General features: G+C 45.6%; 2 protein-coding genes across 4 annotated transcripts in view; both read left to right on the top strand.

Moving 5' to 3' along the window:
- The window catches only part of MECR (mitochondrial trans-2-enoyl-CoA reductase), a 29,762-nt gene extending 8,203 nt beyond the window's left edge, over positions 1–21,559 (top strand). The window contains exons 2-11 of one of the 3 annotated variants that reach the window (XM_019810259.2): positions 840–949; positions 4,517–4,614; positions 5,074–5,205; positions 12,125–12,268; positions 14,931–15,033; positions 16,102–16,204; positions 17,169–17,242; positions 19,500–19,560; positions 19,713–19,785; positions 21,183–21,559. In XM_019810259.2, the coding sequence (XP_019665818.1) occupies positions 4,569–4,614; positions 5,074–5,205; positions 12,125–12,268; positions 14,931–15,033; positions 16,102–16,204; positions 17,169–17,242; positions 19,500–19,560; positions 19,713–19,785; positions 21,183–21,343 (897 nt within the window). In that variant the 5' untranslated portion in view covers positions 840–949; positions 4,517–4,568 and the 3' untranslated portion in view covers positions 21,344–21,559. The remainder of the gene's footprint in view (positions 1–839; positions 950–4,516; positions 4,615–5,073; positions 5,206–12,124; positions 12,269–14,930; positions 15,034–16,101; positions 16,205–17,168; positions 17,243–19,499; positions 19,561–19,712; positions 19,786–21,182) is intronic. The other 2 variants (XM_002929559.3, XM_019810258.1) reach the window with 2 other exon arrangements.
- A 6,963-nt stretch (positions 21,560–28,522) lies between these two features.
- SRSF4 (serine and arginine rich splicing factor 4) lies at positions 28,523–55,058 on the top strand. Its single transcript, XM_002929558.4, has 6 exons — positions 28,523–28,831; positions 45,210–45,352; positions 46,254–46,366; positions 49,792–50,006; positions 53,220–53,309; positions 53,574–55,058. The coding sequence occupies exons 1-6, from the start codon at positions 28,725–28,727 to the stop codon at positions 54,394–54,396; spliced, it is 1,491 nt and encodes a 496-aa protein (XP_002929604.2). The 5' UTR covers positions 28,523–28,724; the 3' UTR covers positions 54,397–55,058.
- Positions 55,059–70,880: the final 15,822 nt, after the last annotated feature.

Raw genomic sequence — 70,880 nt, 5'->3', positions numbered from 1 at the left:
GTTTCCTGTCTGTAAATTGGGGTGATAACACCCTCCTGATAGGTGCTTTGAAGACTGAACAGCATCATGTATATAAAATGTTAAGCGCAATGTCTGGAGCTTAGTAAGCTATCAATATTAGTTGTCGTTTAATTGTTCAGCCAGATCACACAAAGTAAGATGATCTGCCAGCCCAGACTCCAGCTACACACAGCTGACTCACAGCTCTGGATGTCCAGCCTGGAGTGCCTTCTGCCCCATACCGTACTGCAGGGCGCCTGCTTCAAGCTCCAAATATAACATCTTCCTCCCCACTCCAAACCACTGTTCCTTCCACCCTCCCTATGTCAGCATCCAGTTGCCCACACCAGAAGCCTGGGAGCCATCAAAGACTTCACCTCCCCCCACATGGAGTTGGTCACCAAATGACATCAATGGCATTTCTTGTTTAAGAGATTCCAGGTTATAAAAACGCCTCTATTCCCGTGGCTTCTGTCCAGACTGCACCTACTGTCTGGCCAGTTACCAAGTCAGATTGTTTGCCATTCTCTCTAGCAAGAAAGCCCGCCTGCCTCCCTCAGTCCACCCGGTAAACTGCTTATCCTTCAAGCCCCAGCTAAGGTACCATTCTTCCAAAGCCCAATTGCTAATCTTGCATTTTCTCCCTCGAGCCACTTAAACACTGGCAGTTAGGGATAGCACCACAGGCGTGCCTCTCACAGTGACTACGTCAAGACCCCGGGCAGATTTTATTTTCTTTTGGTCTTGGCACAGTATCTCACACTGAGTAGGACTGTCAGTAAATATTCGTTGAATTAAATTGACTTGAGTTTTACAAAAAGGTACTATCTTCCTTTCAGTGATTCGTGGTTCTTTTCAAAGGGATAGACAGCTAATTGTTCCAAAGGATTCCTTGGATATTTTGCCACTGATAACAGCTGCCATCTCTTCAGCATCTACTGTGTATCAGGTACTCTAGCGAATGCTTTGTTTACATTAACTCATTTAATCCTGTGAGCTGGGTTCTAGTATTCTCTCCATTTCACAGATGAGTATTTTGAGGTTTATCTGATTGGTAAATGACCAAGGCAGGATTCAAACCCATGCTTCTCCCTTCATCTGTGAACTGTGATCCACCAATATGCCCATCTTGACCATAGGCATGTAGATTTTTAAAGTGTGATTTACTGCAAACCTGATCTGCACTTTCCATTTGAGGAAAAGAGCCATGAGTTTTTGCTTAGACCAAGCTCTCCTAAAGACAATCTCCATTTTTATTTGTACTTATCCTTCAGAGTTCTTTTCCTAAACAGCCCAGAACCAGAAAGAATCAAGTATAAGCCTCAATAGCTAAATCCCTATGGCTCCAGCCCCTCCCCTCTCTAAAAGTAGCCGGCACTTTTATGCCACATTTTCTCAGTAGGGAGGAGAATTGGGTAATTTCATTAGGAAGCATTCTTGAGCGCTGCTTTGGTCCCAGGCACTGTGCTAAACACTGAGTTAACACTAAGAGTTCTCTGCCTTCCAGGAGTTCATAGCTAAGTGGGGAGACAATACACATGCACATTCTGGCTATAAAACTAAGGGTTAGGTGAAAAGAGCCCTGAACTGAGTCCGAAAGACCTGGATCCAAATCCAAATTGGAATCTGCAGCTCCAAAATCCGGAAAGTTCTATAAACTGACAGTTCTGTTTTGATTTCTTTTGTTTCACAACTCATTTGGAGGGAAAACCTGATCTGTGAAGTTTTTATATGGTCATTATTCATCCCATTTAGTGTGAATATTCATACATTTTGCTATAGAAACAATGTGTCTGATCACAGAGTGCTGCCCCAACCCCCACAGGGGGTTGTAGATAATACGGGGTTCTGAACTCTGACATACATCTCACCCACCGAGTTTTGGAAAAGGAATGTGAACTTAGGCCTGTTGTGATCAGTTGAAAGAAATGTATGAAAAGACTTCATAAACTAAACCGCGAAAAACTCAACATAAGTCGGTCTTAAATGGTATAGTCACCCCTTGTGAGTAACGAGAGCACTGAAGATGGAGCAAGTGATTTTTTTCAGGACCAAGAGGGTCAGAAGATGTCTTAAAGGGTGAACTGAATTTCTCGCTTCGTGGAGAAGCTGTGGAAAATTCTGGGCTAAGGGAAGAGCATGTAGAAAATGTGCATAAAAAAATGTCTTTTTAAGTACCTTGAGCACACAGACTGTGTCAGCTTGTAGAAAAACTGATTATTTGTCAAAATGTCAGAGGAAAGCAGTACAGGTAAGATAAAGGGGTAGCTAGTCTACAGTTCATTTGCTCTGGGCAGGATTTTTCTTTCAAATGCAGACTTACACATGCGTCCACAGAGACATCACTTTTGGGCTGATGGCTCCCTGCCCCACCTGCTGGGGAGACTGGGGAGCTGCTAACCCCTCACCAGCTCCCCAGGCAGGTGCGGCGAGGATCACGGCTGCACACCACTCCAGGCTGGTGCTCAGCTTTCCACCCTCTGCTTGGTCTGCTTAGCCCCTTACCAGCTGGCTTCTGTGGCGTCAGAGCACCAGGTCCAAATCAGATCAGCCACTTACTGCTTCTGGTGGCCTTCAACAAGTTATTTACCTCTTCTGTGCCTTTGTTCCTCAGCCATAAAATCAGAATAATGGCAGAAAGCACTTCAGCAGAGTGCCTCGGTGGTAAGCACTCAAACAGTAGTTATTATGATTATTGTTATTACAAGGACTCCCCTCCTCCGGCTGTGTCTAAATACATACATTCCTTAATAGTTACCCAAACAAGAAGGGCCATTCCTTTATTCTCTCTGCCTTGGTCATAACTCCTTCCGAGTCAACTGTTTTCTGTACAGAGTGTTTCTATTTCAGTTTTTTGCAGCTGTTTCTCAGTCGTGAGGCATGGCCTCCCGTACTTTGGTCATTATCCAGTACAGGGATTCCCACACTGGGGCCCTGAGATCCCCAGGGGTCCTTGGAGGCAGTCGGGGGGATTCCCAGACTAACTTCAGGTTGCTCTTGCAGAGCGCGGTAAATCAGAGTGCCGACCTGGAAAGCGGGAAAGCCCTGTCACTAAGCAGTTATCTTACCCTGTGCAAGTTTCATAATCTCAAGGAGCCACCATTTCCTACTTGACAGAATGGGATTATCAGTACTTTCCTCACAAGAGAGTTAACAGCTTAGGTCAGAACATGTATTTAAAGCCCTTAGCACAGGACCTGATGTATGACAAATACCTCATAAATACCTGCCACCGTTGTCACTATTAATATAAGACATTTCTTGAAAATCACACTTTTACCCCAAATGGAGCCTCAGGTATAATTAAAAGGTCAGATTTCTGCCAGAAGTGCGTAGAATTACATCAGTTTAGTTCACTGACACTGTGGCCTGATGCTAAGAACCCCTGTGTGGCACTTAAATGTGCCTTTGGTAGCTAAAGATGAGGAGAGTTATTACTTAAGTACATTTGGGCAGAGGGAAACACTGCACACATGAAGTCTTGGTGTAGAAAAAGACAGGAAAGGAGTCTCTGGTAATTAAAAAGGCAAGCGGACCATGGGTCTAGTATAGCAATCAGTACTTTCTGTTTGGAAGGTCTCCTTTTGTAAAAATAACAACAACAACAACACATGGACTTGTCACCAGGGCTCCCTCAAAAGCCCTTCAGCAGGCTTAACCCATTAACCAAAGTTCTAGTGCATAAAGACGTTAGTCCCACGGTGTTTAGGGCCCACTGTGAGCAGAGCCTTACCACATAGAAATCCCACCTGAAATGGGAGAGGCTCTTGGCAATGAGCAAGTCCAAACGACCACCACGGCCCGCCATTTTACAAGTGGAGAAACAGGCCTAGAGCTGGGAAGAAACTTGCCATGGCAACACAGCCATCGTGTGGTAGGGCTTCACACCTAAGACTCAGCGGTCCATCCCGCGTCCCTTCTGACAGACCAGCATTCTCACCCAGAAGGGGCATCCCCCCAGCGGGCTAATCAGAGTCACCCAGGGAGTTCTCTCTGAACTACGTAGGGTGTCTATTTCCCTCACCGGCTCTGCAACGAACAGATACGTAAATAAAATTAAAAAGTGGAGAACAAATAAGCTAGCCCAGGGTGTCCCAGTTATGGCAGTCTATAACAACTACTTGGGCTGCCCCTTATCTTGAGATTCAGGTTCGGTAGGTCAGAGCCGGGACCTGAGAATCTGCATTAGTAAGCACATCTAGGTGATTGTGATAAGCAAGTTTTGGAAAACACAAGGCGAATCCAGGCCAGCAGGTTTACTAGTTCCTGTCTTAGAGTGGGCAGGGGCATCGCGAGGGCACTAGAGATTGTCCGCACGCAGTTAATGAGAGAGTTAACCCATAGCCTGTGCTAATTCCCTACAGCACCTTTCTCTCTTCTAACAACCCTAATTCCTGGGCACACAATGGCAACTCAAAAATGCTGCTGCCTGACCTACTTTGGGGAGATGATTTGAGCAAAAGATGCCCTGTCTAGCCTGGGTGACATTAACATCTCTCTTTGGCTTTGTGCTTAGACTGAAGAACCAGGAGCTAGCTGCTGTGGGCGGATCAGACGTCCATGTGAAGATGCTGGCGGCCCCTATCAATCCATCTGACATAAATATGATCCAAGGTAACCTTGGTTTCTGTGGCTTATGTTAATTGGCTTTTTTGCTTAGCCGCCACCTCGTTTTCATCCTTCCTCAGGTGTGGGTGTGAAATTCCTGTGATTAGCAGCAGCTGCTCTCCAGATGAGCCATCTGCAGACTACCAGCCCTCTCTGGCCTCCCCTCTCTGGAATGTGAGGCTTTTCAAGAGTTAGAAAGATTGCAGTGGGGAGTAAACCAACCACTGTGAGTGCCTGCGATATGCTGGGCTCATTTCATACATTATCTAATCCCCATAATAACCGTGAACACTAAAAAATATTCTCCCCTTTACAGATGAAGAAGCTAAGGCTCAGAGAGTCTGGTCCGTTACACAGCAGGTCAAAGGCAGAGCCCAGATCAGGCTTAGATCCGACTCCAAAGTTCATGCTCTTTCACTGCCCAAACTTCAAGGGGTGACCCTCTGCACTCTTCTTCTCCCTTAGGAAATTACGGCCTCCTTCCCAAGCTGCCTGCTGTTGGAGGGAACGAAGGCGTTGGACAGGTGGTAGCAGTGGGCGGCAGTGTGACTGGGGTGAAGCCAGGAGACTGGGTGATTCCAGCCAACGCCGGTTTGGGTGAGTTTCTCCAGGTGTCTGCAGCCTCTCTGTTCCAGATTGTATTTCACTCGCACTGGAAATGTTTGCTCATTGGCTCAGTGTGACTAAGCAAGGCAGGGTTTATTATTGAGTTCATGTACCCACCGCTAGTAGCCATGGGAGCAGAACAGGAGAGCAGAAATTGTGTCTCTCCTGCTCTGGAGGTGGTGGACCTGCTCTCTCATCTCTTTGGGCCTATGTTGATTGGAGCTATGAATCTCTGAATCCCTACATCCCTAAATCCCTGTTGTAAGATATAGTGGGAAACCCAAATAAGATAGCCCCTGCCCTCCAGAAGGTTAAAATCTAATTGAAGAAATCTCCAAACTAGTAACCTTAGTAAAGGATGTGTTACAAATTCGCAGGAAGCAGAGGACACTTCTGGCTCCTCTGTGTGCAAATGCAAATGTGTGTGTGAGAGAGAGAGAGAGAGAGAGAGATAGTCTTAAGGAAGGATGAGGGCTTCGTGGAGGAGGCTTCTTTGGAATGGACCTTTGGTAGACGGATTATGTTAGATGGTGGTGAGCCAGAAATCCTTGCATTTGGAGGAAACGAAATGAGCAAAGACACAAAGGTGAGTTTGGGAAATGGTGAGAAATCCAGTGTTACACATAGGAGAGGATTGCTTAAATGATGAGAGAGGTTACAAAGGTAGTGAGGCCACATGGGGGAGGCCTGCAAAAGCCAAGCTAAGGAATTAGGGTTCTCTCTGATATGTAGTAAGGAGTCATTGATGAGTTTTGTTCTTTAGCACTTCCGTTTCTGAGGCACAAACATTATACAAAGGATCCTGACAGCAACCACGAGAGGGGAGCAGGGAAGACAATATCCACCTCTTCAGGCATCTAAGGGACTGAAGCTTGGGAAGAAGCCTTTGCCCAAACTCAAACAACAAACTGAAAGAGAGCCCACCAAAAATCTCATCGCCACTGTTTTTCCTGCTACACTACCGTATCAGGATTCTTTGGGTTATCACTTACAGAGAGTTGACTCAAACTTGGTTTATAAAAAAAGAAGTTAAAAAAAAAGAAGAAGTTAATTGGTTTCTGGAAATGGGAAGTACAAGAGATGGAGGGCTTCAGGCACCACTGGATCCAGGAACCCCAGTGATATCAGAGCTCATTCTTTTATTCTCACTAGTTCTCAGATGGAATCTCCCCACATAGTGATGTAATAACATCAACAAATATTTATTGTCTACTCCCTTTGCACCAGGCACTGTTCCTAGCACTTTGTATATATTTAACTCAGTTTTTCCCACAATAGGAGGTAGATATGAGACAAACGTAAAATATTAAGCAACTTGCCCAAGGTCACCCAGCCAGTAAGTGGTAGAGCTGAGATTCAAACTGACCTTTCACAGGCGGCCGCCAGCATCCTGAGGTTTGCGTCATCCTAAAAACAAACAAATGAACACAATCTGTCCAGCACAGCTATATCCATCTGCCAGCAGGACTCTGACCGACCCTGCCTGGTCCTTGTTCATCCATGATCCCCATCGTGTCCAGCACTGTCACTGCAAGCATCTTTACTGCAAGTATATTCATGGCATAACTAATTGGCCATAAGGCAACTTTGCTATAAAAGATAAAATCGTAAAAAATGAAAGAGGGATGTTCATTAAAAAGGACATCGTGAAACATGAGAAATAAGTAACAAAATTAAAGACTTTTGCAAAATACAAAATGTGGGACTACATTCAAAATGTAAAGTGTAGATTCATGGCAATACTGCACAAATACTGCTTTTATTTCGTGATCCCCAAAATACCTAAGCGCTTGCCTTTGAAGTCTTTTATTCCTAGTATCATACAATTTTTTGTGCTTGTTGATTCATCTCCTGAATTTGTATCATGCTTTTTTTTTTTTTGCTAAAATTTGTTTCTTGATTAAGAGAAGTATCAGTTTCCGAATGCTAGGATGCACATTTGTAACTGAGCTTTGTATTGTGTTGTGAAAGCCTTTTGTACGGTTGTCTGGTTTTGGCATATTGTCACATTTCTATTGATAGACGTTCCAAAGTTCTCTGGGAAATGTGGGCTCAAAACTCTGTGCTACTGTATAGACCATTATGAGGGCTAAGGTATATACAGTATAAAACAGAAGGACTGTGTCAATGGAGAAATGAAACCAAACTGTCAACCAGAAGATGAAACCAACAAACTGTCAAACCAAACTGTCAACCGTTATTTTTTTAACTTCTTATGGCAAAAATTGCATTATGGCTAATGCAAAATTGCATTATGGCTAATGCATTATGGCTAATAGCAAAAATGCTTGTGGCAAAGATGCTTATGGCCTAAAACCACCAGAGGTGTGGTGTTGGGCCATTCCAGTTGCCCCAGCTGAGTCTCTTGCCCACCCCTGTGGTTCAGAGGATGAAGCTTTGTGGTTGATAGCTTCTGAGGTTAGGAGGAACAGTTCTAGAAAGAAAAAGATACCAGGCAGGAAAAAACAGTAAAAGCAGTCTACTAGAAGCTCTTTTCTTCTCTGAGATCAGAAAAGCTGCCAAGAAGGGCAGCTGGGTGGCTCAGTCAGTTAAGCATCCAACTCTTGATTTCGGCTCAGGTCATAATCTCAGGGTGGTGAGATCCAGCCCTGTGTCAGGCTTCGAGCTGGGCGTGGAGCCTGCTTGGGATTCCTCTCTCCCTTTCCCTCTGCCCCTCCCCCGCCAAAGGAAGAGAAAAGCTGCCAAGAATGGCCCCACTCTCCCCTGCAGCCCCAGCTGGCAGTGGAAGAGCCTAGCCATCTGAGCAGAGAGCTGCAGGATTCACTGTATTGAGAGGGAGTGGTGCTTTGTGCCAGCCCCTGTCAGACACAGACTCTGCCCTCAAAGTGTTCTTGGCTGGGGATGGGGAACCCAGGAACGACAGAACAACACTTCACACAATATAAGCTAGTAAGTGCTGTAAAGAGAGGGTGGACACAAAGGCAAGAGTCCCCCATCTTGGGAAGCATGAGGAGAGGCTTAGTGGTGCTTGAGCTCAGTCTGGAAGACTGAGTAGAAGCACAGCCAGTGGGCTAGGTGAGGAAGGGCTTCCAGGCAGGGAGTGCAGTGTGTGCAAAGGTGCGGCGGTGGGAGAAGGCATGGCACTGTCAGAACTGCAGGGGTGTGGCTGGGTCCCGGCTGGCCCGAGGGAGACACCAGATGAGGCTGTAGAGGTGGGGGGGCCCCAGTCATGGAGGCTCACATCTATGGTCAGAGAGAGCCCAAGGAAGAGTTCAGAAGCATGAGTGGACCAGACTTGGGCACTGCAGAGAATGTTCTGGAAAGGCAGAGGGTGGAGGCAGGAAGCCAGTAAGGAGGTGGCTAAACAGTTCAGGCTTCACATGAGAAGGGTCTGAACAAGGCAGTGCCATAGGGCCTGAGAAGACAGGATGGAGTTAGGGGCTAAAGGAACAGAAGTCGGTCACTAGATTTGGAGAGAAGAATGAGGGGCATCTGCCAGAGGTGCGAGTAATCGCACGGGTGGAGGAGGTGGGTGTCAGCCGGAACAGGGATTTCTCCCTGGACAAAAGGTCAGTCTTTCCCACCAGGTGCCAAAGAGCATGAGGATTTTATAATGGCTGGGACTATAATCGACTCCATTTAGTCAGCAAGCATTTCGTGAGCCTTTGCCGCATGTGGGGCTCTGGCAGACAGCGGTGAACAGGCGTGGTCTTTCTTCTGGTGAAGGCTGCAGGTTAGTAAGAGTGACTGTCATTAAACAGAGCAGTCCTCAACTGGCCAGACCGTGGCCATCCTTCATGGTACTGAGCTATGCCCATAGCCAGCGTTTCCCCCACAGGCAGCCAGACCCCAGGGAGACTGAGCCAGAGAATGTGCGGACTGACTTACTCATTGGAAACGCTCAAAACCCTCCCGAGCAGCAGTGGCCTGGGAATCCCGTTCCACTGCCATGGGTGACCTTGTTGAAGCCACAGCTACTTTGAGCCTCAGTTTTCTCATCTCTACAATGCAGCTAACAGTCGTTGCTTGGCATATCCCAACTCACTCGTGCAGCTCAACTGAGGGAAGACACAACAATTTTGCCTAAGTTTCTGTACACATTAGATCAGGGTCAGCAAACTTTTTTTTGTGAGGGCCAGTTGTAAACTTTTTAGGGTTTGCAAGCCATACTGCCTCTACTTAGCTCTGCCATCCTAAACAGCCATGGACAATACCTAAGAAGTGAGCATGACTATGTTCTGATAAAACTTGGTTTACAAAAACACGTGGTGAACCAGGGTGGGCCCATGGCGGTAGTTTGCCGAGCCCTGCATTGGATGGTAGAGATGGTTAAGGGCCAGTTGCGCAGGAGTGAGGAACGGAAGTCCTGAGAACTAGGGCATGGGACTTAGGATCAGTAAAGAAAACCACGGGATATTCCACATCTATGCACTAGGCACAGTGATCATCTGTACAAACGTCATTGTGTTTAATCGTCACACTATGACACGAGTCAAAAAAGGTGCAGTGGTAATTCTAAGTCGCACAAATCATTAATGGCAGAGCTGGGATTTTAAAACAGGTTCCCCACTCCGGGGTCTAAGGGTTTCTACTTTAAAACCCTGAAAGCCCTTGGTTCTGACCATGGGCACTCCCCTCATCCCACCCAGGTTCTCTTGAGAAGAGGATTAGGGACTGCCAGGCCCCAGAAATTCATGTCAAGGCTAGATTTCCATTGTCGTGCCATCAAGGGGTATTAGAAAACATCCCTGATTTCATGCATAGGGGACCCTACAGTAAGCATCTAGTGCAGAGTAGATACCGTACATGTTGGCAAGATAAATGGGGGCCATGGTTATGAAGATGGCCATGAAGATTTGAAAACCAGGCTGGGTGGAGAGAATGCCCAGGTACCTCCTAGATTCCAAAGGAACCCTTCAGTTTTCCAGCGTCTTGTCTTCTCAGCCACAGATCTACTCTGGGACTGACGTAACCCTTAACAAAGTGTGTTCCTGCCTCCTTTCTCCACTACCTGGTCCCTGAAGCCCACATTCTCTCCCTCCCTCCTACAGCACGATTACTAGTCACCTAGGCTGTCCCCTCCTCTCCACACCTGACCATGTGGTGCCAGGGTACTGGCGCTGCTAGGCGAATCCTAGCAACTGGGTGGGTGCACACACTCCAGAGCTTTGGAGGCATAGGCCAAGGACCCCTGAGGCCCACGGCCACCAGACACTGAGCCAGCAAGTCTCCAAATAGTTTCTCTAAGGTGACCTAGTGAGTATGTGGTGGAGCCAAGGCTTGAATCTGTGTCTGTCTGACTCCAGGTCTGTCCTCCTCACTCTGCTTTACATGGGATCCCACCTGCATGGGTGAGCACCTGTCAGACGGCAGGTTGTAACCCTAAATTAGCAAAATCGATCTACGGGGTTGCAAACAGCATTTTTTTTTTTTTTTTTTACTAAAATCAGAATAGAATCATGCATCACACATAGTAGGGTAAATAGTGTTCCGTGAAACTTTGGTTTCTGTTATATGTATGTGTACATACTTATATATGTGAATGTACTGAATGACACCATAACTCATGGTTACTCCAGGTCAGGATCATGAAAGTCTGGGTGACGTTCCTCGCCCAAGCCACTTGAGCCAGGGCCCAAGCCTATCTTCCCATCACTCTCTGCCTGCAGTGTGTATCCTCCCAGTGTGTATCCTTCCGTCTTCTGTCTGTCCTGCCTCAGAGCCTCTGCATATGCTTTTTCCTCTCCCTAGAATGTTCTGGATGTACTCTTTGAGTGGCTGGTATCTGTATCCTTTAACTCTTAGCCTGCACCTTCTCAGAGAAGCTGTCCCTGACCCCCATCTCAAGTAATTCTCCCCAGTGTTACTCTCTGCCTCTATAATTTGTAGTTAGTGTATCTGCTTGTCTGGTTCTTGTGTGTTCTTCACTGGAATAAAACTCCATGAAAGGCCGGAATGCGTCTGTGCTGTTCAAGCACCTGGCTCACAGTAGGTGCACGCAAAGTATCTGCAGATGGAAGGGGCAGCCCAGATTGGCCAGGCGACTTTGGGCAAGTCACTTCCTTGGTTTCCAGCCCTGTTGAATGAGGAGGTTGAACTCCATGCTCTAAGGGCCTTCTCAACACTGACGTTTTATGATTCTTTTGTCTGCAACTGGATTGTGGGCTGGAGGGGTTTTTTTCATCTTGGTTGTTTTGTTTTTAAGATTTTATTTATTTGACAGAGAGAGACAGCGAGAGAGGGAACACAAGCAGGGGGAGTGGAAGAGGGAGAAGCAGGCTCCGCACTGAGCAGGGAGTCCGATGCGGGGCTCGATCCCAGGACCCTGGGATCATGACCTGAGCCGAAGGCCGACGCTTAACGACTGAGCCACCCAGGCGCCCTGGGCTGGAGGTTAATGATCATTTCTCTCCACTTTATAGGAGTTTGTCATTTCCCTTCTGTCATTTGATTTGTGCAGCAGCTCTTAGAGGAGGCCCGTCAGGCTCTTCTTGCCAGTGTCATTTACATAATAGGGTAACCAAAACTCAGTGACTTAGGAATTTGCTCAACTAGTGGACCAGCAAAACCAGGTCCCAAACCTAGGCCTTTGACCCCTACTTTCATGCCTTTTTCCATAATACCACCCAAGTCAACCTGCCCTCAATGAGGAGAAGAAGGACTGAGTAGGAAAATGGGGGCTTTCACAGCTTCTCCTGCCCATGTCACGACGTTACTCAGAGTCTGGTAGTTTCAGATCCTTAGGCTCCTGCTGGGCAACGTGAGCTGCGTCTAATGGTAACTATCATGAGGACTCACAGACATTCAAAAAGACTTCACGATCTTCCTTTTTCTCTAAGTGGTACTTGAAAGCTGACATCTTAGGCACCTGTTTACTAAGGAGGGTGACTTGGGGCCAGGTGTGGAGAGGGATCCTGTCTCACTAGCCTGGACTCATCCCCTGACTCAGGAACCTGGCGGACTGAGGCTGTGTTCAGTGAGGAAGCGCTGATCAGCGTTCCGAATGACCTCCCTCTTCAGAGTGCTGCCACCCTGAGCGTCAATCCCTGCACGGCCTACAGGATGTTGATGGACTTTGAGCAGCTGCAGCCAGGTAGGAGCCCACAGGTGCTGGGAGCAGGCCGGGATTTCCTGCCTGGGAGGGGACCCAAATCCTGACCCAGAGACCGTGGGGACTTAACCTGTAAGGGGCTGAGAGGAAGCCAGGCCCCTAACCCGAGTGAGTGTGTGGTGGTTGCTTTTGCTTTGTTAGCTTGGTTCCTAAAAAACATGCTGAAACCTCATGAGGAGAACACTCTGGATAACCGCTGAAGGATCGCATTCCCTAGAGCTTGGGATGGAATTCTGTCGTTCAGCAAAAACATGGAGCTTTGCTAAGCTCTGGGATACAAAGCCAGACAAGATAGACACAGTGCCTGTGTTTCCAGTAAAATGCTGAACTTAGTAATTCCACTCACCATTTATATGACACTTTCCAGTTCACATAAGTGCCTTTACATGCATTAAACCTTCAAAGCAGTGCAGTGAGGTTGGTATGATTGCTAGAGAGCTCAGGCCCCAGGCAGAAAACCTGGGTCTGAACCCCAGCTTCACCTCTCACTGTGAACTGACCTCTCAGATCATCAGATGTGTCACCCGTAAGATGGAGAGTAAGGGGTTGTGAGGGTTAACGGAGACAGTGCAGTGTGACACTCAGCGCAGCACCTGGCTCACAGCGCGGTAACTCTGCACTATTTTATTATTCTTCCTATTCAGAAACAAGGAGACTGAGGTCCAGAGAAGGAAATTGCTTACATGAGATCACTCAGCAAGGAAACGGCAAAGCCACGTGTTCTATTCGGGGTTGCCTGAAAGCAGAGCCTGAGACAAGGACTGAGGGTGGACAGTTTGCAGGGGGAGGTGATCCCAGGAAGCAGAAGTGAGGGGATGGGGAGAGCGAGATGGAAGGAGGAAAAGCCAGAGAAGGCTGGTTACTACTATGGGCGAGCAGGGCTCAGTCTTGCTGGGAGGGGCACTCTCAGGACCTTCATGGAACCCACCTCACAATTAGCCTCCCATTGACAGGAGGCTGGGCTCATCCCCATCGTTGGAGGGTCACCCTGCACACTGTGCGTGTCCGGGGGCTAGAGAAATCGCCTGGTCTAGCTCTGCCATGTGGATGACGACACTGGGGCAGAGATGTTGGAGCATGATAAGCTTAGGTAGCCAGTGCTGCTTGAGGCAAAACCAGTCCAGCTTCCCACGAAGAGAAGTGCAGGTCTTCACAGCTGTGCCAGAGCAGTCGTGGGAACCTTTGGTGGAAAAAGCTAGCAGGTGACCAGGGACCTTTGCCCAGGTCCTGGTGCAGGAGGCATTTTGGTCACCTGAATCTCATCCTGTCAGGCCTCCTCTGCTTTGGTCCGCAGCTGGACATCAGGGCATTCTGACAGCTCCCCACCTCAGCAGCTCATGGTGCATCTCTCCACTTGGCTGCCTCCGGGCAGGTGTGGCCTGGGCTAGATCCGTGTTATTCTAAATTGTCATACCGAGCTATAGTGAGAATTACAGCTTACACTGTAATCCAGTACATAGAATACATGTGAGTATGTATATGATGGAAACCAAAGTTTCATGGAGCAGTATTTACCCTTATTATGTGTGGTGCACTATGCTCTTTCTAATTCTATTTTCTGGAATTTTAACCAAAAAAAAAAAAAAAGTGCTGTTTGCAAACCACTGGGTTGATTTCATAGCCCACTAATGGGTGACAGTCTGTGTACTGACTCCTGGCTACAGAGAATGGGCATTCTTCTTCCAGGAACTTCCCTGTGTCTGCAGCACCGGATCCCTACATTTCAGATCGCAATTCAGGGATAACAGAGCACCTTGCTGGACGCAATGGCCTCTGACTAATGAGGAGCATCCTGATGGGTGCTCCCAGGACTCCTGTCTCATGGGGAGTAAACTGAGGTCATGACCCGTCCCATGTTACAGTCAGTTACAGTCAGTGAGGGGAGCTGGGACTCACACCAGGTCCATCTCATTTCAGAGCCCACGTTTTCCCCAGCATGCCATGCTGCCTCCCCCATTGGCTACCTCCAAAGCCAGGCCTGAGCTTTGACCACAGACTACCTTTAGGACCCTGTTTCTGGAGCTGCAGGTTTCTCCAGCACAGTTCTAAACCCATTTCAAGGCACTGTGCCTGTACTAAGCAGCACAAAGGGGGGATATAGCGTGGCCGTGCCCTCAGGAAGCTGCAGGCTGCAGGCTCTCACCAGAAATGGACCTATGCACCACCAAGTGTAAGCCAGGGCACACCACCTGCAGAGTGCCGGGGGAACACACACAGGGAAATGGGAAGGAAGCCACGCCTGAGCTGTGCTTCAAAGGGTATGTGGGATTTCAAAACGAAGGAAGAGAGAAATAGGGAAACATTGCAAACCATGGAAATAGCTTAAGCAGAGATATGAGGACCTAAAAATCAGGAGGATGATGAACGATATAAAGTCATTTACACAGTGGGGTCTAAATTATATACAGTGTGGACTCTGAATTGCCAAGTCCTGGGAGGCACCGTGGGTGTTGTGGAATTTTGGGGGGCATTGGGAGAAGAGTAAGCAAGACTCCAAGGTCTGAGAAGGCTCAGCAGCCAGGCCCTGGGTCATTTTGAGCCTGAGGACTCCCCTCTCTTGCCCCATGATAGGATCCCAGGCAGGAAGCACTTGACCTGTTACAGGTCTCCCGGGCTTGACTTGGGTCTCTTCCTGGCTCCACAGGAGACTGTGTCATCCAGAATGCGTCCAACAGTGGAGTGGGGCAAGCAGTCATACAGATCGCCGCGGCCCTGGGCCTGAGGACCGTCAATGTGGTCCGAGACAGGTGTGTGGGGAGACCTGATCCCAGTGCAAGCGACTTGGGCCTTCCGCCCCACCGCCACCCCTCTCCCCGCCCCCGCATCCCTGCAGGTGCCCCCATCTCCACCAGAGGGCGCCCGTGCATAAGCAGTCCGCCGCCACCGCCTGCCCGAAAAGAAGCCCAGGCGGCCTCTGGCTGTAGGACGAGCAAACATCCCAAATGTAAAGGGAGAGCAGGAAGGAGGTGAAGCCCGCCCTTGCTGAAGACTTTTTGAGAGTTTTTGACACCCTTGTGATAACCCATGACCTCAAAGCCATGGTTCATATTTGGGAATCACTGAAGCTGTTATTCCTACTGTGAACTGGCTAACCCAGGGCCCTTTCTCCCCTTGCATCTGTGTGGCACTTTGAACTGCTCTAACTAGGGAGGTGAAGGAGATGGGGCAGGCTTGTCATCTCTGTTTTACGGTGAGGAAACAAGTTTCAGAGAAAGGAAGACACAGCAGATCAGTAAAGGACTTCGCTCCCTGGCTCATGCTCTTTCCGCCATAGCATCCAGTTGCCTTAAGCTTCACTGTCAATGAATGTGGCTACATCTGTCATGGAAGTCCAGTCTTAGGAGGAGAATCGACGCTCACTTCCCTTCCCTGTCCCCTCAGTTGTGTTAACAAACATTACTGTTTGTCTTGGCGAAAGAGACCCAGAGCCACTCCTGGGCTGGAGTATGTTTGCACAACACCCTGAAGAGCCCTTGAAAAGCATGGGGGAAAGGAAATGAAGTTTCTTGTTTCGGTAGGCAAAGTCAGGAAGTGAAGTGGCTTCTCCCTGAGCCAGATAGTTTCTTGCACCTTTGAGCTGGCAAGGGCTATAGAAATCACCCCGTGATGCCAGTGAGGGAACTGAGGCCTGGAGGTATTGGGATGTAATGAAATCAGGTAGCCAGCCCCTCCGTAAGGCCTGGCTTACACTCAATCCCAGCTTTCCACAAAAAGAAACTCGTGTTCTCACAGCTGTATTGGAGGATTCCTAGGAGCCTATGGTAGAGAAAGCCAGCAGGTGTGACCAAGGGCCATGGATTATGTTTGGTTTCCAGACCTGACCTCCAGAAGCTGACTGACAGACTGAAGAGTCTGGGAGCTGAGCATGTTTTCACAGAAGACGAGCTAAGAAAGCATGAGATGAAAAACTTCTTTAAGGTACCTAGGATGAGGGGCATTGTTCCTTCAATCCATGCTCATCTCCCTGGAGAAAGCTGACCTGGTAGTAAGGCTGGGACTGGCCCCATTGCTCCTCTCCAAATCCTCCCTTTGTCTCGTGGAAGGGTAAAGCCCATTCCCTCAGCCAGGGGACGGAATGCATTAAGGGCCCGGGTGCTGTGAGGGAGGCAGGAAAGACAAAGTTCAAGAAACCCTGGATGGTGTGTAGGTTTGAATGTTTGTAGTGCGACACCTCAGCCCTCACAGCCAGTGTGAATCTCCGAGCTGGGAGAGGACCTGGGGAAGCCGAGGCACAGGGAGGGAAGAGAAAGGAAAGCATTTCCGAAGCACCCTCCTTACATTGTATCTGATAATCCTCACGAAAGCTCTGCAAAGTAGGTGCTGTCTCTTTTCTAGGTGAGAAAACCAAGACTCGGATGAAGGATTCTACCAAGGCAGACAGTTACAAGTCGTGGAGTCAGGGCTCTCTGAACTCACAGCCCCTTAACTTTCCAGAACTTCCACCCCCAGCACACCCAATAGGTGATCAGACCACATCTCAGCCTCCTTCCTCTGAACCCTGGAGTGACCAAACACACACACTCTCAAGAACACATGCCTCTTAAGAACGTTTCTGAAGCAGGAGATCAACACCTCCCACGTAAACTGAGTTGTAAGTGCAGACAAGAGGTGCACTCGGTGAACTGAAGTCCTTCGAAAAGGAATGTAGACGCCCTCCATCTGTTCTTTCCCGGAGAGAAGTTTTGAACAAAATTCCAAAACAGATAACAGGATTAAGTTGGTAAAGCAAAGGTCCTCCTTGGGCAGTTTGAAGGTGTGAATGTCCCATTTTCTTCGCACCCTCCTTCTGACACGGCACTTGGGCCAGGGAAGCGCTGTTTGCAGCGAGCTTCAAAGCCCGCGCTTACAGCTGCAGCTCCCTCACTGCAGCCTTATTTTCCAGGACATGCCCCAGCCGCGGCTTGCTCTCAACTGTGTTGGCGGGAAAAGCTCCACAGAGCTGCTGCGACACTTAGCGTAAGTCCCTCAGCCCTGCAGGTGCACTTGGCCAGAGCTCTCCAGGCCTTTAGCTGGGAGGACTGTTAAGTGACCAAGTCCCAGTGGCCAGTGCGAGCCAAGGCCAAGTCGGCATAACCCTGAGCAGGAAACTGGGACCACAGTCCTGTCCTACTTATCCAGACACTTCCTTTCTCAGCCGCCTCCTTTACCGATGACCAAGAGACCCCGGAAGGAGATGGCTAAGCTTTCTATGAAAGGGAAATAGTTAAGGATTCATAACTAGGGGCATCTTAAAAAGCCCCTTAGTCCTAGTTTGTTAGCTTTTGAATTTTTTATTAGCCTTTAAAAATAGATTCTAATTTTAGAGGTAAAATGATGCTCTTAAAACATTTTGAAAGCATGTAAGGATACAAAGGATGGGGCACCTGGCTGGCTCAGTTGGTGGAGCATGCCACTCTTGATCTCAGGGTTGTATGTTCAAGCCCCATGTGGGGTGTGGAGATTACTTAAAAAATAAAATCTTTAAAAAAAAAGTACAAAGGAAAAATTAAGCACAAAAGGTCCCTATCATCCCACAACCAAGGGAGAGGAGCATTGTTGACAATGTTAACAATGCATGTCCTTCCCTTGTTTTTTCTGTTAACATAAACTTCTTGAGCTGAGGGGCGCCTGCAAGGATACTTTCCAACTAAAGCGGGAATCCCCGCAACAACATTAGTTGACACACACTTGCTAGCACTCACTAGCTACTGGGTACAGAAATGGCTGAGACACTGAGGGAACTCTCTAGAATTCACGGGCTAGATGGGAAGATGGTCATGTGGTCAAAGAGCTGTGCTAGCCATCACTGAGCGCTTCCCTGTGCACCAGACTGTGCAGAGTGCTTGGCTTACCCCCCGACGACCACCCAAGCGAGGGATACTATTCCCATCCCCATTTACACAAGGCCCCGAAAGGGTAATTACCTCTCCCCAAGGTCTGGGAAGTGGGAGGGCCAGGCTTAACGGCAAGTGACTGCTGAGCACACCCCTTCCACCCAAGTTCGGGGGGCTCCGGGGCAGCCTGCCATCCCCACAGCACTCGCTCACTGTAGGAGGAGGCCATGAGCGGGCATTCCGAGCGAAGGCCCAGGAGTTACTAAGTCCCAGCTGTGTACTTACTAGCTGTGGGCCTGTGGAAAGTTAGACAATACATGAAAAATGGTCCAGGTCTCAGTCTCCTTGTACAGGTTAGTCAGAAAGTTAGTCCAAGGACACCGAGGTGATGCACAAATTGCTACACAGGTGAGAGGTGGCCTTCAGTTTTCTCACTGTAAAGCCGGAGTGATAAAAGTGCTCCTCTGCAGTTACGGGAGGCTTCACCAAGCCAGTGCACATGGAAATGCTCGGACCTGTGCCCGGCACTCAGAAAACGCCTAGTGAACGTTAGCCATTCTGATTAGAACAAGTGCAGTGCAGGGGGATATGGGGGGGAGGCTTGATCCCCCCAGAAGCTACTTTCTGGAACAGGTGTCAGCTAAAGGGAATTTAAGACCAAACTACCCACCAGCCTCCCAGACAAAGAATCACCTGCGTCCCACAGCAGCTTCCATTTTGTAGATCACAGAGCACCCCCATGCACCTGCCATCACCCTCCATCAACAAAACTCCGGAAAGAGCCAGGGAGTGGGGAGGGGAACACAGGTGAAGTCGAGCATGGCAAGTCCTAGCTTACTTTTTTTTTAAAAAACCAGTTGAGCCTCTCCTTTGACGGTTGGGGCGGGTGTGGGTGTCAGACAGCAGGTCCTCGCGGGCCCCCGCCTACCACGAGGGCAGCCGCCCGCTGTCCTCTGCCCCTCCCACACCGTTCCCAATGTGTGTAGCCACCTCATCTAACTGCTCCTTTGAGTCAGCGCGGACAGGTGAAGAGCGGGGGTCTGCGCTAGGAGTGGAGGGGAGCCAGGACTAATCTCGCGGGGCTTGGGCTTTTCTCAGCAGAGCTCGCTCCTTTGCAACACTTCATCCAAGCCCGACCGGGTGGTAAGACCAGTGAGTTCCCAACTCTGGCTCAACATAGTGTCATCTGGCGGGGGTGTTTGTCGGTCGACTTGAGTAGAGATCCTTGCTTCCTGATTCATTAGCTCTGGGTCGGACCTCAGAGTCTGCAGTTTTTGAAACCTTCCCAAGGATTCTGAGAGCCAGGTTCAGGGGCTAGGGTTGGAATAGAAGTGTTCTGGCAGGATTGAGTAGGGCTCTATTTCCGCCTGCACCCACTCTGTTCTCTCTGGACTCTTCAGGCCTGGAGGAACCATGGTGACCTACGGGGGAATGGCCAAGCAGCCCATCATAGCCTCTGTGGTAAGCTGGTGGGGGAGGCAGGTGTGGACACAGGCCTGGACGCCGCAGTTGTCCAGACCCACAGGTGCCCTTGTCCCTGGAGGGAGTCTACCTCAAGCAGCATCTGAAGCGCTTGCCCTCAGAGCCCCAGTTCATCCTTCTTGTGTCCACAGAGCCAGCTCATTTTTAAGGATCTCAAACTTCGAGGCTTTTGGTTGTCCCAGTGGAAGAAGGACCACAGTCCAGGTGAGTGGATGCTGGCTCCATCGCCAGGGGTCACACGAGAGGGCAGTGCCGACTGCAGAAGTGACCCGCCATTCCGAGGCCTGGAGAGGTGATGAGTTCCCCAGCGCCACAACAGGTTGAAGGAAAATAGCCTCTAGCTACAGCTGCGGTCAGCAAATAGGTACTGGGCTCGAGGGGGCTGGTCCCAGGGGTGACAGCAGTGAACAAGGCAGACACTGTCCCCATCCTGAGCAGCTGCCAGTGGGGAAGAGACTGCCGTGGAAGACAGCCATGTGCAGAGAACAGACCCTGGAGCCAGCCAGCCTGGGTTCAAATCCTGCCCCCACCACTGGGAGCCACTAGGGATAGGTTTACCCAGCCTAGCCGTGGGACCTGGACAAGTTCCTTAACTTCTGTCTCAGTTTAAACATCATAGTTGTCTAGATACTGTTAGCCTTTGGAGGGAACTGAGGTTCAGCGTGGTTAGGTAGCTTGCCCAGTGTCCCCACGTAAGGAGTGGTGCAACCACCATGTAAACTCGTCTCTGACTCCAGAACCTAAGCCAGTACGCCATCCTTCCTCTAGTGGACGACTGGCTGCCCAGAGTGTGACCCCCCACACACACACACTGAGAATGAAGAATCACGTGGAGTTTTCCAGGTGAAGGGGAGAAAAGTGGTGGCATCAGTGGCTTGTTTCAGGCTGGAAAAGTAGCCTGTGGAAAAGCCCATCGCAGGGAGTGGGGACCTAGACAGATAGATTGTGACCAGATTATTAAGAAGGCTTTCCAACCCTTCTTAAGGAGCTGAGACTCCATCTTAAGGGCAAATGAAGAGCCACCAAACCGTTCTGAACAGGGGACATGATTAGATTTGAATATCGCATGAATTGATGTCTATGAAAAACCACTTCTCAGCTGAGGCCTTCACTTCTCATCTTCCTGAACCATAGAGACAGGCAGGCCCTGGGAAGGGATGTTGGCACCTCAACTTGTGGGGTTCTGAGGGAGTCTGGGCTCTCAGCGAAAGCTCCTTTCCCTGAGCAAAGCTCATCTGTTCCACATCGGAGGCATGCCAGGCACACCCACCCCTCCCCGTGTCTCTTCTAGCCGCCCTGCCTCAGAGTACTCCTGCCCCTCCCACCATTCAGGACTCTGTTACTCCCCAGTCAGGTTCTGTGGGTCTGAGCCTTCATCGCCACCACTCTGCCTGACCACCAGCTCCTGGGGCCACTCCCCACGCTCCTCTGTCCTACCCCACCAGGGACCAGGCTGCCTCCACAGCCTCCCTATCCCTGGTCAAGCCTGGGCTCTCGAGGCTTTCCTAGAGTTGAGCGCCAGCTCCTGCCACCGGAGGCGGCCCATGCTCTGTCTTGCCGTGCCCTGCCACTGCACCCCTGACTTCCTCAACTTCTCACAGCCCAGTTCAAGGAGCTGATCCTCACGCTGTGCGGTCTCATCGGCCGAGGCCAGCTCACAGCCCCTGCCTGCTCCGAGGTCCCCCTGCAGGACTACCAGCGTGCCTTGGAAGCCTCAATGCAGCCCTTCATGTCTTCAAAGCAGATTCTCACCATGTGCTAATCGCGGAGGAGCCGGAGTGAGGTGGGAGGGAAGACAGATCGGCAGGACTGGTTTCTGGCACCTGGGTCAGGGCCCTCTCAGCCTTTCCCAGGCTGCCCTGTCCTCACCTTACCATCACTTCTGACCAGGAGGGTTGTGAAGCCAGCCAAGGCTTTCCCCAGGGCCAGCCCCAGGGTATCTAATAAAGTCAACTTCCTAAAAACAAACACGTACAAACCCATAGAAGTCATCCCTGTCAAGAAAGCCCCTCATCGTGCACCTGCCATCCCCCAGCACTAAGAAGCCCCCCTGCCCGTCCTCCACTTGTCCCCCAGCGATGATTTCCTGGCCACCCTGAAACAAAGCAAGGGTGGGCACTGGCAGGTACAAGAGCCAGGAGGACGCAGTCTCCACCCCCCGGCTCTCCGCAGAGGAGCAAAAAGGAACGTCTGACTCACTCTGGGTGGCCTGTGGCTCAGTCGGGCAGGAGGGGGGTCAGCTGCATGGGAGAATGAATGGCAGGCTGAGGAGCCAAGGAAATGGGGTCTCAGGTGGCTGGACCACCCTACGGAATGCCCGTTCTCACTGGGAGATGGTTGTTACACCAGTGCTTCTCAGCCTGAAGTCATTTTACCCCCAGGGGACGTTTGACTGTCTGGAGACATTTGTAGTCATAGTTGGGAGGGTGCCGTTGGCATCCAGTGGGTAGAGGTCGGTGACGCTGCTCAAACCTGTGGTGCACAGAACATTCTTCCCCAACAAGCGGTTACCCAGCCTGGCATGCTGTGGTTGAGAAACCCAGCATTAAGCCAAGAGCCCACAGCAACTGCCATGGTGATGCGTGCGCTAAACGTGTGTGAAGTGCTGTGAGACCATCACTGAGGGCTTGTCCTAGGCCTGTGGTCAGGGAGCCTTCCTGACACGAAGCTTAAAATGGGCTCTGAAAATGAACAGCTTTATTCAGACAAAGAGTAGAGTTTGACATTCTGTGACTTCATTTGGTGTTTGCCTTTTGATCCACTCAGTGCAAAAAAAACGAGAGACTTTGGAATGTATTTACTGGATACCTACTATGTGCCTGAGGCTAGGGATGCTGGTGATGGGGGAGGGGCCTGGCCCTCTCAGTGCTTAGCCCAGAGCAGGGAACAGACCTTCCCAGTATACTAATGAGGCCACTGACTCGGGTGTTCAGAGGGCCATGGGGACACAGCCACTTTGCCGGAGGCTTGAAGGAAGGCTTCGTGGAGGAGGTGTCATCCATAGTAAATCTTGAAGGCCAGGCAGGAAAACATGTACCAAGCAAAACCAACAGCACATGTGAGAGTTTGGAGGGCTGGGAGCCTGGCTCTGCCACCTGAGGCGGGGAAGTGTGAGGACTGAGGTGAGAACTGTGAACAGAGGTCAGAGCAAGAAGGTTTGAGAAGTCAGCACTTACCTTTCAGAGCAGGGGAGGCACAGAGGGATTTTCAGCAGCAGTGATGGGGAAAACTGGCTCAGAAGGCCAGGGTACACTCAGGCTTAGTTGCACGCAAACATGTACGCAGGCCCCCAGCGTAATGCTCTTGCCTTTGGGAGCATCTTCTGTGTCCTCTGGAGAAAAGGACTCAGCTTCAGCCCAGGGTTGGGGAAGGCCTGCAGGTGTCCTCTGGATAAGAGTTGCTACCTTGTGCACCCAGTCTCAGAATCAGCCCAAATCTGCCTGAGTCCCTCCTGTCCCCTATCCTTGAGGTTAGTGGGATAGCTGACTTGTACAGATGGTCAACATGGGCAAGTGAAAAAAGGCTGAGAGGGTGGGAGAGGCTGTCCAAAGATACAGGAGTGAACAGTTAAGATGAGGTTCTTCGGGGGCGGGAGGGGAAGCCCACAATGTTGGGCTTAGGGGGAGTGATGAGCCTGCAGCCATGGGGAGGGTGCAGCCCCTGGTACAGACTCAGAGGAGGCAGACCGGAGGAAGGTTCATAACACCATGGTTAGAGACCCCATGGAGGGATGTGCAAAATGTCCTGAGAACAGTAGCTCTAGGGGTCTGGAGATGACATTTGGGCTGTGCTTTAAAGGATGATTATAGTTTTCTCAGGCAGGGAAGGGAGACAAGCATAAACTAAGGGACCAGATTAAGCTGTTATAGAGGCAGGACATTTATGTTAGAATCTTCTCATTTCCCCCAAATATCCATTCTCTTCCTAAGAATTAATGCTGAAACTTTTAGGTAGGCACAGGGTAGGCTGGAATAAACAGTTTTCCTGCCTTCCTTGCAGCAAGACAGGTCTGTCCCTTGTCGCGCAAACAGAGGTGGTAGGTGTCGATTTCTTAAGAACCTCTTTAAAATAGAGCTGGCATCCATCCTGTACCTTTTTCTTCCCTTTCCACCTTCCACCTGGCTGGGACACAGACCCGATTCCTGGAATTTGCACAGCCACCTTTGACCATGTTAAGAATGGGTCAGCGACAAGACCCAAGAAGCCTGGGTCCCAGGCACCCGGAAGCCCCAACTGCCCACCTCAGGATTTGTTTTACATGAGAAACAAGCTTCTATGTTATTTAAGTCCCTAGTATTTGGGCTTTTCTCTGAACCTAATTATAACTGATGGATATTCTCGGATTTAGTTTGTATTGAAATCTTTCAATCTGAAGCTGAAAAAGTGAATTGTGGCAGTTTATGATTTTCCGCTACAAAATTTGAACTTTATCCTATTGGCAGTAGGGAACAAAAGATTTCTGAGCCAGAAGATGAGAACTGTGCTTTGGGGGGAAAAAAAATTCCTCTGGCAGGAGGTTAGGGGACAGTTGGGAGAAGGGAGGCACTAAAAGAAGAGATAACATCAGAAATTCCCAGGCTTCTGAATTTCAAATAAGGAAAATCCCCTGAAACTTCAAAGACCAAGATGGGGATTACCGACATTTCAGAGGCCAGCACAGAGAGGAGACTGTGAGGAGAGATCATAGAAAGAATCGAACTTCAAATGGATCATCTTGCTCACTTACAAGTACGGGAGGCTGTTTTTCATTTTCAGGCTGAATAATGTCTCTGTGGAGTGGGGACAGCTCTTCAGGCCCACTAAGTAAACAGAATCCTTTTTAAATGACTGGAGGTGGAACCTTGGGCTCCAGGAGACTGAAAGAAGACAAACAGGCATTACCTCCTAAACCAAAGCTTGGGCACACCTGGTGGCCTGAGGCTTCCTGACCCTGGCGCTCCCTGCTTGGTATCTTCTGGGAGCATCCATCCTGCACCTACCGCCACTGCCGTAATATTGATGACTGCTTTGTGACTTGGGAGATGAGATAAGTAAGCCTGCTTTCCTCTGGGAAAGACTTGAGGCCCAGAAGAAGGTTCTTGCATTCATCTGTGAGTGGCAGGCATGCCTGTCCTTGCGCCTGGAAGCTCTTGGCTGCACCTACCAGCCTCATACTTGTTGGTAGCCACTGGGGCCTGGGTAGGACACTGGGCCCAGCCAGAGCAGCTGGAAGTGGTAAAGAAGAGAGACTCAGGCCTGGGACAGCAACTGCCTGCATTTGCAGGCAGGAAAATCCTGGGAAGACAAGAGCTGACCTAAAGGTAAGGAGATGTTCGCACACCCTGAAAGAAAAGCAAGCTTTCTCTATGCCCCTAACCCTTTGCAGTGTATAAGCCCTTTTACCTATATTCCATTTGATTTTTACAACTTCCCTGTGTCATTGAGATTTTAGTTAATATCATAACTTTACAGAAGAGGAAGACACCATGAGAGGCGAAGTGAGTTGCTCAGGGTCATGCAGCAGGTAGCAGTTTTGGCACCAGGAGCCAGCTCCCCTGACCCTGTCTGGTCACCATCCCAGTCAATCCTGATTTTTTTGGACCCACAATTGGCCTGTATGCCCTCTTTTCTCTGGACTCCTTGATTTTGTTCAGTGATAATTAGCATGTCAATCAGAAGAGAGTTCAAATTTCCCTGTGTCTGTGTCTCATGGGGAGGCAGGAAAAAGGAGAATCAGGAGGCCACTGATGTAATTCAGGTAAGAGATCATTTGTTTATTCACTTAATAAACATTTTGAACACCCACTATGTGAAAAGGACTGTTATAGGTGTTAGGGATACAGTAGGAGACAAAAAACACAGCCCCTGATACCAGGTAGCTTACCTTCTAGTAGGAGAGAAAGACCGTGAACAAGTGAAGAAATAATCAAGGCAACTACAGAGTGTGGTAGATGCTGTGAAAGAAACAATACAATGACATCATCATGATGGGATACTTGAGATGAGGGTAAGGAAGGTCTGAGGCCTAAATAAGGAGTCAACCATATTGCAGACAGAGGGAACAGCATGGTTAAAAGCCCTGAGGTATGAACAATATGACAAGGCCTGCACTAGCTTAGTCTATGGGAGTGAAGTGGATGGATTCAGCAACATTTAGAAAGAAGAATCAACAGGACAGACTAGATGTGGCGGTTGAAGGTTGAACTTTAGCACTTTGCTGGATGGAAGGTGCCACTCCCTGAATTAGGAAACTCTGGAGGAGGAGCAGGGTTTAGAGACAGGCATTTCCCTTATGTGGGGCTCTCATCCCCATCTGTTTAACAGGTTGATCAGACTACATGACAACGAAGGTTAGAACCAGTTCTTAAGGATTTTATGATCCTCATACTACTAAATTCCAAATGGATCAAAGATTGCAATATACAAATAAGTCCTAAAAATAACAGAATAAATGATGGGAGGTGTTTTTCTTTTTAAACCTCAAGAAACCTGAGAAAAACTGCAACACAAAATCCAGGATCAAAGAAAAATAAAGGATGGAAAAATTTGACCCCATAAATATCTTATGTTTTTGCATAGCAGAAAACACTCTGGGCAAAGTCAAAAGTCAACAAACTGGGGGAAAGTATTTGTAACTCATCTAACAAAGAACTGATTTCCCTAATATATAGTGAACTCCTATGAATCAATAAGAAAATGGGCAAAGGGGGAGCCTGGATGGCTCAGTCAAACATCCAACTCCTGGTAACAGCTCAGATCAGGATCTCAGGTAGCGAGATCAAGCTGAGCCTTGCATCAGGCTCTGCGCTCAGCAGGGAGCCTGCTTGAGATTCTCTCCCTCTGTCCCTTGCCACCTCCCTCTGTCGGCTCTTGCATTGTATCTCAAATAAATAAACCAAAAAGGGGGGGGGCTGGGTCACTCAGTCAGTTGAGTGGCTGACTCTGGATTTCAGCTCAGGGTTGTGGGATCAAGCCCAGGTTCTGTGCTTGGTGGGGAGTCTGCTTGAGAATTCTTTCTCCCTCTCCAAGCCCACCTCACACGTGCTCTCTCTCTCTCTCTCAAATAAATATATCTTTTTAAAAATTAAAAAAAAAAAAAAATAGGGGCACCTGGGTGGCTCAGCAGTTGGGCGTCTGCCTTTGGCCCAGGTCATGATCCCAGAGTCCTAGGATCAAGCCCCGCATCGGGCTCTCCGCTCAGTGGGGAATGTGCTGCTCTCTCTGCCCCTGGCCCTGCTTGTGCTCTCTCACTCTCACTCTACTCTCTCTCTCTCAAATAAATAAAATCTTAAAAAATAAATTAAATTAAAATTTAAAAAAACGAGTAAAGGATATAAGCAGACACAGAAAGGAAAGTATGTCTCTTAAACAAACAGAATGAGGTTCACTCCACTCAAAATAAGATAAATGCAAATTAAACTACCCCAAGATAGCATTTTTCAGCTACAAGATTGACAAAAGATCATAAAATTTGATAACATGGTATTGATGAGATGCAGAAACAGGTACTTATGGAAGAGAATTGAGCAGTATCTACCCAAACTATACTTGCCCACACCCTTTGAGCCAACTATCCTACTTCTAGAAATAGATCCTACATATATGTATATACAAAGTTACTCAATGCAGCAGTTACAACAAATGGTTTGAACCTATCAATATCCTTCACTAGGGCACTGATTAAATAAATTACTGTGTATAATGGTATTTTATAAGCCATAAAAATACTCCTGAGGAAGCTCCTTTTGTATTGATGGAAGGACTTTCAAAATATAGTAAGCACAAAACTGTTCGTATAGTAAACTACTATTGCTTTGTTTGTGTAAAATACCTCCCGAAGGACATTTAAGAAACTGATTACATTGTTTGCCTCTGGGGAGGGAAAGGAGGTGGCCAGAGGACAGAGATGGGAAGACTTTTCACTGTATCATATGAACCAGTTAATGAATCATCCTTTCAAAATATAATTTCAAGGGCCGTCTGGGTGGCTCAGTCGGTTAAGGATCTGCCTTCTGCTCAGGTCATGATCTCAGGGCCCTGGGATGGAGCCCTGTCTTGGGCTCCCTGCTCAGCAGGGAGTCTGTTTCCTCCCTCTACCCCTTCCCCTGCTTGTGCTCTCAAGTATTTGTTAAAAAATTAAAAAAACATATATATAGTTTTAAAAATAAAAAGAAACAACTCCTTTGTGATTCTAGGTAAATTGAGTTAGTGAGAAGGGAACCAATATTTGAGTTACTACCTCGGTCCAGATACTGTTCCAAGCAGTATATTCTCCCATATATACTACCCCATTTAGTTACCCAGCCAGTCCATTGAAATGGGATAAATTATTCTAATTTTACAATTGAAAATAAACTGGCCAAGTAATTTAGTCAGTGCCAAGCCTAATCTAGCTCCAAAACTCCAGACTTCCCTATTTTCCTCACTGCTTCTATTGAAGCCACTTGTCCTATTTTTAAAATATTATCGGTTATTTATTGGGCACTTGCGATGTGCTGGGAACGGTACTAAGTGCTTGACGTATTATATATAATTCTCCAGTCAACTCTGGAAGGTTGGAATTTCTATCCCCCTTATACAGAGAAGACAAACGGGGCTTAGAGACGTGGCGCGTAACGGGCCCAAGGTCACGGATACAAAGGCGGTTAGAATCCAGACTTAACTCCAAAGCTGCTCAGAAATCAAAACCACTCCCGGTTCAAAGGACAAAAGCAGGAACGCTCGCTGGGCGGGGACAGTTGCAGGCACTTCCGGGGGGAGGAGCGAAGCCAACGGGCTGCGAAAGCGGCGCAGGCCCGGCCATAGCGAACTCGCGAGAGGACGTAAAGAGCGGGAGGGGGAAGACTGCCCCCGCGCCTCAAGCACCGCCTGTCGATCACCTGGCCCCGCCCCACGCCGGCGCGCCCCTGAGCAAGCCCCGCCCCCACGCCGGCCGGGCGGGAAGCGAACGCGCGTTCCCTCCCGTTACCCTCCGCCTGCGGGGAGGGCGGGGAAGGCGGGAGGCGCGCGCTCGCGTGCTGCGTGCTCGCGTACGTCGCTGGGGTTCGGCTGCGTCCGTCCCGCCGCTCGCCCGTTGCCGCCGCCGCCGTCGCCGCGCTCTCGCTTCGCCGGCCGCCGCCTAAGGGGGGCTGGGGCCGGGCCAAGCCGCCGCCGCTGTTGCCGGGATGCCGCGGGTGTACATCGGCCGCCTGAGCTACCAGGCCCGGGAGCGCGATGTGGAGCGCTTCTTTAAGGGCTACGGGAAGATCCTGGAGGTGGATCTGAAGAACGGGTGAGGAGGGCAGAAGAGGGGTCGGCCGGGTGGGGACAGGGCCCCAGCGGTGGTGGGGAGGTTGTGGGGACGGGAGAGGGACGCCTACCCGGCGCGGAGCTGCTACCGGCCTGCTCCGGCTCCGCCATAGTCGCGGCGCCTCGGGGGCGCGGGTAGGCCCTGGTTCCCACTGCGCCTGCGCGGGTGGGGGTGGTGGAGGGATAATGGGAGCGATGGTGAGGATCTGAGTGGGACGGGGAGAAAGACAACCCGAGTGGGATTGGGGCTCCGGGCGGGAGGGTACGGCTCCAGGGCGTCGGGGAGAGGCCTGGGTTTTTCCTTCCCAGGCCCCGGCAGTGGGGCCTGGTTCGTCTCCGGTTAGAGACCGACCTTTCCCGCTCTTAGGGCTGCTGGAAATAAACAGGATTTCCTGCTCCCTTTTCACCTCTTGCCCAGTCTAATGGATCAGACAGTCGCCACGCATCTTTACCGAGTCCAGGAGCTCCGGAGGGAGGCCTTTTTTGACTTGCATGTGTCACACTTTTTTGGGCGGGAGACTCGGGTTTGAGTGAGTAGTCTAGTGACAGTTTCGAAAGTATCGTCTTGCCGCGCTGAAAGCCTTGACCGTTCCCTCTGCAAGGGTAATTTAAAGTCTTGATTCGTTATCTTTCCACCTCCGTACAGAGTTTCCATGCTGTGGTTTCCGTTCTACAACTTGCCAAAAAATTGCTTTGTCGTTGTAGAATTTGTTAGTGAATCGTGGCCCCCCTGGCTAGTATCTGCGGCAACTAGTTAATGAGACGGAGATTCACAGCTCGAAATTGCTAACTTACTGCCTCCCCGGGTTTGGTCTGTTACTTGTATTCCTGATCTACGTTGGCAGAGCAGGGCCAGCAGGGGCTACACGTTTCAGGGCAAGGAGATGAGTCCGGCTTGGAGAAGGTACTCAATGGGGAAAACTATGAGAACCAGGAAATGTTAGGTAGGACTTCAAAGAGATAGATATAAAAATTAAAAGGAGTAGGGGGAACATTTTAGGGTACTAAACCTTGAGTGTTGGAGGAACTCTTGGCTTATTTGAAAAAAAATGAAAGACATTTGCAACAGGTTGGATACGGCTACAGGTTACTCTCCTTTGTAATACTAGCAACTAACACTTGAGAAGTTATGAAAAATACTGAAGTATAAGTTGCATATTTGAGACAAATTGGCAGCTTCCATTTACTCACATTGTTGATTGGATTTAAAAGTCATTTCAAAATGATTGTTAGGAAGAATCACCTTCTTACTAAGGAAAATGTCCTCCATAAAAGTGTTTATTACGGGGCGCCTGGCTGGCTCAGTTGGTGGAGCATGCAACTCTTGATATCCGGGTTATAAATTCGAGCACCATGTTGGTTGGAGAGATTAGCTAAAGAATAAAATCTTTTTTTTTAAGTGTTTACTATGAATACTGATTTAGAGTAAATGGGTTAGGAAATTACTCATTTGGTACAATAGAGCTTTTGGTTCTTGAGGAATTTACTAGATAAAGTGGGTTTTTATTATTGTTGCTGTGATACATATGTGAAAGATGAAGTGAAAACTCCCAGTTTTCTTCAGAGGCCAACTAAGTTGACAGAGTAAATTTTGTGGGGAAAGCGTGGTTTTTGAAGCCAGACAGGCTTGGGTCAGATCCTAACTTTACCACTTACTCTCTGTGGGCAGGTTACTTCTGTGACTGTTTTCTCATCTACAAGGAAAGGAGCATTAGAGATCATTGTAAAGCGTTTGGCTCGTAGCTGTAAATGGTAGCTGTAATCAGATGGTTTTGACCGTAATCATTAGGAGATAGCTTCAGTGTTTGATAACGTGAAGCATATTTGGTGCGGTCTATTTTCTGAAGTTTCTCAAGTGATAGCAGGAAATGATGTTGATGTTAATGGTAAAGTGGTTAATGTAATAAATACGTTGATAACCCACCAACAAGATGCCTGCTACTGTTCTAAATGGTTTGGAAAGAAAGAAAAACAGTTCTGCTCTTGAGTAAATTAAATGTTGACAGTTACAGCGTGTACACTTTGAGTTAAGAAATGCTTGCTCTCGCTTTAAACTCAAATAAAACTTGGAATGATTTGTTTGAAGAGATTTGTTTGAAATGGGCTTTGAAGAATGAATTGAGTGGGGCTTGAAATAAAGTGTCTGGGAATAATGTGTGTCATAACCGGTGATGAGGAGGTGGTCCAATAAGGAACACTTTTGAGAAATAATGAGCAATCAAGCTTGGATCGAGTCTCATGAGGGATTTAGAAATTAAGTGACAAGAACCAGACACATCAACTATAAGATTTTACACTGAGCATCCAATATTATAGATAGGAATTGAAAGTCCCTGTAGGGAATAATTGAGCTATCTGGGAAATGGCAAGAAAGGACAGATCCTTGCTGAACCCTAAAATACCTGGGTGTCTTTGGGGGAACTATTCTCTTAGCAGATCTGCTGCTAAACCATGATATGTGTGAAACCTGTGACTGAAACTGAAGGTTGAAATGAGGAATGGGAAGTCATTGCAGGGATTCAAAGGCAGGTGAGACAAACTGGCACACGTGGCAGCAGCATTCAGGAATCCCTGCAGAGGAAAGTGCTGAGCAAAGGACCAATGGTATAGATGGATTCCAAGCAAGAATTGACTGGACTAGATTGCAAAAGTGCAGAGGAGTCTGAAAGCAAGGAGGAGGTACAAAAGGAAAAGGTGGTATAATTTAGCAACATGTAAGCTTACCGTCCTGGACACTGACTGAGGATAGTAGGTCTCCTTCAGGAGCATTTTTTAACATACCTGGCTTGTAATTATTAGTAATCAAAACACTAAAGCAGATTTTGGATGGAGAGGATTTAGATGAATTGCTGAAGCATTCACACGTGTATGTAGAAGTGAGATATATCAGCAGACAGTAGATATGTTCGGAATTTATTAAATAGGCATAAAGTACTGGTATAACTGGAGGTTGACCGAATGAGGAAGCAGATGAGCTCTCCAAAGGAGATTTAATGTCCAGGAGAGGATTTTATGGATCCTCTTGGGATTTCAAAAAGTGTGTATACAGTAGTTCATTGCCTGCCATTTTATTATTCCAGGGGACCCTAATCTAGATTGCCTTTATTTTAGAGAATTCCTAAAAAGGTGGTTCATTTGGGACCACAACATGATGTAGATCTCTCAGGGCCCTATAGACCGCTCCAGGTCCCCTAGAATCTCCTACGTTCAAACCTGCCACACTGACTCCAGCAAGAGCCACTGTGGGACCAGGGGTCAAGGAAACAACAGCATTAGCAGTAACTGTCTATATAGCCTTCCAACTCTGGTAACTTTTGTTGCTTGATTATTTGTGAATTCTGTGGGCTTTCTTTTTTATTAATAAATCATGTGAAATGTAGAAGGTTTTTAATACAGTAGTTTCTCTTGCCACAGAATCTTGTGGTTACAGTCGTAGATCTTTATATCTCAATTTTTCCATATCTTAGTTTAATAAATTTATTTTATCACACCCTGAGATTATTTTACTTGCCTAGTACCTGGACAGGTAAACCTCCAAATCATTGAGGTTTCTTTGTTTTGTTGGTTTTATTTTTAAGTTGGCTAAAGACATGAATTAAAACTCTCCAGAGAAACTTGGCTATATATTTCACACCTGTGCTTCATATTACAGTGAAATTGTGAATATCTGGAATTTTCAGGGGGTGTTCTTGTCTGTTTAATTGGATTTGCACAACTTCTTAAGTATTAGCAGGAAGTTTTCGTTTTCACCCTCCTTGAAAATCCCTTCAAGTAGAACGTACCTTAATTTGTTTTAATATGTTAAGACTTTCAGTGAGTCAAAATTACTGGTTTTGTCCCTGATCACTGTAGAGCATTGTTTGATTTTAGTTACTGAGATGAATCCATGCCAACCCCAGACCCCACACAGGGATTTTCTCTGAGTCCTTGATGGGAGCTTGTTTTGTTTAGTTTCTTGTCTTTTTGTTTTAAAGGGCCAATAATGGAAATACAATTAGTTTAATGTTCCAGGTTTTTGGTTTCTGGTTAATTGAACTGTGGGAGATTATCTTCATCTACCACCAAATAGCGATAAATGCTATATCATTTTTATGATAATAGTACAGCTAATGAGTGCCAGGAATGACAAAGAAAAGGCAAACACTCTCCCTTTAAAAAGACCCCACCAGCTTTTCGTCCACAGGCAGTTCTGCCCTCAAAAATAATGACACATTTGAATCTTTGGGGTCCAAGGCTTTGAATCTTCTGTCAAGTAAGGCATTTGGTTCTGGAGTAATTTTATGATTATATAAGAAAAGATTAAAACAGTTTCGTTTAAAGGACAACTTCGTTTATACATGGTTAAAATTAAAGACCCATTTTTAATTCCTGTAGTGTTTCAAAATAGCATGTCTTTATTTCTGATTGTAAAATTTTTACATATGTATTGTAAATTTTTTTTAAATTTAGAGGACAAAAAATAATCATCCAAAGATAACACTGTCTGCATTTTGAGACTTTTTTTCATACACCCATGCTTTTCTTATGCCTCCCCATCTTTTCCACAGACTTGGGTCATATTATACGTCCTGTTTGTTTCTACCGAATAGCCTGACCCTTTGTCATTAAGTGTTCTCTGACCACTTCATTCTTAATGGATTCACGGTATTCCCACATATGTTACTTATTGTACCTAATTAAAACCATGTTGCAAGACATTTAGGTTGACTTTGGTTTTTTGCTAATTTATGCTTTTACAGCACTGTGGTAAATATCCTTTATATAAATCTTGGGGTAGATTCCTGAGTGGATTTTTGGAGTCAAAGCATATATACATCTTTAAGGCTTTTGCTGCCTATTGGTTTCCATTACTCTCGAGACAAAGAGTATTTATATTTTTACCTGTTGTGTTTAAGAGTTCCTATTTTTCTGAACCCTCAGTTAGCCTTCATTACAATTTTTTAATATTATGATTTTTAATGAGAATGTTTAAAATTGTATATGAGGAAATTATCTTGCCGCCTTTAAGGCTCATCCATTTAGCCTACCAAGCATAACAGATTCAAGAACTTTTTTTTAAAAAAGAACACTTGTTTAGAAAATAAATACAAAATCCTTTTAACATAAGGTCTTTTTTAAAAGATTTTATTTATTAAGAGAGAGAGCCAGTGCCTGAGCAGGGGGAGGGACAAAGGGAGAGGGAGAAGCAGACTCCCCACTGAGCCAGGAACCAATGCCTGCTGGATCTCAGAACCCTGGAATCATGACCTGAGCCGAAGGCAGACGCTTAACCGACTGGGCCACCCAGGCGCCCCTAACATAAGGTCTTAGGTGCAATTTTACATCCCACTTTTTCTACCTAATTTATCTCATGTATTTTTTCTGTTACATAAAAATCTTACATACATCATTTTAATGGCTGCAGAAAATTCATTGCATGCCTGAATCATGATTTACCCAACCATTCCTCCTAGGTCATCTCTACATTCTGGTTGTTAAAATGATGCTGTGATGAGTATCACGTGCATAAAATTTCGTATCTTTATCATTCCTTAAGACAGATCCTGTGAAGTAAAATTCACACGTGTCACGGCAGGAAAGAACGTTGTCAAGGCTCTCGATGCATGTCATGCCAAATGACTTTCAGAAAAGCTGTGTGCCAGTTCCTCTTGTACCAGCAGTGTATGGCGCCTGTCACAGCAGCCTCACCAGCTTCGGGCATCCGTGTTGTTTCAAATCTTGGCTAATTTCACAGGTGCAGGTGGTCTTAAGTGTCTTCACCAAGAACTTTTTCTTAAATGAGTAAGAAATAATGAGACACAGGGCTACGAATTTAGTAGCATTCTGAAGTGGTAGCATAACCATTACAGATGTGACCAAGTTGGTTTTTGTACTGCGCTCTTGTTGAAGTCAGCCTACATCCGAAATTTTTAAGTTTCTGTCATTTTGAAAAATCAGTGCCAAGAGACAATACCGTACTGCAGTTTTGACCCAAATGTTGCTAGCATAAATTCCCTGGCTTGAGACTTCCACTCTGTGGTTCTGGTTCCCCAGTCAGTTTGTGAAAAGAATAAACATTGGCTCTAAATATTCGGCCAAGTCATTTTAAACCCCTGTTCCTCAGTTTAATATCTTGCTCCTCCCTTTCTTATTGAGGGAGCATATGAATAAAAAGGGCCATGTGAAGTATTTGTCCCTTTTAAAAGGTAAGCATAGGATGCAGGCTAGATCAAATATGATTTGGGTTCCCAGTATTTCTGGATGCTTCCAAGTAACTTAAACAGAAAATTGTACTTTGAGCTTCTCTAAGAAAGATGCTCCTAGTATGTGAGAGAATACTGTTGTGGGGGGGGGGTCTTTATAAATTTGTAAGCTAACACTGAAATTTCAAAATTTTAAAAAAACATTAACAGCATGCACTTGTGTGATTTATTTTCCAACCGCGTACACCAAAGCGCTTTACTAACAAGTGTTGTTGTCTCTAGTTTGTACTGATCAGGAAACTGAGGCATTGGGGCAATTAAGTGCCTGGCACAAGGTTACAGAATGAGTTATTGACAACTCTGGAAGCTGAAGTGCTTTCTTATTCCCAGACCAAATACAGCAGGAGCAGTGGCAGTCAAAGCCTCTCGTGCTTTCCTTCCAGATGGTTCAGTCCTATTGTTCTGGCACTTGCCTCCAAGGATGAGAAGGTGGTTAGGTTCCACAGCCTGTTCAGTCTTTAGTCTCTCTACAGAGTCTTCAACAAGCTAAAAAGTTACTGCCAACAGTGAGACAGGTGGTAGTTTTTGTGATGCTGGCCCTAGACAGAAACTCTAGTGAAACTTTCAGGCTATTCTTTGAAGATCTGTAAGATGGTGTCAGCTTTGTCCTGGCTGACTGGGGTAGGATTTGTGCAAGCAGATGCAGTGAATTGATCTCTGTCGCATTATTGCTAGGGCTGTCTGGTCTTGGAGTAACCTGAAGGCTCAGGCTGTGCTCTGGATTTGCATGCCCATATTTTGAGGAAATGCCCTACCTGACTTTCCTACATGTTGAGATCAAAGTCTGGTTGTCTCGGAACTGCAAATGATACTGCAAATGATACCTGAAGAAGCATCCAAATGACGCTTGTAATCCTTCTGTCAAGTCCCCCAGCCACATCTTTAGGCCTGGATGCCAGAATGGGGGGCATTCGTAAACAGAGACCTCCAAGACCTAGAGAAGGTGGGGAGACCAAAGGAGGAAAGGAGGGAGGTCTGAATCCGGCCTTCAGGAATGGAAGAGGTGAGCAGAAGGCTCGGGCACAGGAGTCAGGAACCACACACCAGAAGCACTGAGCTTGAGAAAAGTCATTTCATGTGAATGAAAAGAAACTGTTGATCCATTAATGTTAAAAGAATTTGAAAATGTTAAAATACTAAATGAATTAAATGACTGATTTCAAGGGAAGGGCATCCCCTAAGAAATAGCATAGGAAGTGGCGTCTTTAACCAAAAAGGAAAAGAAACTGACTGCAACCCAGGGACTGTGGAGTGGTTATGAGGGATTTGGGAACAGCCAAGATGTAACTTCTAAGAGGCTTTAACACCTGTTACCCACTCATATTGCCATTTTAGAGGTAAGTACGAACTGGTTTTGTTTGTGGCTTTTGTGTGGAATCAAGTAGTGCTGTCTGCTGAGTGTAAACTTTTAGTTCACTTAGGTATGAGTTACAGATACCGGATTCCTATCTAATATCCCAAGAGTTGTTTTTTTTCCCCCTAAGTTGGTAATATGACGTTCATCTCTTGAGGGTTTTTTTTAATACACATATTTTTTAAATCTCTGATTGTCTTCATGAGCTGTAGTGTGTCATCAGGGAATAGTTGACCCCTTTTCTTGTGGGATCTCTTCATTTACTCTCAGTGCTGATAAGTGTCAGAAAATGGAAAAGTACAGAGGTGTGATTGTTCGCCCCTTACCCCCTTTGAAGAAAGCAGCCATGTTGAGTGTAAAATATCAGTGAAATACACTTTGTTGTGACGGGGGTTATGGTTGTAGTGGTGATCCACAAACTATGCAGGAGTATGTTGCTTTCTGGGAGTAGCCCCATTTTATGGGGTAGAAATATGTTGGTAGCCTAATGAAAGTGAAATTGCTTAGCAACCTTACGTTCATTTTGAAGTGGTTTTGGATAGTTGAAAGGAATTGGCAGATAGGCCCATAGAATGGTTACAAAGTAAGACTAAATTTGAACTTGATACAGATTCCTACCTCCTACTATTCTGGAGGAATTTTGTTTTACTGCTTAGGTACTGATTACTTCTGTTATATTTTCTTCACCCCGATATGTGAGCATTCCTTTAGAGATGGGCTGGCATTCCCTTAATGATGTTACCATTTTCTGTTTTCCTAGACTGGTGCTAAAATTTTGATGAACTATAAAATTTGGTAATTTTGATAGGTTTGGTTCCACAAGTAACTTAGAGAATAAGTGTTCACAACTTATTGGTATCAGCACCTATCAGCTGCAGAGATGGTATTTCTTACCATTTAGTATTTGTCATGAGATGCTAATATTCGTGTGGGCATTTCTCTTCCACAGCGCATAATTTGGTAAAACTGATTTTCTGTGCTTCTAGAGCTTGCATTTCTCAAACTGTGTCTGCTCTTTGGACCGCATCTTCCGCTACTGTGTGGGAGGCAGTAGCACGTGATAGTGAGTGCTGACTTCGGACTAGGAATGACTCCAGGTGTTGGGTAGCCTCAGCAAGTTCCTTCCCTGCTCTGAGTCTTACTGTCTTCATCTGTGAGCTAACACTAAACCTCAGAGTTGTGAAAATTATTACAAAGGAATTTGAAGAAGGAAGGAATTCTGGTGGGCTGGAGTAGTCATGTTAATAGTAGTTTGGAATTAAACAAAATTAAATCAGATCTTAGATGCCTGTCATCTGCAAAGTACTTTCCTGGTTGCTGCTATAATCCTGGTGTAGTTGGAATTCGTAAACCTTACAGCATTCTTTGATTTCTGGTCCATTTTTTTTCCATACCATTCATGCTTATATTTTTTGGTCCCAGTCACCATTCCTTACAAAACTAATTAAGTGCATTCTTAAATACATAATTTTGTCAATATCCATTCACATCTACCACCTCTAGGCCCGACTCTCTGTCATCTCTATGCTGGTCTAATTTTTGCTGAGCCTTAAAACCAAAGGCAGATTCCAGGGGTTGTTGTGGGACCTCCAGAATGGGGATTGCACAGAATAATCTTATTTTTCCTCTATTCTTCTAGTCTGTTATGTTCTGAACCCACACATGTTTTCGGAAGGACCAGATGGCTGACACTGGCTAATGGGAACCAAAAGACAAGAGTGAAAGTAACCTGGTTGTCACATACCCCAAGCTTAGAGGTGCCTCACCTTGCCCCAGGATCCATTTCTTTTTCTCCCTGGAGATTTTACCCCCACTTACCAAAAACTTGAATACAACCTGACTTACCTGAAGTTAGATTATCAAGTCAAGCAACAGCATTTGTTAAATGAAAAGGGTTGTACTCAGGACCATGGGAGAGAAGTATCTGCCTTTACAAAGGCAGCGTGTAACCTGGTAGTTTAGAGCTTGAGTCTGGAGTCGGATGGATCTGGGTTCAGATCCAGCCACACCACTTATGAGCTCCTTGACAGTGAACAGTAGCTTAGCCTCTCCAAGCCTCAGTCTTCTCATTTGTGAAATGGGAATAATCATCATAATAGTACATTCTTCACATACAATATGAGGAATGAATGGAATATTACAGATGAATTGTTTACTATGTGCCAGTCACTACACTAAATATTAGTCTTTGTTAACAAAGAGCACATAATCAAATGAGAGGGTCAGCACAAAGAAAAAAGAGCAAGGCCTCGAAAGGCCATAGAAACATCGTCATGTAAAACAAAATGGAATAGAAGTGCCAAAGCTAAAGGAGGTGCTCCGATGATTAGTCAGGCAGGTGTGTGAGACTTCGTAAGAGAGAGAGAATTCTCAAGTCTATGGAAGAAGATTATTTTGCTTCACCTTTTGTAATCAAGGCACTCAGGTTTGGAGAATGATCGAAACAAAGATATTTAGGAGTCATTACAGACCTCTGAGCAAAAGAATGATCTAGGAGCTGGCTTTCCCTGCTACACCCAGAGACAAGGTGACTAGTAAGAATAGCCATATTTTGGAATTAAGTAAGCGGATCAGACAGGAAGAAGACGGCCTTGGGCGCCCGGCAAATGCGAGAACTAGGGCCAGCTGAACGGGCAGCAGAGAGGAGTCGTCAGGGGTGATTCCGAGTGCTGGGAGGAGATGAGTGGTCAGGGGCTCCAGGAGAGAGAAATCATGAGGTAGGTTTTCTTCTTTGAAGGTGGGGAAAGATCAAGTGCAGACTGAGCTGTGGCCAGCGCTTACAGACCAGGAATCCACACTAGCTCTAATGAGAGAGCTCTTGGTGTGCGGGAACTGCCAGTTTGCCGACGTGAAAAGAGCCCCAGACTGGGTACTGGTGAGCCCTGAAGTCGCACCCCAGCTCTGCCACTCAGTGAGCACGGGTAAGTCATCCACCTTCTCCGGGCGGCCTTGATGGCCATCCCTCCTCTGAGGCTAAAGAAAGGGAGGCCAGAATGCCCAGAGCAGCCTCCTTCCTGTGTCAGGATAGGAAAAGGTCTCAGGAACCTCCTTTATGTGGTAGGAGTCCTAGTCGTGGGTCATGAGCAATCCTGTGTGACCGGAAAAGTCAAACTGCAGCCATAATCAGTGACCCAGAGCAGTGAACGTGACATGGGTAATTCTGCTTTGAGGGCCTAACCCACTGCTTCCCTGGAAGGGTGCAGACCTCTGGAGTTGGGGCAGTGACCGTTCTCACTTGCAGGCTTTTCTGAGTCGGCCTCACCTGAGCAATAGAGAACAGCTGCAGAAGTGTGTTTCTGCGCTTTTCCAAGCACTTTATGCAGACAGCGAGGAGTACTGCTGTTATTACTATCCTGTCAGTATGTCCTAATTTTTTTCACCTCATAGGACCAAGTAGACCGAAGCGTAGGACCAACACTGAGTACTTTGAAAGAAAGCTGTTTGATTCCTGTTCACTGATGCCATTTCTTTCAGGGTAGATTTAAGGGCTCTGCCCTTAAAGAACAGTGCTATTGACCCTAGTTTGAGGGTTCAAGCCACCCCATGGGTTAACTTCAACAGATGAAAATTTTTCCTTGGCTACAGCAACATCCCTAATCCTGACCAGCCATGGAGAGGTTCGGTTCTTACAAGGAAAATGAGTGAATGTGGGAATGGCTCACCACATTGGGAAAACAAAACTCACATCCTGCTGATGGTTGGCTGAGGACTGTCATGTCCACATACAAAGAAAAGCATGTGGCACAGTTGTAGGACAAAGGTGAGCAGAGATCTACCGTGGAAAGGGGCACATTTTTCTTATAGAGAGAACCACCAAGGCATGCCCCTCGGTAAGCAGTGTTGGTGGGTAATGGCAGGCACACGCATGGAGGCTTGCTTTCCCTTGCTCCTCATGTCACTCCCCCTCGGTTAGCCAGCGCTGAGCACCCCCTTGGTCCCGCCCTGCCTGGTTAGCTTGGTCAGCATGCCTCCAGAGCAAGTCCTGCTCCTCATTTTTCAGAAGGGACTTTTCTCCAGTCTCCCTATTCAGCGAAGGTGTCTGGAAGACAGGGATGACCCTAAGTCGTTCTGAAAGAGGGCGGGTCGGCAGCACATCCTCTTCAGCGAGCCATGCAGAGTGGCATTTGGGACCATCCGTAGAGATGATTAGGATCAGGGAAAGCCCCTTTAGCAACAACACGGGCTCAGATGCTACTTCTTGGGTGAAAAGTGTGATTAACGTTTCTAAAAGCGGAATGCTCAGTGTAGTTTGAAAACCATGTCATTCTAGTTCCAGCATCTCCGAGTTCTGACTGATAGCCTGAGCAGTAGGGCAGCTGTTGAACGAGGGCCACCAGAGCCGGCCGTGCTGGGAGCCTGCGCTCAAGTGTAGAGCGCCCACACAACTCCGTGTGGCTTTGGTCATGCTGTCCACATACCTGTCCATACTTGCTAAGGATCCCGGTCCTTGCTTTTTTAGGGAGAAAATGACAGGCACTCCCCTCCTCTTTTGTTTTTTGGCTAAGTCTGTCAGGATAAAATGTGACCCAGAGGAAAAGAGTTAGGGAAAAGGCAATAGCAGAGGAATGGTGAAGAAAGAAGTTTTCTTTTAATTGAAAAACGGTGTGTATTTAATAGGCCACGCTTTTTGTTCTTTCCCCTAGGCACGGGGCGGGGGGGGGTGGTAGTGGATGACGTGACATCTGGGAGTAAAGCAGGAAGAAGCACCTGGGAAGGTTTTTGTTTTAGTTTTACCAAGCCCTGCCATGGAGGGATTTTTAAATTCGTCTTAGATTCATTCCCCTGAATTCCTTCATCTTCTTTATTCTCATACTGGAATTACTGGAAGATGGTGGGTTTTACCAGTAGAAGAGGAAGGGTGTCTGCAGCCAGAAAGAAATGTTAGGTTGCGTTTGTGGGGCTTACTCACAGGTCACACCAGAGACGTATATGCATAGATAGACACACGCCAATACATACAACATGTATGCATGCATGTGTGTATTTTATATCCCTCCTTATTTTGACAAAGGGTTCAAAAGGAGAGTACTTTCGGGGAGATTAGTTTCATGTTATTTGCTGCAAAGCACGTAGGGACATTAAGATCAATGTAGAAAGATCCTCTGATATTAGTTACCAGGGAGAGCTTTATTTTCTCAAAGGACTAAAATTAATTCAGAGACAGTTTTAAAATTTGAAAATTAGGACCCATACAATAGTTTTTAAAAGGTACTTGAGATGACAAAGATTAAATTTATCCTTGTCCATTTGTCACTGTGGTATTCCTCTGATGCTACCAGATTAGTTGAAATTCTCCCATTTTGACATTTACCTATCATACTTTTGACATTAGGAGAAACCTTAGGGATATGTAGTATAGCTTCTTTATTTCACAGATAAACTAAGACCCAGGAAAATAAAATGATTTAAATCCACTTGTCAGAGTTGGTTGATAGCACAACCAGGACTAGAAACCAGGCCAGTTCTTGCTGCTGCAGGCTGAATAGTTCCGAGTTTGCCTTCTGGAGGCCTACCACAGGTTTTGAATGCCAGCTCTGCTGTTTTGTCAGGCAGGTTACTTAACACTGTGTGTCTCTGTTTCCTCATCTGTAAAATGGGGATAGTAGTACCTGGCTCTTGGGTATTGTGAATATGAGATAACATTGTCTAGTATGTGGAGATTACTTCATAAATGTTAAGTAACACTTTATTGTTACTGCGTAGTCTTCCTGCCTTATTTGGGGAACCCATTCACTGCCTAGTGAATGAAACAAAGTCCGTCTGTCAGTAAAGCCGATCTGAATAAACAGTAACGTGGTAGAAGCAACCACACTGGTTCGGTCTTTCCTTTGCCCAGAACAGGAGTCCCTGTCAGGTCCGGTTTGTGGCGCAAGAGGGTATTTGGTTTACTCTTCCAAACCCACCCAGCATGCCCGTGGCCAAGAGAGGAGACAGTCACATGCCTGATTTAATCCTTGGACTGGACTTTGACCTAAACACTTCGTAAATAGGGGTTCTGGCGGGCTGGTCAGTAGAGCACACCACTCCTGATCTCAGGGTCTTGAGTTCAAGCTTCACATTGGGCATAGAGTTTACTAAAAAATAATAATAATTAAAATGAAATTTCCCAAATAGATTTTGTGGCTTTTCACAGAGTAGCCAGATTTTTTCTGTAAACCAAAATAAATTTGATCTCAAGGTAGCTATTTTAATAAGTGACTTGGATATCCCAGACATGTCTACTAAGTGACCCACTTAGAAGTCAATATTAGAATTTACTTACTAGAAATTTTAGAAGTAAATATTAAGGAAGGACTGACTGTAAGGGCTGTTTTCCTCTAATAACACAAATTGGTCCTTACAACTCAGGGAAGAATTATATTGGCAGGGTATGCCTTGCTTCAGCCGCAGCTGCAGAGAAAGATTGGTCTGTTTGAGCATTAGTTTTTTGTTTGTTTTGGGGCGTTTTTTTTAGATCATTGTGTCTCCATTTAACGGACTGTCATTACTTTCCCTCCAAGGTCAGGATAGGTTCCACATGTAAGCCTCGGAACAGAATGAGCACACGCAGGGCACCTGGAGTCTTGGAGAATGCATTACCACATAGGTCTGACCGAAGCATCACCTGTTAGTAACAGAAGTTGGGCTTTCTAGTTCATACCATTGGCAGAGCTTAGGGTCTTGCATTCTCTGACCCTCGAATAGTTGAAAAACCCTGATTATTTTGAAGAAAACCATTTGGGTATATCCGTGATTCGTTAAGTCTTTAGGAGTCATTGTTGCCCTTCGGACATCACGTTAGACGCGTTCGGGGCAGCATGTGGCGCTGAGCCCGCATGCCACTCTCAGAGGGGCACTGGGACATTTCCTCACGCCCGGGGTGAAGGTGTTCTCACATCGCTCTTTACTTGGCATCAGGCTCTCACCCATAGGATGCCAAGAGCAGCGATGCTGTGGGCAAAGCAGACCTGTGACCAGTCTTGACAACTAAATGAAGGCAGGCACTTTTGGGGGCAGGGGAGTATTTTATGATCTATCAAGAAATAAACTTAAGTAGAAAGTAGATTTGATTTATCTGCTTTTTTATTTAATTTTGTCTCTAAAAATGATAGTACAGTTTTCCCGCTATCCCACTCTACTTAGGAAAGGAAAAGGCAGCTGCAATATATTATCAGTGATACATTTTTAGTGACTGTAAAGCACTTTTTGATGTAGTAAGTCAATGATTGGGAGAGGCTTTACCTGCTTTGTCAAATATGACATCATGTTCAGAATCACTCTTACTACACTGCACAGCAATTCTAGCCTTCTGGAAGCATCAAACCATGTTTTAGGCTTCATAGCCCACAGATTGAGCCGGGTGGCTTCTGAATTGTGTTACTGCAAAACATTTCCCATTGAACAGCTGAATGTGTCTGTGTTCCATTTTTTTAATGGAGTTGAGATTCAGTGACTTTAAGTTTGAATGCCTCTCATAGACTTTTCAGTGTAAAGAACCCTCCAAAGTTTGTCAGCCATACACAGTCACCTCGGGAGGCTCTGGTTGGAAGGGAACTCTTCAGTAAAGGGAAAATCCCGCAATTCCAAGTTTCTCTCACTTAACATGTTGCTGAATGCAGCATTACGTGCTAAGGAAACTGGAATAATGTCGGTCAGGCTGGATGAACTCCTGTCAAGCCTTGTAACCTTTTTTTGGTTCCAGTCCGTTTAGACACAGCGGAACACTGGTCAGTGTTTGCCTGTGTACACAGCTTTGTTAAAGACTCTGTTTGTAACTTTCCTTTGTGATTAGGTATGATCATTAAGATGGTTTTGGTTTTTAAATATAGGCAGTGGTCGCAAAGCTAGATTTCACAGCCGTGTTGTTAGACCAAACTGGAAGTTTATTGATAACGTAGCTTATAAGGTGTTTGTTTAACCTTACTTATGAATATCTTACACATTTTGTTGTTCAGTTTTGTAAGTTGTGTTCTTTAACAGGCATGAATAGGATTCAGGGGGGAGGGGGCTTGCTTTCAGATATGTGAAAACCAGCAAACCTCTTTGTTGGGAAATTCCTAGCAATGCTGTCTAAAGAAGTTTGCACAGTCATATATAGTTTTTAGAAAATTCCAGCCTACCTAAAACCTCCTGGAAATGAATTTGCAAAATCATGAGGAAGTGAATAGATATGATTTTTTTTTCCACTAGGAATTTCTAGAACAGTTAGTTCATTTGTGATTAATTTGCTTAGGTAGAAGAACAGGAACTTAAAACAATTTTTTTTCCTTTAACTGAGATTTGAGGTACTGTGAATTTTTTTACTTGGTATGTTATTCCAAACTTGACTTAACAGTTAAGACACAGTGCTTGATTGTAGGTCTAGTTGTTCTTGAAGCTCTCATTTTGGGCTAAAGCTTACAAAAAAAAAAAAAGTTTTTATGTGATTTAAAAGGGCAAATACTCAGTGTTAAAGAGTCACATATTTTGATCCTTCATACCAAGCAGCCCTCTGGAGGTCTCTGCAGCTGCCACCAACTACTTGGGGAACAAAAGAAATGGTCTCTGTTTTTAGCCAGAGTCCTGCTAGAAAGATAGGAGTCTACCTTGAGAAGTCTCCCTGTCCGCTTGCAGTGCCTGTTGGCACAAAGCAAAGTGGTTTCAGCCAAAGGGAAGAGAAAGCCGATCCTTAGTTTGCAAAACCCACCTAACCTTTGCTAAGCATGACCCTCATTGCTTTCTCTTTAATGATAGTGAAGCTGGCTGTCACAGTGGTGCCAACCAGGATTTTGTTTGCTCTCTCCTAGATATGGGTTTGTGGAGTTTGATGATCTGCGTGATGCAGATGATGCTGTTTATGAACTAAATGGCAAAGACCTTTGTGGTGAGCGAGTAATTGTTGAGCATGCCCGCGGCCCCCGTCGAGATGGCAGTTACGGTTCTGGACGCAGTAAGCATTTAAAAGGGCATTTGTATCAATGCCATACATGCCTTTGTTGTTGATTGTTAATTTTTTAAGTAATTGATTAATTAATTAATGTTACACTGAAATGTATTGCTATTTAAGCTATTTGTTTTATAAATTATGTATCTTTTTAAATGTAAAATTGCAAATAAACATCTTTGATACTGTTTAATTTTAATTTAATTAATGACAAAGTACTTGTTTTAATACTTCATAAATATGTTTAATGATGTGTGTTTGTGTTGTTTTTTTTTTCTCTGTAATGCAATTGTTTAACATAGATTTAACAAAGACCTCAATGTTTTAATTAAAAGAATCCTTTGAGGCTAAGATGACTGCCTGTTCCATTTGCTGACCTTGGGTTACCTTTCCATGCGTGGCTCTTTGAACCATTGTGGCCCTTGGCTGACCAAAACAGGAAGCCATGTGACGACCGCAACCTTTCCCCATTAGACCTGGGTGGTGAGGATCCCAAGGGTTAGACACAGATGAGATTAAACTGAAATAGGTGCCTGAAACTTTTTTTCGTATAAAATATTCACAAAAACTTTAATCACTGTGAGTAACACCAGTAACTGATTTAGTAATTTGGTTACTTATTTCTAAATTGATACATTGTTAATAGTTTTAATTTATGCATGTTAATTTTAAATATAATATTAATGAATATATATACTTACCACTTTGTAAATTAAATTAAATTTCATGTTTAGTTGATTGCTTTTTTTAAAAAAACCAATCTAGTTTAGAATTACGGGGCGGGGACTGAGCTAAAATAGCTGTGCTGTTGTGGGGTGGGGTGAGTGGTACACTCGGGGGTATGTGTTGTGTCCCTTCTTCCTCTTCCTCCACTGAAGTAATGTTTACCTGTTTGAACCTTCCAAAGGTGGATATGGTTATAGAAGAAGTGGCCGAGATAAATATGGCCCTCCTACCCGTACGGAATACAGACTTATTGTGGAGAATTTGTCAAGTCGGTGCAGCTGGCAAGACCTAAAGGTTTGGGCCTCGTTTACCTTATGGGATAAGGTTGGGGAGCAGTTCAACTCGGGAAAGAGATCATTTTGTGCAGACCCATGCGAACACAGAATGCAGTGGTATTATGTGTTTGAACGTTTTCCCAAAGCTTGGAAAATTCTCGAAAGGTTCCAGGGGCTCCTGGCGGGCTCAGTCAGTGGAACATCCACCTCATGATCTCAAGGTTGTAGGTTCAAGCCCCATGTTGGGTGTAGAGATTGCTTAAAACCAGTCTTTTTAAAACGTAAAAATAAAAACTTTAAAAGCTTCCATAGGAGTACAAAAGACATCAGAATCTCACTATTACTGTACATCAGGGGACCATCACTCTAGGGACAAGCTATATTAAATTTTCCACTGTGTCGAGGGTGTTATAGAGAGAGATGCCATTGTAGTTCCTCACCAACCAAAGAAAAAGTCGCAACCACCACTCTTTCCTGCGACATTAGCTATAATATGCACATTTGTGTCAGCTTCCAGTGGAGCTCCTCATGGGTGAAAATGACTGTCTGACTCATGTTATTTTATAAGGTTTTGTTGTGGTGTTGCCCACACCACAAGGTGGTGACCATCCCTTGCACTGATCCCAGCTTATCTTCTGACAACTGTTTTTAAGCTCTGTAGGGAAGAGAGGCTGGAGTGTCTTAACCTGAATGGTGGAAGGACAGAAGAAAAGGATAGTGTGACTTTCCACTCTCACTTCTCGTTTTGAGTCCATCAGGAAACAGGTGCTCGCGGGCAGAACGAGTGAGTCAGTCTGTCTAGGCTTAGCAGAAAGTAGTTAGGGATCTTACCTTCATGTGGTTTTAACTCATCAAAGCAATTTTGTATCCTTTTTCCCTTTTTGAAGTTGCTCCCAGTAGTCTTTAGATGGTTTGGTCTTAGCACAAGAGGCAAGAGCAGGACCTACGCTGGCGTTTTCTTCCGCGATTGGTGCTGTTGTCAGCAGTGGAGTAGGCCCTCACGGAGTGTCTGCTAGCGGGCCTGTGCTCACTGCAGGAATGGCTCCAGTGCTCCGAGAGTTCACGGTTGAGTGCCGTGGGGAGAAACTGGGGAAGGCTTTCAGACTTTTGGTTAAAATGAAGCTTTGCCAGTGTCTTCAGTTGATTTCATACTTCTGTACCTTTGGTAGTTTCACTATCTGGAAAGGAGAGTAATAGAGCCAAGCAGGTTGTAAGTCAGAGCGGACTTAACAGGGTTCTGGAGCCCACCTGTCTACAGTGAATCCCAGCTCGGCCACCTGTCAGTTATTTTACCAAGTTACGTTCCTCTTGTGCCTCATATTTTTCAGCTATAAAAGTGGGATTAATACTCATTTTTACTCAAAGTTATTGTGCAAATCGAATGCAATTTAATATAAAAAACCCAAGAACAGTTCCTGGCACAATAAATGCTAACTGTTACTCGAAGAAATGCAAAAGTAAATTTCAGGGCTATTTGTTTCTAAAATGCATAAATTTCACAACACCCAGAGATGTTGAGATGAAATTTATATAGTAGTCTACCTCCAGAGGCATTGAGACTTGGTAGTTTGACCCGTCAGGTGGGGTAAGTAGTATTAATTCAGATTCTGAAGTCTGGCTCCTTAAAGTCTTATATTCTACTTTTCTGTTCTGCAAAATGGGGGAAATAATTGTATCTATCTCACGTTAGGAGTTTAATTAAATCGTATAAACATTTAATAGTTAGCTGCTATTACTAATAATTTGGAAATATGATGGAAGTATAAAACAAAAGTAGTGACATTCCTCTAAGCCCTTTTACTAGAGTTAGCATACATCTCAACCTGTCCAAGACAGTCGCAGTCTTGGGATAACTTAACGGCATCTTCATTCAGTCTCAGAGGTGCCCAAATTTGGGTGATAAATTATATGGACACCCTGTTTTTTACCCAGAACCCCCACTCCTGCAAATAATTCAGTTGAAAGAATTTGCAAAAATGTTCCTTTGCTGGATTATGAGTAATAGCCAGAGACTGTATAACCTGAAATTTGCAACAGTTGGGGAATCCTCGAAAATAGTATCAGGCACACTAATTGTGAAGATTATATGTAAGCATTTTATGATGCAATGAGCAGAGAAGGTATTGAATGGCATGTGTTTAGAGGAAAGCAGTAACAATTAACTGTTGAGCATTTATACATCCCACAAATGTTCATTAAATATCTACTACATACAAAGAAGTGTGGGGAAATTAGCCAGAAAGCCTTAAGTTCTGAATTTACCTAAATGTCATGGTCTTTTCAAACACTAATCTGATCTCATTTATACATCACTTTTTAAAAAAAAATTTTTTAAAGATTTATTTGTTTATTTATTTTAGATAGAGCAGGGGGAGGGGAAGAAAAAATCTCAAGCAGCCTCCCCACTGAGTGTGGAGCCTGACGTGGGGCTCGATCTCATGACCCTGAGAACATGACCTGATCCAAAATCAAGAGTCAAACGCTTAACCGACTGAGCCACACAAGGCACCCCCACTTTATTATTTTAGTGTTTGTTTATTAATCTCTACACCCCATTTAGGGCTCAAACTCACAACCCCAAAATCAAGAGCCAGTGCTCTTCCAACAGAGCCAGCCAGGCACCCCTTAGACATCACTTTAGTATTTATCTAGCATGTTAGTTGGATTCTCCCACTGGATTGTATTAACTCCTCAAAGAGAACGAGCAGAGAGGCTTACAGTAGTGAAAGGACTGAAGGAACATGGGTCGTCCTTGAACCTTTGAAGCCAGAGCTTCACAGTACCATTTTGTTTCCTTTCTGTCTTTGTTTTGAAGAAATGCTGTAACAGTAATTTCATTTTTTCTAAGTTTTATTTATTTAAGTCATCTCTACACCCAGCGTGGGGCTCAAACTCATGACCCTGAGATCAAGAGTCACATGCTTTTCCGACTGAGCCAGCCAGGCGCCCCTACCAGCAATTTTAAGTAAAACTGAGGTTTTACTTAAAGGCTAATCTCATAATCCCTTTATGGATATCTTTATATGTTACCCTAGATAGTTGTCAATATTTATACATGTTTTCAAACAAGGATTTATAATGAGATGTGAAGACCTAACTTCTGCATTTACTCATGTGGCGACATGAGTATCTAAAGCTGCTATACACAAAAAACTTGCCACTGTAAAATCTAGAAAAGGATAGTTAAAAATGTTCATATTCACACATAACTGTTTAAAGGAATAAATATTTATTGTCTCTACCACTCACCTGATGCTGTAAAGAACCTTAGTAAATGGTTGGTATGTAGATGGAAGTATTTTAAAGAGTAAACTTCATTCTGAGGAAAACTAGTTTTTCTTCCTAAAGGGAAAACTTTTGTTATAATTGCATTAGACATTTTAACAAAATGCATCATAACCTATTGAGTGATTTTCCTTTTTTCTTTTTTTTCCTCTTTTCAAGGATTATATGCGTCAGGCAGGAGAAGTGACCTATGCAGATGCTCACAAGGGACGCAAAAATGAAGGAGTGATTGAATTTGTGTCTTATTCTGATATGAAAAGAGCTTTGGAAAAATTAGATGGAACTGAAGTCAATGGCAGAAAAATCAGATTAGTTGAAGACAAGCCGGGTTCTCGACGACGCCGGTCCTACTCCAGGAGCCGGAGCCACTCAAGGTACTGCTGGTGTCTGCGTGTCGGCGCTTGCTGTCAGTTCATTAACGAGTACTTAGATGGATAATCCACTTCCATTCTCCTGTTGAATTCTGAGTACATGGTTCTGTCTGGTTCAGTAACTCCGAACTTTGAACTGAACAGTTATTTGCAAAACTCTTGAACTCTAACATCATGAGTACAAATCGAAATTCTTTCTCTGAGGCAGATACAAGTGACATATTTTGATATTTTTTCTTTGGTACCCCGGATCCTACCCTTACTGGGGACAGACATGGCGAGTAGACCCTTAGCTTACTTTCCCAAACACCACCTACTCAAGAGTGGAGACTTTCTTCTGCAGCCACTGCTCTGCACTAGGCCTGTGAACGAGACAAATACAGTCCATGCCCTCATGGACTAGTGGAGACTCAGCCTAGTGGAGAAAACAGGCATTGAGCAAATAATGACCATCGTGATAAGTGTATGGCAAAGGAAATGTACACAGCTCTAGTTTGGAGAACTGACAGGGGCTTCTCTAAGGACACGTCATAGAGGCTGAGCTCTAAAGGAGAAGCTGGAGCTGGCGGGTGGAGAGAGGATTAGTGCCATTCTGCCTCTGGCAGAGGGCAGCAGCACGAGAGCGGCTCGAGATGAGGCAGAAAAGGGCCGGATCCTGCCGACTCACGGGCCAGGGTAAGGATTGAAGAGCAGTGGGAAGTCACTAGGGACTCCTCTAAGCTCTTCAGGTTTGGCTTTGTTTCTAATTTTTTTCTTAAGGGAAATTTCAAATACATAAAGCATTAGAGAAAATAGGTTGGTGAGCCCTGAATTCCCTTATGCCTGTCCCCCGTCCAGCTGTGTTACTTGTTTCTTTGCCAGTCTTGTCTCCCCACCCCTCCCATTGCCTCATTTAAGGCAAGTCTGGGCATCCTGTCATTCCACCTGTAATTATTTCAGTATGTACGTCTAAAATCTAAAACCATGATGCCATATTACAGCTAGCCAGTTTGTACTCAGGTTTCCCCAATCGTCTCAAATGCGTGTTTTTGCGTTTGGTTCATATTAGGATCCCAGCCAGGTCTGCACATGGCCATTAGATGGCATGTCTCTTCACCTTTTTTTAATCACTCGTATGTCCTCCTTTGTCCTTTTTTTATTCTCCATGCATTCAGTTGAAGAAACAGTTGCATTCTTTGAAGACCTTCTCCTAGTGGAGATTCTTCTGATGGCATCTCGTGGTGATATTTATCATGTTCCTTTATTCTGCCTCTGATATTTCCTATGAGCTCCTTGTTAGGTGTTGAGGCATTTAGAGTAAGGCCAGTATTTCAGCAGGTGACCTTCATAAGTCGTACTTTATACTTCCTGTCACTACTCGCGTGGCGTCCGGCTGTCCCGCTGCGCATGATGGGGAAGCGCATCCGTGTGTCCGGGGCTGAGCCTAGGCCGTGCGTCACAGAGTCTGCGACAGTCCGCCTGACAGTCCTAGCGTCAGCCTAGCGACAGTCCTCCCTCCCTGGAGCCATTCAGTCACTGTGGCTAAGGGATGACTTTCTAACCTCCTTATTCTTTTTGCATTTAAAGGCTATAATTCTGTCAATTATTTCCATTCTTGTTGGTCTCAAATACAATTTTAATAGGAAACTGAAAATGAAAGTTTAACACCTTTGTTTACCAACTTTTAGAATTTTAAATGTGCCCCAGGGTTTCCTAAAGGTAATGATGAGAGTGGTGGTTTAGTATTAGTGTCATTTTGAAGGAATTCTCAGATGCGGATACGTATATAATGTTTCATCTGCTGCAGTTCACATTTTTTATGCTCAGATTGTTCTGCCTTGGCCATTGGGAGCCCTTCAAGTTGGTTCCTGTGTCTTCGGTATCTTGGTTTTCATATGAATATGCTTCACTATGTATTTTCTCTGACTTTTTATTCCGATCATTTTCATACATCAAAGAACAGTTCATGAGCACCCGTGTCCTCTCCTTCCAGCTTCAGTTGTTAGCATTTTGCCCCCTTTGTCTTCGTGTGTGTGTGTGTGTGTGTGTGTGTGTGTTTACGCACGCGCCCTGTACGTGTACTTGGCTGTAGCATCTTCAGGGAAGTTGAAGACCTGATGCTTCACCCGTGAATACTTCGCATGTGTCTCTGTGAATGAGGATCACCGCATTTATATTTTCTTACCTAAGAACCTCAACAGCGATTCCCTGAAGCCCTCTTCTGTCCAGGCCGTTTCCAGATTTCTCCAGTAGTTCCACAGAGGTCTTTGTGTTTCCTGACCAAAATCCAGTCTAGTCTTGCATCGTAAGAGGTCGTGTCAGAGCTCGCTGGTCTGAAGCAGCTCCCTCCCCTCACCCTTCCGGCGGCATTGACTTTTTATGTATGTGTTTTTTTAAGTAGTATCCTACACTCTGACTTTTCTGTTTCCTCTTGGCATTGATGAACTTGTACTTTATCCCCTGCTTCCCTGAAACTGGAGTCGGGTCTAGAGAGGTGTGATGGGGATACAGGTTAAATGTATGTGGCTAAAGTCCTTTCGTAGATGGTGGTGCTCAGCAGTCTTTGAACGTTCCCTCTTTCTGCCCTGATGAGATGTTCTAGACCCATCTTGTATATTCCCTGCCCTACTCTTGGAATCAGCCGTTTCCCCAGGAGCCCTGGTTACTGTGGAAGTAAGCAGAGTTACAGTCTTGGCCTTTTAAAGATTTTTTTTAGAGCTTGAGTGTGTTTTTAAAACGGCTCTCTGGTCACAGTGAGTGAATTGATAGGTCAAGGGCAAAAGTGTTCACAGGAAGGCTAGTAAAGAAGCTGTTGAGGGACGGAGACTGATGGGGACGGTGTGGTCGGCGGCAGTGGCAGTAGCTGCCGATGAACAGGCAGAATCATTAGTACAGAAGAGGCCGGGGGGAGAGGAAAGGGTCCGGGGTGGCTCTGGTTTCCAGTATGAGGAACTGGGGAAGTAACAGTGGCATCGGCGGAAGAAAGGCAGGAACCCAGCAAAAAGAGTGGGCGTGGGGGAAAGAGACTCAGGATTAGAGGTGCTGAGTTTCAGGGAAGCCGTGCAGGTGGAGTGTTTGCAGGTACTGGATCCTTGGACCTACAGCAGTGGAGAGGGTTCTCTTTCAACTTTGAGTCTGGGCAACAGCCAATGCCAGACATGTTTTTCAATTAAAAAATGTCTTACTATTCAGCTAGCCTTTTGTCAGCAACTATTAAAGAATATTCTCTCCCCCTAGGTCTCGTTCCCGAAGCAGACATTCTCGAAAGAGCAGAAGCCGAAGTGGCAGCAGCAAAAGCAGCCATTCTAAGAGCAGATCTCGGTCCAGGTGGGTCTTCCCTGGTGTGAGCAGAGGCGGTCCGCAGGACATACCTGGACCGTGTCCCACTTCGGTCTTCGTCACGGTGCCAGTCTTCCCTCACGTGACCCAGGTTTTCCGGCTCGGGACCGCAGTCGGGGTGCAGAAAGCGGTCCTGGGCCAGTGCCCGCCGCGCACTGTACGGTGGGGCAGCGCGCCCACATTTCCCTCTAGTCGTCTGTCCTCACGGGTGGTGTGAGGCCGCGTGTGACCCCGATGCCTGTGTCTCCTCAGGTCAGGCTCCCATTCCCGGAGCAAGAGCCGCAGCCGCAGCCAGAGCCGCAGCCGCAGCAAGAAGGAGAAGAGCCGGAGCCCCAGCAAGGACAAGAGCCGCAGCCGCAGCGCCGACAAGCGCCGCAGCAAGAGCAAAGACCAGGCCGAAGAGAAGATCCAGAACAGCGACAGCGCCGGGAAGTCCAAGAGCCGGAGTCCCAGTCGGCATAAAAGCAAGAGTAAGAGCCGAAGCAGGAGTCAGGAGAGGCGAGCGGAGGAGAAGCGAGCGAGCGTGAGCAGGAGCAGAAGCAAGGAGAAGAGCCGGAGCCAGGAGAAGGGCCCCCACAAGAGCCGCAGCCGCAGCCGCAGCCAAGGGGGCAGCCGCAGCCGCAGCCGCAGCAAAGACAAGCGGAAGGGAAGGAAGAGGAGCCGCGAGGAGAGCCACAGCCGCAGCCGTAGCCGCAGCCACAGCAAGAGCGAGCGGAGCAGAAAGCGGAGCGGCAAGCGAGACAGCAAGTCCGGCAGCAGCAGCAAGAAGAAGAAGAAGGAGGACGCCGAGCGCTCGCAGTCCAGGTCACGGTCCCGCTCGGCGTCCAAAGAGCGGGAGCACGCCAAGGCCGAGTCCGGCCAGAGGGAGGGCCGAGGGGAGAGTGCGGATGCCGGCCCCCATCAGGAGACCCGGTCCAGGTCGAGGTCCAATTCCAAGTCCAAACCCAACCCTCCGTCAGAATCACGCTCCAGATCAAAGTCCGCTTCAAAAACCCGGTCTCGGTCCAAGTCCAGATCCAGGTCTGCGTCCAGATCACCGTCTCGGTCTAGATCCAGGTCCCACTCGCGGTCCTAACTGGCTACGACCACAGCTGGAACTCCCCGAGAAGTCTTTTGTACGTGTTCGGTAGCCGTAGCACACGTGACCCAGTAGAACACATGTCACTGCTGTACATTTTTAACCCCTGATGGTGTGTCTCCAGTTGTTCAATCTAAGTGCTTCCTCTCCGTAAAGCCTCCTGGCGCCAGGCCTTCCTGCTCGACTGAAACAATCTTCTCTTTGAAAACCCCCTTTACTCATGGCCCACAGTAGAATATCCAAACCGCCGCGGCCCTCAGCCTGGCCTTTCCTACAGGGAGCTCAGTACCTGGACGGCTTTCAGGCTGGAATGCTGACGTAGGTAGGTACGGTGAGTTCAGCCATTTTTGCCCTCGAATTGATGCCCTTTGATGTTTGCCATTTAGTGAAAGTGCGAAGTCTTAAGTTTCCTACCACTTTGGTTTCATACTTTTGGACTTAACAAAGTTGTGAATAGCACAGTCGAGGAAAATTGATACCTGCAGTAACCCATAGGAAATAAACTGTAGAGTTCCATATTCTGGTATTGTGATTATATTGTTTTATATTAAAAAAGAAAAGAAAAGAATTTTTTTTAATTTTATTTTTCCCCGTCTTGCAAAGTATAGTGACCCCTGTTTCCATTAAATTTGAATAAAGACTATTTTTGCTTGACAAAATTTCACAGTGTTTGAATCCAAGTTGCATCTCCTGATCTATCTCGGTATTCCTTCCCTTAGCGTAGAAAGTTCAGAGTGTCACGGTCCCGGAGGTCACCCGTGAGGGTGGGGAGCCAGCCTTGATTCCTACAGGACTTTTCTCACCCAACAGAATAAAGGCAGATTTCTTAGGCATTTACAGTCCTTCCTCTCAAGAATCTTAATGGCCAAGCTAATGAGAGAGAAATGGATCAGGTCGGGAACTCAGCACCACCAGATGAGTTCTTCTGGAGCAGAGAACTTTTTCCTCTGTGCTGTTGTATTTCTTGCCATGAAGCTGAAGTGGCAAACTTCATCACCTTAGGGTTTGGACTAACCAAAAGCCAGGAAGAGAAACGATGTTGGATGACCTCCGTTCACTCCTTCTCTGTGTTACTTGTCTGGCCTCGCTCTAAAGAAAGGACCAGAGGTATGGTGGTTCCAGTCAGGTCTCCACCCCGAGGGAGTGTTGAGAGGCGTCAAGAGCAGGGAGGAAGCTGGAGGGCTTGCGTTGCATGCTGTGGCAAGCTTGGGAGGGGAGAAGGTCACTTCACGGACTGCTGCCTAGGAATGTGCTGGCAGCTGTTCCTTGGTGTAAAATAATGTTCTCTCACCTGCTGTAGACCGTACCTTGTATGGGAAGACAAAGTCAGTGTTTCTTGCCCCTCCTGGGGTTCGTGGTCTGGTTGCAAATGAGAAATGTCACTAGTGTCAAAAGTGGGCATTCAGAGGAGGGACTTGTAACTTCCTCTGGGTTCAGGGACCTCTTGAGGAGACAGTACTTGGGCTGAACCTCTAGAGATGTGGGGATGGAAGGCCGTCCTTTAGAGAGGAAAAAAAAAACCCACCTGTGTCAGAGCCGTGGAGTTGGGAAAGCGTGGGGCAAGATGCCCAGGGAGCGTGGAGTGTGATGATAGGGATTGAGAAGCAAGTTCGGCACATGGATTGGGTCACAGTGCTTTGAATGCCGGGAGGAGGAATTTGGCCTTGGCCCTGTAAGCACTGGGAACGTGGGAAATACTTAAACAGGAGGGTCAGGGTTGTAGAGCCAGGCACTGCCAGGTCAAGCTAACAGAATGTGGGAGACGGGAGGCACCAGAAGCAGCAGCAGTCCGGGGAACGCGGTACACTTGACCCTCGGACAACACGGGTTTGACGGTGCAGGGCCACGGATACCTGTTTTCTGATACAGAACTGTAAGTTTTTTCCTTACGATCTTCTTGACATTCTCTCTCCTCTCGCTTGCCGTATCGTAAGGACACCGTGTCTATAGAGCGTACAGTGTGTTCAGTGACTTCCAGTCAGCAGGCTAGTAGTAGTTACGTTTGGAGAGGGTCAAGTTACATGGAGATTTTTGACTGGAAGGGGGACAGCACCCCTAAACCTTGTGTGAAGGGCCCACTGTCATTGCAGATGCTGTGGGGCCTGAGCAAAGGCAGTGACAGGAGGGAACAGAAGAGGGTTCAGTAGGTGACCAGGGGGAAGGAGCTGTCAGAGGTGATCCAAGATGTTCCTGAAGCCTGAGGAATGGCGAAGACGAAGGTGAGTTCAGTTTTGGAAACGTGGGGTTTCAGGGACTGGAACCTCGCTCAGACTCCCTGAAGCTTTCCCTCCATCGTGACAAGATGAGGGCTCCAGCCAGTAGAATTCCCACTGCCTCACATCTCATGTTAGTCTCCAGTAGGTGATGAGAACCCAACATTTCCTAATTTTATAAGGATGGGGACATTTCTTTGGGCATATTTTTTTCTTTCACAAGTTTAAAATAATTAAAAATTCAGCTTCATTTTACTATCTAACAGCAGCTCTTTCCAAATTCCCTTCCAAGCTTTTTCCTGTTCATCCATATTCTAAACATAGTTCCATCATGTTTGTATAATTTAACTTTGTCATTTAACTACATGAGCATTGAGAAGTTCTCGCTTAAATGTTGAAGGCCCGTAAGCTCTAACCAAATGACTTTGTTAGCACATGCAGAGAGTATAAAGGACAGAAATGCCACTTGTACACAGAAGGGATTGGCAGTCGTTTTTCCCCAGCAGCTTTAAATTCATTTATGTTCGATTCTGAACAAAATGTTACAACATCAAGAGAAAATGGAAACTCACCTGTTGGGAGTTGCAGGCACGCACCAGAGACCAGTACTGTCCCATCCATTCTTCATCCTGCTGTCACACCACCCTGGGGTCAGTTTTGTTAGGTTCAGCTGCAGCCGAAGAGACCGCAGCACGCTGTCCACCCATCCCCAGCAATGCTAGGTTCCTGTTTGAGTGCCTTTTGTATGCCAAGCACTGGTCTAAGGCACTGGGAATAGTGTATGAAGAGTCAGAGAAGGCCCCTCTTCTCATGGAACATACCTGCTGCTTATGGACTGGGGTCACAGAGCTTGCCTCGTGATGGTGTCAGTACTGAGTGTCAGTACTGGTGTCAGATGCTGGGCCAGTCTGCGGTCACCAGCAAATCACTGCAAGGCCTTCTGTCTCGCCAGCCCTTAGAAAAGGTGAAATACAGTGCTTGTTCTAGGCTGTACTGTTTCTTCTAGATAACTCTGGCCAGAAGACAGCAATAACATTTGAGGGTATAGTTGGGTCCTGCCTGTACCTCCCTGCCCCCCAGCAGCCCAAGGGAAGAAAGATCTTGGGAAGCTGAAGAGGAAGGCCCTAAATCTGAGTCATTTGCCTACCTGCATCTACTATGAGCCAGGTGCTTTTATGTGTATCAGTACCTAGTCCCTTTTTTAAAGGCAAAGACAAAAGCTCAGAGAGGTGAAGTGATTTTCCCAATGTAACATAGCTAGTGACAAAGCTAGATTTTTAAATATTTCCGGTTCTCCTCCCTTGTAAAATTTCATCACTTGATATGGTTACAGGAAGGTATCTAAAGTCACAACAGCTAGGATTTGAGCTCAGGTTCAAGTCACACAGGGTTCCTACAAGACAGTCTGCTTTCCTAGAACAATTTCTAAGTTGCTGCAAGACAATGCCACAGACCCACTGCTGTGAATAAACTGTAATTGCCCCATCATTTGATCAAGACTCAAAGTCTTGCCTGGGTGCCCATTAGTCCAAGCCCAGGCCATCATCCCACATTTACATGCCAAGGAGTAAAGAGAAGGAGGGTGGCTCATTTTAGCTTCTGCAATGGGAAATGTGCATTGATGTCCACAAAAAATGACTCAATAGGGAATTTCCCCAAAGTAGGAGACAGCCAAAGAAATACTCCTCTGCGACCTCTTTGAATGCTCAAAATCCACACACGCCCTTTTCTAGACTTAATCTCCTGCTGCCCCTCCCCACCCAAAGAGTGGAAGACAAAAATGAGAACAAAAAGGGTGAGGAATAGAAAACAGTAACAAATGTGGTAGATAATAAACGATCAATAATTACTTTATCACAGGTGAATCCTACCAAACTTTTTTTTTTTAAAGATTTTATTTGAGAAAGCCAGCGAGAGAGCATGAGCAGGGGGGAGGGGCAGAAGGAGAAGGAGGCTCCTCTCTCTCTCACTCTCAAATTAAGTAATAAAATCTTAAAAAAAAAAAAAAAGACCACCAAAGAACTACTAGAACTGATTAATATAGTAAATTCACAGGATGCAAAATTGATGTACAGAAATCTGTCACATTCCTATACACTGATAATGAAGCAACAGAAAGTGAAATTAAGAAACCGATCACATTTACAGTTACACCAAAAACAGTAAAATATCTAGGAATAAACTGAAGAGGTGAAAAACTTGTACTCTGAAAACTATAAAACACTGATGAAAGAAATTGAAGATACGGAAAAAAAAAAAAGGAAACATTCCATGCACATGGGTTGGAAGAACAAATACTGTTCAAGTGTCTTTTATACTCGAAGCAATCTACAGATTTAATGCAATCCTTATCAGAATAAACAATAGCGTTTTTCACAGAACTAGAACAAATAATCCTAAAATTTGTATGGAACCACAAAAGACATTGGAGAGCCAAAGCAGTCGTGAAAACGAGAAACAAAACTGGAGGTATCATGATTCCAGATTTCAAGTTATGACAAAGCAGTAATTAAAACGGCATCGTGCTGGCATAAAAATAGACACATTGATCAATAAAATAGAATGGAAAGCCCAGAAATAAACCCATAATTGTATGGCCAATTAATCTTTGACAAAAGAGAAAGGACTATAAAATGGGAAGAAGACAGTCAACAAATGGTGTTGGGAGAACTGGACAGCCACATGTAAAAGAATGATGGAGCACTTTATTTCACTGGACACAAAAATACACTCAATGGATTAAAGACCTAAATGTGAGACGTGAAATGATAAAAATCCTAGAAGAGAGCACAGGCAGTAATTTCTGACATCAGCCATAGCAATATCTTTCTAGATTGTTTCCTGAGGCAAGGGAAATAAAAGCGAAACTATTAGAACTACATATAAAAAGTTTCCGTACAACAAAGGAAATGATCAACAAAAGGCAACCTACTGAATGCGAGAAGATATTTGCAAATGACATACCTGAAAAAGGTTAGTATCCAAAATATATAAAGAACTGATACAAGTCAATCCCACACACAAAAAAATAATCCAATTTAAAAATGGGCAGAAGACATGAATAGAAATTTCTCCACAGAAGACATCCAAATGGCCAACAGACACATGAAAAGATGCTCAACATCACTCATCAGGGAAATGCAAATTGAAACCACAATGAAATATCACCTCACACCTGTCAGAATAGCTAAATTCAAAAACACAAGAAACAAGTGCTGGCAAGGATGTGCAGAAAAAGGAGCCCTTGTGCACTGCTGGTGGGGATGCAAACTGGTGCGGCTGCTGTGGAAAACAGTATGGAGTTTCCTCAAAAAAAAAAAAAAAAAAAAAAAAACCCTACCCTATGATCCAGTAATTGCACTCCTGGATATCTATCCAAAAAATACAAGAACGCTAATTCAAAGGGGTACATGCACCCCTACGTTTACTGCAGCATTATCTACAATAGCCAAATTATGGCAGCAGCCCAAGTGTCCCTCGACAGATGACTGGATAAAGATGAGGTGTATGTATACACACACACACTTTTTATTCAGCCATAGAAAAAAGAATGAAATCTTGCCATTTGTAATAACATGGACAGAGCTAGAGAGTATAATGCTAAGCAAAATAAATCAGAGAAAGAGAAATATGATCTCACTCATAGATAGAATTTAAGAAACAAAAAGAAAAAAAAGACAAACCAAGAAACAGACTCTTAACTATAGAGAACAAACTGATGTTTACCAGAGACCCGGGGGGGGGGGGGGGTAGGGGAAATACTGGAAGGGGATTAAAGAGTACATTTATCATGATGAAAAATGAAATGATTTTTGAAAAGACAAACCCCTCCATACTGAAAAAATAATACTTCAAATAGCAATGATTAAAAAAGACTGTTCATGCAGATTTAAAAACAAGACCCAACTATATGTTGTGTACAAGAGACCCACTTTACTTACAGAGAAACATTAAAAGTAAAAGGATAGGGGCACCAGGGTGGCTCAAATAGCTGATTCTTTTTTTTTTTTTTTGTAAGATTTTATTTTATTTGACAGACAGCCAGTGAGAGAGGGAACACAAGCAGGAGGAGTGGGAGAGACTGAAGCAGGCTCCCAGCAGAGCAAGGAGCCCAATATGGGACTCGATCCCAGGACCCTGGGATCATGACCTGAGCCAAAGGCAGACACTTAATGACTGACCCACCCAGGCATCCCTAAACAGCTGATTCTTGATTTCAGTTCAGGTGATGATCTTGGGGCCTTGGGATCAAGACCCACACTGGGCTCTGTGCTTAGTGAAGAGTCTGCTTTTCTGCCTCTGCCTCTCCCCCTGCTCATGTGCATGCTCTCTCTCTCCCTAAAATAGATAAATCTTTATTAAAAAAAAGTAAAAGAATAGAGAAAGATACAACATGGTGACTGAAATCAAAAGAAAGCTTGAGTAGCTATATTAATTTTAGATAAAGCACACTTCAGAGCAAGGAAAACTACCAGAGATGAAGAGGGACATTACATAATGATAAAGAGGTCACTTCTCTAAGAAGATGTAAAAATTCTTCATGTATATGCACCTAACAAAGTATCGAATACATGGGGTAAAAACTCCTAGAACTGCAAGAAGGAAAAGACAAATCCACTATCACAGTTGAAGACTTCAACATCCCCCTTGGTAGGTGACAGATCCAGCAGGCAGCAAATCAGTAGGGACAGCCAGTTGAATTGAATAGCGTCCTCAATGAACTAAATCTGACATTTATAAAATACTTCATCTAACAACAGAATACATATTCTTCTCAAGCCTACATGGAATGTTCACCAAAATAGACCACATTCTAGGCCATTAAAGTTTAGCAAATTTAAAAGAATGAAATCATGTTAAGTATGCTCTCAGACCACAATGGAATTAACTAGAAATCAACAACAGAAAGATAGCTGGAAAATCCTCCCAATGCTTGGAGATTAAACAACATGCTTCTAAATAACACAAGTCAAAGAAGTCTCGAGAAATACTTTGAAGTAAATAAAAATGCAATCTAAAATTTGTGGAATGCAGCAAAAGCAGTCCTTTGAGGAAAATATATAGCATTAAAAATGCACCTATTAGGGAAAAAAAGGGGTGCGGGGCACCTAGGTGGCTCGGTCGGTCAAGTGTCTGCCTTCAGCTCAAGTCATGATCCCAGGGTCCTGGGAAGGAGCCCCAGCATCAGGCTCTGTGCTCAGTGGGGAGTGTGCCCCTCCCTCTCCCTCTGCTTCCCCCCGCCCCCGGCTCATGCTCTCTCTCTCAAAGAAATAAAATCTTAAAAAAATAAAAAATACAGCGCCTGGGTAGCTCAGTTGGTTAAACGTCTGCCTTCGGCTCAGGTCATAATCCCAGGGTCCTGGAATTGAGTCCCACAATGGGCTCCCTGTTCAGCAAGGAGTCTGATTCTCTCTCTGGCAAAAATAAATAAAATCTTAAAAAAAAAAAAAGTAGAAAAGAAAAGGAATGCCAACTGGCTCAGTTGGTGGAATGTTGACTCTTGATCTCAGGGTTGTAGCCTCAAGCCCTACAGTGGGTGTGGACCTAGCAAAAAGAAGAAAAAGAAAAGATCTAAAATCTGTAATCTAAGCTTCTGCCTTAGGAAACTAGAAAAAGAGCAAAGTAATCCAAAGTAAGCAGAGGGCAAGAAATAATAAAATCATGCAGAAATCAATGAAACTGAAAACAGGAAATCAGTAGAGAAAAAAAAATCAATGAAATCAAAGAATGATTTTTTTAAATTAATAAACTTCTAGTTAGGCTAACGAATGAAAAAAGACACAAGTTATTAATATCAGACACGAAAAGTCTATCACTACTAATCCTGTAAACGTTAAAAGGATAATAAAGGAATATTATGAACAACTCTCCATCTCCACAAATCTGATAATCTAGAAAAACACAATCTACCAAAACTGACTTAAAAATAATCTGAGTAGGGGGCGCCTGGGTGGCACAGCGGTTAAGCGTCTGCCTTCGGCTCAGGGCGTGATCCCGGCGTTATGGGATCGAGCCCCGCATCAGGCTCTTCCGCTATGAGCCTGCTTCTNTAATAACCTTCCAAAACAGAGAACACCAGGGCCAGATGGTTCACTGGGGGAGTCTATCAAACATTTAAGAAAGAAATCATACCAATTCTCAATCTCTTCTAGAAAACATGCTGAGGAAATGCTCCCTAACTCATTTTATGAGACCAACATTATCCCAATATCAAAACCAGACAAAACATTACAAGAAAGGAAAACTATAGACCAATATTCATGAACACAGATAACAAAAATCCTCAACAAAATAGTAGCAAATAAAATTCAATGTTTTATTGAAAGAATTATATACCACAGCCAGCATTCCATGTATGCCAGGCTAATTCAATATTCAAAATTCAATTGAAGTAATCCATCACATGACAGACTAAAGAAGAAAAATGACATGAGCATACCAAGAGGTGCAGATAAAGCATGTAAGAAAATTTAATACTCATTCATGACAAAAACTCACAGCAAACTAGGAACAGAAGAGTACCGCCTCAACTTGATAAATCTACAAAAGACCTCCAGTTGACATCATACTTAATGGTGAGAAACTAGATGCTTTCCCCCTAGGATCAGCAACAAGGCAAGGATATCCCCTCGCACCACTCCTAGTTAACATCATTAAAGTCCTAAGGAATGCAATACAACAAGAAAAGGAAATAAAAGATACAAATTGAGAAGGAAGAAATAAAACTGTCTTTATTCACAAATGATATGATCATCTTTGCAGAAAATCCTAAAGAATTGACATAAAAACTCCTGCTACTAAAGCAGGTTGTTTTCAGGATACAGGAATACTGTACAAAAGTCAATTGAAGGGGTGCCCAGGTGGCTCAGTCAGTTAAGTGTCTGCCTTCAGCTCAGGTCATGATCCCTGAGTCCTGGGATGAGCCCCACATCAGGCTCCCTGCTCACCGGAGAGTCTGCTTCTCTCTCTCCCTCTGCCCTTCACTCCCCTCATGCACGCTCTCTCTCTCAAGTAAATCTTTAAAAAACAAAAACAAAAAAAATCAATTGCAGGGGTGCCTGGGTGGCGCAATCAGTTAAAGTGTCCGACTCCTGGTTTTGCTCAGGCCCTGATCTCAGGGTTGTGAGATCCAGCCCTCCAACGGGCTCCACACTCACCAAAGATTCTGCTTAGGACTCGCTTTCCCTCTCCCTCTGTCCCTCCCCACCCCATCTCAAATAAATAAATAAATCTTTTTTTAAAAGTCAATTGCAATGAACAATTTGAAATTTAAAAAAAAATACCATTTACATTAGCACACTCCTCCCGATGGAATACTTATGTATAAATCTAACAGAATATGTACAAGCTCTCTGGTGGAAGAAATCAAAGATCTAAAATGGAGAGGTATTCCATGTTCATGGATCGAAAGACACAATACTGTTAAAATGTCAGTTCTTTTCAATTTAGCCACAGATTCAGTGCAAACCCAATCAAAATCCCAGCAAGTTATTTTGTGGATATCAACAAACTGATTTTAAAACTTATATGGAGGGGCACCTGGGTGGCACAGCAGTTAAGGGTCTGCCTTCGGCTCAGGGCGTGATCCCTGCGTTATGGGATCGAGCCCCACATCAGGCTCCTCCGCTGGGAGACTGCTTCTTCCTCTCCCACTCCCCCTGCTTGTGTTCCCTCTCTCGCTGGCTGTCTCTATCTCTGTTGAATAAATAAATAAAATTTTTAAAAAAACTTATATGGAAAGGGGGAAAAAAGAATAGCCAACACAATATTGAGGGAGAAGAATGAAGGCAGAAGACTGAGCCTACCTAACTTCAAAACTGACTATAAGCTTTAGTAATCATGACTTAGTTGTACTAGCGAAACAAAAACCAAAACCAAAAACAAAAAAACAAACATAAAACTGATCAATGGAAGAGAACAGCCTAGAAATAGACCCACACAAATATAGTCAACTGATACTTGGCAAAGGAGCAAAAGCAATGCAATACAGAAAGGACAGCCTTTTCAACAGATGGTGCTGGAACAAATGTGCATCTACATGGACAAAAATGAATCTAGACATAGATCTTTACACCTTTTACAAAAAACTAGCTCAAATTGGATTACAGACCTAACCATGAAACACAAAGCTGCTGCAAGCTAGGAAAAAACTCTAGGTGACCTTGCATTTAGCAATGATTTTTTATTTGTTTTATTCTCATTTAAGTAATCTCTAGCCAATGTGGGGCTCAAACTCACCACCCCAAGATCAAGAGCCACATGCTCTTCTGACTGAGCCAGCCAGGTGCCCCTTAGCAATGACTTTTTAGATATAACACTAATAGCACAATCCATGAAAAAAAAATTGGCAAGCTGGACTTTATTAAAATTAACAACTTCTGCTCTGTGAGAGGCACTGCTCAAAGAATGAAAAGACAAGTGACAAACCAGAATTAAATATTTGCAAAATACACACAGACCCAACACAGGACTTGTATCCAAAACACACAACTCTGAAAACAGTCAGAAAACAAACACCCAATTAAAAAATAAGCAAAAGATCTGAACAGACACCTCATTAAAGAATGGCAATGAAGCAAATGGAAGGACGCTGCACGTCCTAGGTCACCAGGGAAATGCAAAGTGCAACAGTAATGAGATACCACGGCGCGCCTCATGAAACAGCCACGGTCCAATACGCCACAACACCAATGCGGACGAGGACACAGAACAACAGGAAGTCACCGCTGCAGGGAGCGCGAGATGCTGCAGCCGCCCCGCAGCAACTCACGAAGCTGAGCGTTCCCTGACCAGCCAGCCGCCGCGCTCCTGGGCATTTACCCAAAGGCGCTGAAAACGTAGGTCCGCACAAAAGCCTGCGCAGGAACGCTTACAGCGGCTCTCTTCGTAACTGTCAAAACCAGGAGCCACCAGGCACACCTGGCTGGCTCAGTCGGTAGAGCCCGCGAGCTTGATCTCGGGGTGGTGAGTTCGAGCCCCATGTTGGGTGTGGTGTCTACTTAAAAAATAAACAAATTTTTAAAAAACCTGGAAGCCATAAAGAAAGGGGGTTGTAATCAAAAGGGGGAATGAAACATGAGAGACTATGGACTATGAGAAACAAACTGAGGGCCTCAGAGGGGCGGGGGAATGGGACAGACCGGTGATGGGTATTAAGGAGGGCACGTATTGCATGGTGCACTGGGTGTTATATGCAACTAATGAATCATCGAGCTTTACATCAGAAACCGGGGATGTACTGTATGGTGACTAACATAATATAATAAAAAAACATTAAAACAATTTTAAAAATTAAAAAAAAAAACAAATAAAAAAAATTAAAAAAAAAAAAGATATCCTTCCAGAGATGAAAGAGCAGATAAATTGTGGTGCAACCATACAGCGAATGTTACTTGGCGATAAGAAGTGAGCTCTTAGGCCTCTACAAGGCAAGGAGCAGCCTCAAATGTTATCACTAAGTGAAAGACGCTGATTGCCATGTCCACATAGGGTGAGATCCCAACTCTAGGACATTCTAGGAAAAGGCAAAACTGCGCAGACAGTGGAAAGATCAGTGGTTGCCAGGGGTTCAGGAAAAGGGAGGGAGGGACTCCATGTGGCACAGGGGCCTTGTTAGGGCAGTGAAACTATTGTCCGGGAGACTGCACTGACGCAGGTATGACACCATGCATTTGTCAAAGCCCATCGGATGCACAACTTCGCCAACCCTGCCGTGAAGTGCGGCGTCAGGGAACAGCACTGCGTCAGGACCGGGTCCGCGGCCGGAACACATGCACAGGCGCTTCTAGGCCTTTTAGCTGCCCCTTCTTCATATTCCGCAGCCTACAGACTAAAGTAAGGTCAGCGAAAACCAGCCTGTGCCTCACTCCAGCCTGTGCCTATGTTTGTATGGCCCATGGCTAAGAATTCATTTTACATTTTCAAATGGTTGAAAAAGCTATTTCATGATATGTGGAAGTTATACAAATATGAGCTGCATTGCCCACCCTGGATGCCCGGCCCTGATCATTTGTGCAACACTCAATAGCTCTCAGGTTCACAAATGTTCACTGTGTGGCTCATTTTGGGGGGAGAATATTTATACTTTTGTGTGTCTCCTCACAGAAAGTTTGCTGACTCCCATACAAAATGGTAAATTTAACCACAGCCTACATATGATAATGAGGAAAAAGGGAAAGAAGACTATTGGGGCGCCTGGGTGGCACAGCGGTTAAGCATCTGCCTTCGGCTCAGGACGTGATCCCGGCGTTATGGGATCGAGCCCCACATCACTCTTCCGCTATGAGCCTGCTTCTTCCTCTCCCACTCCCCCTGCTTGTGTTCCCTCTCTTGCTGGCTGTCTCTATCTCTGTCGAAAAAAATAAATAAAATCTTAAAAAAAAAAAAAGACTATTAAAAATATACACATGGAGGGGCGCCTGGGTGGCTCAGTCAGTTAGGTGGCCAACTCTTGATTTCAGCTCAGGTCATGATGTCAAGGTCCTGGGATTGAGCCCCACATTGGGCTCCCTGCTCAGCAGGGAGTCGGCTTGAAGGTTCTCTCTCACTCTGCCCCTCCCCCCTCAAATAAATAAATCTTTATATGTATATTATATATGAATGGATATATGCTGTATCTAAAAAGTAAAAGCAGGCATAAATACAGGTATGGTCCTATTTTATTATAACCAGTCAGAAGGCCTTGGCTGACCTTATTCTTCCCTCCTTCATGGGTGAATTTCAGTGACATAAATAATACATCAGTGAAGCTGAGGCTTTAAAAGAAGGCTCTGCAGGCCACCCATCATCAAGCTACAGGACAATCATTATGTCCCTGGTGTAACTGAACTCATCAAGTTCATTTGCCCAACACACAGCAAAGCCAATCACAGGGACATCGAGTGTGCGGCAAGAAAAGGGTTTATTCGAGAGGCAGCCCAATGGTAGACAGGAGGCAAGGCTCAAATCTGCCTCCCTGGAGCGGAAGAGTGAGGGGTATTTAAGGCCAACAGAAAAGGCCGGGTAAAAAGTTGCAGCCGCACTTCTTAGTCCTACTGGTCACCGGTTTCGATCCCCACTGCCTTCTGATCATTCCTCACTCACAAGGGAATTGGGACAATGGCCACTCCAGTTCCTTCCTGCTGAAATGGGGTTAGATCAGGGTTAGATGAATGGAAACTTTATGTATTGGGAAATATTCTTTGATTTCTTGGGACCAGCTCTCCAAAATAGTAGTTTCAGGTCCTTCAGCGGCTCACTAGTCCGAGCAGTGTTCCTTCTGATGTTCTCCTTGACAGGGTGCTGGGAACATGAGGGTTCTTGGGGAACCAGCTCAATGTGGTGCTGAACCCACAGCTTAATTCTCTTCCGTCTCACCAGAGAATGGCTGGTCAACAGCACCTCGTAAGAAGTCCTGACCTGTGAGGTCGGAGTGGTCCTCCAGGTGCCTGTTCTTCTGGGTCTTCAGGACACCACGTCTCCAGCATTCAGGCAGGGGTAAGGGCACATCAGTGGCATTCCTCGACCTACCGGAGCAAACTTAGAGTATTTCCCAAAGACAGAATGTACCTTATGGCATCCAATTCCCTAACATGAGCCCCATCAGGAACGCCTAAGTCATGAAAAGAGCATGGAAGGTGTCTTCCATATAATGGTTCGGAGGGGCTGTAACCATGCCTACTTCAAGTTGGTTTCACAGCAAATTTTTTGCCAGAGTTATTTTAAGTAGATGGTTCCCTTTTCCAAGAAGCATGTCATTTCCCGTGAATGCCCAAGACACTGGACACTTAGTGTGACTTTCAGCACAAATGCCACTCCCTTGTCACTCTGAATTGCCAGCAGCAATCCAAATGTAGGAATTATTTTAAAGTGCTTTGGGGCGCCTGGGTGGCTCAGTTGTTAAGCATCTGCCTTCGGCTCAGGGCGTGATCCTGGCGTTATGGGATCGAGCCCCACATCAGGTTCCTCTGCTGGAAGCCTGCTTCTTCCTCCCCAACTCTCCCAGCTTGTGTTCCCTCTCTCGCTGGCTGTCTCTCTTTCTGTCAAATAAATAAATAAAATCTTAAAAAAAAACACTAAAAAAAAGTGTTTTGACAACTTCTGAGGCTTTCTCAGAATGCATGGAAAAGCTGCAATCCAACGCATACAGGAATCTACAGAAACTAGCAAATATCAAAAATGACCAGTTGGTTTTGGCATCATGGTAAAATCTACCTGCCAGGCTTCTCCAGGTTCGGTGCCTCCAAGTTGTTCTGGAGCTCTGACTTGGAGCCCCTTCAGGTGGAGTTGGGGGCAGGCAGAAGCAACTGGATAGACGTCCCCAGTTTGCAACTTGAAGGNTTGGTAAAATCTACCTGCCAGGCTTCTCCAGGTTCGGTGCCTCCAAGTTGTCTGGAGCTCTGACTTGGAGCCCCTTCAGGTGGAGTTGGGGGCAGGCAGAAGCAACTGGATAGACGTCCCCAGTTTGCAACTTGAAGGTCTCCGGTGATCTTTCACCGGACAGGAGTGGCCCACAGAGCGACGGGCTTGTAAATTCCTCTCTTCTCAAGGTCCCAAAAATATCCTGAGGTTCCTGCAGCTGCCAGGAAATGACCTTCCCTACTCACCTGATAAGGCTACTGGGAACTAAGCAAGCTACCAGGCCAGTTTCCCAAGGGGCTCACTGGTTCCATAACGTCAACCTTAGTTCCTAAAAGCTGTCTGGTCGTGCCTGAGTCAGTACTTGTCTCTCTCAAACATTCCAGTCAAAGTCTTGGTCCCATGATGTTTCCAATTGTGTCGTTGTTGTTGTTGTTGTTGTTATTATTATTATTATTATATTATTATAGTTCTGCTTTACTACAGTAAGATTTGAAAACACACAAGATATCCAGGGAGAAAAGCAAAGCAGTAGGAAGTACTGAGAGCACAACTGTGCTTTAACTTGGGTCTTCGGTTTCTAATTGTTTCTTTTTTTTTTTTTTAAGATTATTTATTTATTTATTTATTTGACAGAGAGAGAGACAGCCAGCGAGAGAGGGAACACAAGCAGGGGGAGTGGGAGAAGAAGAAGCAGGAGGAGCCTGATGTGGGGCTCGATCCCAGAATGCTGGGATCACACCCTGAGCCGAAGGCAGACACTTAACGACTGCGCCACCCAGGCGCCCGGTTTCTAATTGTTTCTAATCAGACTTCTCAACAGCGTCCGCCAGCTCTACCAACACATTGGATGCTAACGTTAGAGCGATACACTTCACACTGGACTTGTCAAATACCCGCTCCATGAACTCACCCTGGGTTTCATCTGGGTTTTTTCATAAGAAAAGAGGCATATCTGTGATTCACAATCAGAGTCAGTTCTGAAGACTTAGATACGACATATTGCCTGTCAATTTTTAAACTGAATTTTTTTTTTTTAAAGATTTTATTTATTTATTTATTCGACAGAGATAGAGACAGCCAGCTAGAGAGGGAACACAAGCAGGGGGAGTGGGAGAGGAAGAAGCAGGCTCACAGCGGAAGAGCCTGATGTGGGGCTCGATCCCACAACACCGGGATCACGCCCTGAGCCGAAGGCAGACGCTTAACCGCTGTGCCACCCAGGCGCCCCTTAAACTGAATTTTTTAAAAAAAAACAGTATAGGGGCGCCTGGGTGGTTCAGTTGGTTAAGCCTCTGCCTTCGGCTCAGGTCATGACCCTGGGGTCCTGGATGGGCCCCATATTGGGCCCCCTGCTCAACAGGGAGGCTGCTTCTCCCTCTCTCTCTGCCTGCTTTTTGCCCTGCTTGTGCTTTCTTTCTCTGTCAAATAAATAAATAAAATCCTTTTAAAAAAACCAGTATAATTTATTCTTTAAAGCAATTTTATAGACATGGACAGTCTAGTTCAATTTCATAGTGATGTTGGTTGAATATGATACAAAGGAAATACAGGTATTTTCCAGGACAATAGGGTAGATAAAGGAAGCTTTAAGAATTCATGAGGGGGACAAAAGGTGATAAAAGCTAGACTTCTTTTTCAGATGTTTTAAAATTTCTTTTTTTAAAGATTTTATTTATTTATTTATTTATTTATTTATTTGAGAGAGAGAGAGACAGAGATAGTGAGAAGAGAACATGAGCAGGGAGGAGAGGGAGACGCAGACTCCCCACTGAGCAGGGAGCCCGATGTGGGGCTCAATCCCAGGACCCTGAGATCATGACCTGAGCCGAAGGCAGATGCTTAACCAACTGAGCCACCCAGGTGTCCCACAGATGTTTTAAAATTTCTATAAAACTTTTTGTTCTAAAATTAATCATTTAACTACAGTAC

This window comes from Ailuropoda melanoleuca, chromosome 2, assembly GCF_002007445.2.
Source record: "Ailuropoda melanoleuca isolate Jingjing chromosome 2, ASM200744v2, whole genome shotgun sequence".
In the NCBI taxonomy this organism is placed as follows: domain Eukaryota; kingdom Metazoa; phylum Chordata; class Mammalia; order Carnivora; family Ursidae; genus Ailuropoda; species Ailuropoda melanoleuca.
Note: the sequence above shows the minus strand (reverse complement) of the source record. Positions and strands in the feature narration are given on the sequence as shown.

Excerpts from the sequence above, each read along its gene's own strand:
- SRSF4 (XM_002929558.4), top strand. The coding sequence starts at position 28,725 with ATGCCGCGGGTGTACATCGGCCGCCTGAGCTACCAGGCCCGGGAGCGC. Across the intron at positions 45,353-46,253 it reads CAGTTACGGTTCTGGACGCA|GTGGATATGGTTATAGAAGA; the intron begins GTAAGCATTTAA and ends AACCTTCCAAAG. Across the intron at positions 50,007-53,219 it reads AGGAGCCGGAGCCACTCAAG|GTCTCGTTCCCGAAGCAGAC; the intron begins GTACTGCTGGTG and ends CTCTCCCCCTAG.